The sequence below is a fragment of the Epinephelus fuscoguttatus genome, linkage group LG6 (genome assembly GCF_011397635.1).
Source record: "Epinephelus fuscoguttatus linkage group LG6, E.fuscoguttatus.final_Chr_v1".
Classification (NCBI taxonomy): Eukaryota; Metazoa; Chordata; class Actinopteri; order Perciformes; family Serranidae; genus Epinephelus; species Epinephelus fuscoguttatus.
Genome location: NC_064757.1, coordinates 42,017,222 through 42,083,271, shown reverse-complemented (window position 1 = coordinate 42,083,271; position 66,050 = coordinate 42,017,222). Strand labels below are relative to the sequence as shown.

General features: G+C 41.4%; 1 long non-coding RNA gene across 1 annotated transcript; it reads right to left on the bottom strand.

The window, feature by feature from the left end:
- Window positions 1–7,712: 7,712 nt before the first annotated feature.
- LOC125890499 (uncharacterized) lies at window positions 7,713–52,720 on the bottom strand. The gene is made up of 3 exons (XR_007449564.1): window positions 52,664–52,720; window positions 20,774–20,847; window positions 7,713–7,734 (listed from the first exon to the last, which is right to left on the bottom strand). It is a non-coding gene; the product is annotated as an uncharacterized LOC125890499 (long non-coding RNA).
- Between the last annotated feature and the right edge of the window lie 13,330 nt (window positions 52,721–66,050).

Sequence of the window (66,050 nt, the reverse complement as noted above, 5' to 3'; positions counted from 1 at the left end):
CATTTCAAAAAGAGTTGGGGACAGGTCAGTGTCCCAGCATGCAGTACTGAAGTCAGCCCCACATGTATTATATTCTACATCACCACATGACCACATGCCTCAGCATCAAACCATCTCTGAGCTGCACCGTAAAGAGTCAGAGTGTTTTCATTCTGTGGCTATTTAGTCAAACTATACAAGAAGATTCATGAGAAACCACTGCAGTAATTTGTAATGCCTCTTATTTATCACTCGGCTGCTGTAGAGAGAATTAATCTGGATATTACTTATGAGTATGAGAATCTAACTTTCTGAGTGTGGGCAATAAACAGCAGCCTCTTCAGACAAATGTATCAAACTTGTGGACGTTAATTGCTGTGTAAATCTAACTGGGAGATAAAATTAAACTGATGGATCTCTTCAAAGTAACGAGAGAAACTTGTTCAACTTAACAGACTCTCATTCAGCGCCTCTCCATCCAATCCATTAAACACACACACACACGATATTTCCTGAATATTAACTCTCTGCTTCTTGTGGTTTTGTTGCTGCGATAACTAAAATGTAAAAAAATAAATGCACTTGAGCTGCTGTTGGAAATCATTAATAGTGTTTTTAGTGAGATGTGGTTTGAGTGACAGACATCAGGCTGCAGTTCAGGGAGAGTCCTGCGGAGGTCGCTCTGTACCTGCTGTGGACGTGAGCAGAGCAGCAGAAGGCCACCCACTGAACATGAGCTGCTTCAGATGAAACAACATTAAACTGATGAATCTAATCTGCCTGTCAATGAGGAGCAGACACTGACTGTACAGTATGTGGCCACGTAAGATACAACCATAAATATTAGCATCATTAGAGTTCGTATTTAAATGCATTTGATTCAGTTTCTCCTCTCAGAAATACATTAAAATGAATCATTAAAATATATTAAAATTAAAAATGTGTTGTGAGCAAGTGTGTGCACATATGTTAACCAGTTTATTTCATTTTAAATTGTCATTTTTGTTCCTCTTTTGTTTGTCTTTGCACTTTTTTTTAGATTATGGAGGAGTTAAATAAAGACGAGAGTGAAAAACATGCAAAAATTAAAGGAATCTCAACCACATCTTTTTTTTTCAGTCAGCACTGAGCAGTACAAGTTGTACTTTACTGCATCAATAACTTTAGTTTCTAATTATCTTTAAATTAATATCATTTTCTATTTTATTTTGTATTTTCTTGAAGCGTTTTTTGGGGTTTAGATTCCAGCAGAGAGCTGACAAGATGAGAAGGGAAAGGAAATGGGAATGACACATAACAAAGGAGGCAAACTGGAGATGCAATTTCACCATCAGTGTCCTAAACCTCTTGGCCAATATTCCCTGGTTATAATTGGACTTATTCTATTTCTTTTTTACATTTAAAAGCAGATAAAATGACACTAAAACCACCCACGTAATTCCCGCCTCAGCCAGACTAAATGTCTGAATGAGCAGCTGTGTGACTTACGTACAGTAAATCACACAGTTGTTGTTACTTGCTGTTTCACTGTGTGGCTACAACAAAAGACTCACAGCTGCAGAGCAATGAATCAGAGACGAGACTGGGAGGAAAACTGAGCCTCTGATTCCTTTTCATGGCAGCAGGTGGCGCTATGGTATCTCTGTCTGGGCCCTCCATAGAGACATCAAGTCCCTGCATGAGCCTCAGTGTGTGAGACCCCCAAAACTGGCTCCTGCATCAGGCCAATAATAAATAACACACCAACTGGGGGTTGTTTCAACTGCTATGATTTATTAAAAGTTAGTGCATTAGATCAGGGCAATAATTGAAGTTATGATTAAGGAAATGACAGGATTGGGACCCGTGGACGATAAAAAATGGATGCGTGGATGGACAGACAGACGCACACACACACAGATCTGGTTTGATAAATAATTCACAGTTGGATTAAACCAGATTGAGATACAAGCCGAGCCTTTTTGTAAGTGGGCTTTTAAAAAAAAAAAAGATTTTTCTCATGGGACTGGCTCCAAACCTGCCGCCAGGAAGCTCTGGAGCTGGTGGCATGTTGCTCTGAGGATCATCATTGTCATCATATGCAATCCAGTATTAAGATGGATGCTGCCTGATCCCATCAAGATAATGGGTTTCATGTCTCCTGGCGTTGGGGGGTGGGGGTGGGGGGGGGTGGGGGGGGTGGGGGGGGGGGGGTGGATGGTGGGACAGAGAAGATCTCTGCAGCTGATTTCTTTTGTTTCCTGCCTCATCTCTGCAGGCATGTCGACCCTGTGAGTCCACAGCACATGCTGCCACGCAGGGAAAATTACAGCTCTGCGTAACGCTATGAATACCTCAGAAGTTAAGGCTGTGTCCTCAGGTTGGAGGCAGAGAGGAGATTCTGGGTCTCCAGCCAAGACAAAAGAGAGACACTTTGTTCACAGCAGAAGGGTTGTTCTGTCTCCATAATGGAGAGGAAGAGACAAACACACACAGAGTGATAGTGGGGGAGGTTAAGCCTCAACCTGTCACCGCAGGAGAGGTCATGTTGGATCTGTTTCAGGCTGCGTTCATACCAAACACATCCATGATCTTTGCCTAATGTGTGGCTATGTCTGACTTTGATTTTGCTCTTTGTTCCAACTATGACAAAACAATATAAACTGATAGTGAGGCCGTGTTTTTACAGGATTTGGCTGAAGATTAATTCACTCCATGACGAGTTAAAGTTCAATTTTACTACATAAAATGACAGAAGTATTAGCAGAAGAGTAACTGAACTAAGTAAGTACTCATCATGCAGATTGGGAAGGTACATTTATAATCCCTCAAAATAATCATCAATGCACTGACATGTAAGCAGTATTTTAATGTTGTAGCCAGTCCACAGTAGGTGGTGCAAAAAAGACTCACAGCATCTACAGTATAGTAGTACTGCTGTATATTTTAGGTCATCATGTGTGATTCAGTGCCTGATTAGTATGTGAAAAATTCAATCTGCAAAGTGGCTTGTGACTACAAATATATTTCGTGGAATATTATCTTCTGAAATGTTCCTACATATTTATGAGTAAAGTACAAAGTTGCACAAAATAAAACACTCAAGCGAATGTATCTGAAAATTGTACTCATATAAGTACAGTAAAACTTAAATCTAAACCTCATTTAGGCTACTTATACAGCGCCTTTCATGCAAAATTTCACTACATGGTACTTAACAATACAACAAAGCTACACCAATACAATACCGCAAAAATAAAAGACAATATATGAAAGAATAAAATAGGAAAAAGAAGAGGGCAGATTAAAACATTAAGGTACAGTTTTAAAAGAATAAAAAAAATGTATTAAGATTCAGAGAATGCTAAGATAAACACTTAAGTTTAAAGGTTTCTTTTAAAGGTATTTACAGACTGATGCCTTCAGCTGTCCTGGCTGCTCCAGAGGAGAGGATCACAGACACTAAATGTGGCTTCCCTGCTGTACTTTGTTTTCACCCAGAAACAACTAAAGGCCAGCGTCAGAGGACCTGAGTGATCTAAGGGAGCGTATGTTGAGAGCATGTGTCATGTATTCAGGCGCTAATCCACTGAGTGATTTGAACACCAATAAAATGATCTTAAAATCGACTCTAAGACTAACAGGCAGCCAACGAAGGGACGTTAGGACTTCAGTAAATGTACTGAAGTTTGGATCCAGCTTTGCAATCAAATATTTTTCTTTACCCTGTAAGTATTTCAATATTCTAACACCATTCCCATACAGTATGTGCTGAGTATATATGTTTACTGCAGTAATATCAACTCTCTGAGGTGCAGGTCAGAGATTAAACATGTGCTCACATAGGTTTTGTAGAGCAGCAAAACAGCAGCAAAAAATTAAAAAAAAGCATTATTCAATGCACGTAAAAGTACAAATACCACAGAGTAAACATGGTGCATTAAAATGTCCTGCAATCAAAACTATACTTGAGTAAAGAGTATGAAGAGCTTGAGGCAGTGATTTGGCATTGTACTTCCAGGAAGTTAAAGAGATTCACAAGAGACAAAAACAGAGGCAGAGATGTCCTGGTGTCTCTCTCTCTCAAAACAACTTGCACATCTCCAGTTTGTAAGAAAGGCTTTGTGCTTTGCAGAGGACCCACAGTCCTCTGCAAAGCAGAAGATACGTCACATCGACTGAGTTGCAGACAGCTCACTGACCAACAACAATTAAAAAAAATTAACCAACAACAACAGAGGAAGATAACTATGAATATAAGAATGACCGAGAAATACATATATAATTTTACTAATATGAATATAACACAGCATGTTATATTTTTGTAGGGATGCACTGTAAATTCTGGGCTGATACTGATGTTTAAAATAACAACTTGGCTGATAGCCAATACAGATACTGTTTTGTTGGCATTGTTTCTTTTGTTTTTGTTGTTCTTAAAAAATAAAATAAATAAAATAAATAAATCATGGAACTGTTTAAAACTAATTTAGTCCTTCAATACATTATCTTTGATTGAGCACAAAATCAATCAAACAAATTTATGAAACGAATAAAACATTCTCTCACATGAAAAACATTTTTAAAAATCATTCAAGTGCCTTTTTTACTATAAATAATATCTTATAATTCCCTCTCTAATATCTATTTTATATGGCTGTGAAACTGCTATTTATTTATTTTTTTAAAGTTTTTGTCTTGCAAGACTACATTTGAACACATCATGAGAACGTTACAACTTGCCCTCAGATGATACTCATTTTTACTGAAGATAACTTCAGCACATCATAATGTAACCCTGCAACTAACTAGCTCTCCTCCAAACAATTTCAGCACAGATTTGTTTCTCAAGGAAACAACAGGGTGCATCCTCCGACATGCTGATGGTGACTTTACTGCATCCTGTTAGTCCTGAGCTCTGCTTTAAGCCTGCAACAAACAGCAAAACATCGCCCACTGACACTGGTGAATGTCATCTTATTTGCCAATAGGCCAATGGTGGTCAACAAGGCGAACATCGGCCGATACCAATGTGTGGCCGATAAATTGGAGCATCCCCACTATATACATTGCAAAGTAACAACAGCAGAGCTCTCTGGATGGACCTTTGTCTCTGGCGAGCTTGGCGAGTGCTGTTTTGTTGTATCGCCAAAGTAGCATTAGGTGATAAGTTTTGAGACGAAGTAGTGTGTCCCAATTGTATGCAACAGTACGTACTTTGAAAGAACAGTACATTTGCTATTTGAAACACAGGGTAAACCTGCTCAGTTGCCATGGTCGCGTGACCTGTAATTGTGGTCATGTGACAACAGGCTGTCACATAGCAGGTAGATCATCCATGACAACTACACAAGCTTGATGTCAACTGTTATTTCCAACCTGTTCTCATTCTGAAGTTGGTCGGTGATTTTTGCGTTAGACTTTAACGAGAAGGGAACTGCCCACTGGTCCGACATCCCATTGGTCTGACCATATTAAACCCATTGTTCCAAAGTCCGTTCCGAAATCATCATGATGCCCTGTGGTTAAGGTCTGGTTAGGTTTAGGCACAAAAACCACTTGGTTAGGAAAAGATCATGGTGTGGGTTAAAATGGAAAAGAAAGTGACAAACACATAAGCCGTGAGCCTGCTTCGCCTCAAGCCTTTCCCAGCTGACCCAGAGCCGGTCGCGGCGCACCATCAAGGTAGAAATACGCCCGCCAGGAGCCGTTCAGCACCGTGGACCGTCAGACTAATGGGATGTCGGACCAATGACATGGACCCAACGAGAAAAGCACTCCTTACGCAGTAGTGCTGTGGTGCATTATAAACTGATGCCGCAGCATGGCGTCAGTTTGAAACGCCGCTGGAAAACAGCACAACTTAAGAAGCTGGAAAGTCCCTACAGAGCAGGCACGAGGGGCGGTGGATGGGTCCGACAAACACTGGACTTTCACCCAGGAGCTTGGTGTTTGCTTCCTGTATGAATGTTGACCCAAACCAAGGTGTTTTTTGCACTTGTTGCACCAGAAAATAAATATAAATACGAAGAGTTTTAACAGCGTTGTAAGTCTATTTTGAGAAGCACTGTAGACATGTAATGAGCAGAAACTGTACATCGGTGTCTCAAAATGTCAACAGAAGCACTCAGGATGTGTCATATGTAGACGTCAAAAGTCCACTGAACAAGCAGCGTCATGTGATGAGAACATGTTGCTCTCTCTGAGGTCAAGAGTGAACTGTCAAGCTCCATATTTTGGCTTCAAATGCAAATGAAGTTGTTTCAAGTATTATGTGTGGTATTATTAGTATAACAGCAGATTTTTATTTTAGGAGAAAGACAGTAATTTCTTGAAACCAGTTGATTTTTGTGTCTGCAGTCTGGGTGAAGCCTCATTCGGCCCTGTTGTCCGGCGGCCCCCTCACTCTGACTACCTGCCCATCCAAACCCTGCAGTGTGATTCACCTAAAACAGGAGGCGGGGGGTGTATGGCGGCGGGGGTGAGTGGGCAGGGCACGGAGGGGAGTGGATGTCTCAAGGTCAAATGCAGAGCGGTGAATTGGGGTGGAAGCAAACTAATGAGTTTTTCCGTTCTCTCCCTGCCCCGGACCGCTGGCATCACCTCGCTGTCCTGTCAATCCACCTCACCCCCCCTCCTCCACCACCTCCACCTCCACCACCAACCCATCTTCCTCTTCTCCCCCTCCCATCCTTCTCTCTTCCCACCTTCACCGCAGAGAAAAAAAAACAGGAAAAAAACTGTTTATTTCTGAACAGGCTTCTTAATCTATTTGGACTGGGCGTAATAGGACATTTGCATGGCGAGCACAGCGAGGTGTCAGCGATAACCACGGGGTTGTGACATCCCCTCCGAAATATGCTGAGCTTTCGCTAACCTCTCATCAAACACGCTGATCTTTATGGACTGTATCATATTGTGCCGTAATGTGCTTTATTGTCCACAGAATAAGCTTTTCTTTAAGGTAATTGGAAAGCGGGAAATGGCCGCTATCGGCGGACTTTTTAAATACATTATTCCTGAAATGTGGCTTGTGTAATGACCCTGTCGGTGTAAAACGTGAGATTTATCTTGGCAGCAGAAATTGATCCATTTCACCTTTGTCTAATGGAAATTTTTATCAAGGATTATCTGTTTATGTAAATGAGCGTGGCCCCTGGAACGGAGGGGATAAAAAAGTCTGGAGGGGGGAGCAGTTAATCTAGGGCCTCTTTATGTGTCAGTCTGGACATAATGCATACAGGATTCATCTCTGTGGGGGTGGTGTGTGTGTGTGTGTGTGTGTGTGTGTGTGTGTGTGTACCTCCATCTCTGTGAGAACCAGGTTGACTTGTACACCTTCACAATGAAGACATTTTTTCTCAAAGAGGATCTTTCTGATGGTCCAAAGTTCGTCACACGACTGTTTCAGGGTTATTTATTATAATATAGTGCTGACGTTGTGTTGATGTTTAAACAGCCCTTTAAACTGAGACTTGGAACATTGTCATCTCTTGGAAAACAAGATATAATTCTGCACAAGTATGTCTAAAAAACACCAACCAACAGTGGCAATTTGAAGGGATTTTGTACCTCTGCTTCTTCAAATCAATCAGCAACTAATATCCCATTGGTTCTTCCTTTACATGGACTGCTCACAGTTTTATCCACCAACCTTACAACCTGTTAAAAGCTACTACTGCGTGTGTGTGTGTTTGTGTGTGAAAGTCTTCATACTCACGAATCAACAAGTCCTCGTGACCACCATGTGAGCTTTTTCCTGATCTGGTGCCCCTGCTGGATGAAGACAAACAAAAATGTAAAATGTAGGTAAGATAAGGAAAAACTTGTGTTTCTAACCAGTACAGTGGTAACTTTCTGGTTGTGGTAAGGTCAAGAAAGAAAAAAGATTCCTGCACACTGTTGCCAAACTTGCAAAATATTTAATGGGACAAGGCAGCTACATTTCGGTCATTACAACCTTCGTCAGGCAGAGTTTTTGTTGTGGTAAGGTAAATAAAACAATTTGGTTAAGTAGGGATCACCTTTCTAAGTTTAAAAGAAACCAACGTTGACTTTTAGGAGGAATCAAAACACAAACCTTGACTGAAGTCACACACATAGTACAAGACACTGTACATAAAAACCTCCTCTTTAAGACTTGTAACAGCCCAGAAGTAAATGTTGGCATTGTACATTTCTGCAAACCATAAATATGTTAGATTTGTACACTTCATACATATCATATCAAGGTTTGTAAAGTGAAAGTAGTATGTGAGCTGATTTCATTATCAGGAGGTGGAGAGGATGGTGGGTGGCGTGACACTTGGGTGTGACACTTGCCAAGCTGCAGACCACTGTCTGAGACCAACAAACAACAAAACCAGTTTTGATTTAAGGAGTTGCTGTGTTTCCAGCAGCTTTTTAGGCACCAGACATGGGTGTTTTGTTGTGACCTGTTGCTGTGTTTCAGTGGGGGTAGTCCTCACTGCTTTTCCAGCCAGGACTGTGCCCCCAAAACTGCTTTTTCATAACCATAACCAAGTGTTATGTGCCTAAACCTAATCACACATTAACCACAGTAAAGTTGAACATAATTATGTACAATTTTGGCATATCTGTGGTTTGTAAAAACATACAATGCAAACACCTTTTCTGGCTGTTGGGTTGCTTGTAGTGGCAGTACAACATCTCACAACCTCTGACTTTGCTCCTGTGAAAGAACTCCCAGAGGTCAGTGGCCAAACGGACATAAACCTGCGTTAACTTGTTTATAGCGTTTGAGCAAACAACCAAGCCTGTTGTTTTCTGGTGAGGAGTCACTTGCAAATGGATGTCCCTTTTAGAACATGACACATCACAAAAAAGTCACAGAAGTTGCAAAAACTTATTTCTGTAGTGAGAGACTTCTGGCCTGTGCTACACCAGAGACCTGAAAGGTACCCTGTGGTGTTTATGACCATCAAGTTTTATTTTTGTCTCGTCCATGCCTTCAGCGATGTACCCCGTCAACGGTTTCATATTATTCCATTGATCAACAGTTTGGCTGTAGATTTTCACAAAACATAGAACTGTGCCAGCAAAGGCACGACAGTCACATGTAGTGTATATAAACTGGATAGCCTATAAGAAAAAAAGATATCTAAAGATATTTAAATAAAACTGTGAATTACAAATTTAGTTACCATTGGTACTGCACATTATTCAGTGATGGAACTAAATACATTTGCTTAAGCACTCAACCTGAGAACAGTTTTGAGCTACTTGTACTTATCTTTGCTACTTCTATTCTACGCTACTTTTTACTTTCGCTCCCCTACATTTTGTTTGTAGCGTTAGTTACTTTGAAGATTCAGATTACCAAAAAAAAAAAAAGATTATGTAGTAATACATTATGATGTATAAAAGAAATAATAATACATTTAATCTATGTAGCACCTTACTCTAAAATAGGACACATTTTAAAATATAGAGAAAATGAAATGAACTAAGACCCAAACACTGTGCACAAAATAAAAATAAAAAAAAATAAAATAAAAAAGGGAAGAGGAAATAAATTAGAAAAAAAATAATCAATAAATACAAAAGAAAAAAATCAAGTGGTACTGGGGGTGTTGTACCTTTATAGTCGTATAGACACATCCCCCACACATATACTCGACATGCCCGCTGCACCATTGTTTGCATGCAAATCATTCATAAGGTGAATTTCTGAGGGGCCTCTGGAGCTTTCAGTCCATTATGGTGCTTCCTCTTAGAATTAAGTCCCTTAGATCACGAAGTGATTTATCAGTGGCTGCCATACATTTAAGAAGCTGCTCTCATTTCAAATAAGTGGGTTTTTAAGTGATTAAAACGACGAGACAGAGTTTGCAGCCCTGATCTCCTCAGGAGGGTCGTTCCTAAGTCTAGGTGCTTTGACTGCAAAGGCTCTATGTGTCACCTCTGTGAATTAATCTGGACCTGGGAACGACGAGGAGACGCACATCTGAAGATCTCAGGGTGTGAGAGGGGACGCAGGGCGGTAACAGATGAGATAAGTAATTAAAATGAGCTCCACATTAAAGTGATTAATAATATTGTATTTATTGTTCTGAAAGTGGCGTTTCTGCAGAATATGTACTTTTACTTTTGGTACATCAAGTTTATTTTGATGTTATTACTTTTCTACTTTTACTTAGTGATGTTGTTTTGAATGCAGGACTTGTACTTGTGTCAGAACAAGTAATGTTTTCAATCCTAAACTAAGTCTTGCTACAGACGCTTATTTACAGTACAAAATAAAAATGGTTTCAGATGTTTGGCTCTGCTATTAAAGGTGTATTTCACAGAGATATGAGGGCATGTCAGTCAAATATTAGTGTCGTGTCTGAATGTCCACATCAAAGCGTGCACTCAGCTGGTGTTAGTGTTATTTCTGGCCCCATAATGTCTATTCATCACACAGGCTCTTAGCATATTTCCATATCATAAAACTTTTCGCAGACAGCTCCGTTATGTGCGGCATTATGCGGTAACTCAGACGTTTGGACGTGTCAGCTGCAGAATAGATGGCACATTTTGGATCACCGACTGCGCAGCATGAAAAATGAATGAATGGCGTGGAAGCTGTGTGTAGTGGCGGTGTGCTATAGTCACTTAGAAGTGGGGCTGTAAAGATTGACAAGGCCCCCCTCGCTTGTGTTTTCATTGCAGCCGACGCTTTTGATGTTTTATGGGAGAGGCCTCGCCTTGTTGCCGGAGTCTTTGCCGTGACAGCAGTGCGACGGTCTTGAAATACAGCTGGTGGGGGGGATTCTCCACGGAGGGCAGCAAATGGTGCTTCACCGGGAGCCAGCGGCCCCCCGGTGGCCCCCGCTGTCATCTGCCATCCTGACAGGCAGACAGAGAGGGAGATAGAGAGGGGAGAGTCAGCCGGGCTAAGTGACAGACACGCCAATGTGACCCAATCCACCAGAGGGAAGGCTTCATCACTGTCTTAAACGGCCTGATGTTCTCAGAGGCCAGAGACTGAGAAGACCGGGTCTGAGCCCAGGCTAACCTCAGCCCGCGGCCCTCTCCCCCCCGGCTGATCAAACAGAGGCCGTGATGCATCACAGCGGCCAGAGTTCAGCTACGGCAGGCTGAGGGCAGGGAGCAGACAAACAGAGAGACACTGTGATACAGGGGATGATGTATGGCATCAAGCATAATGCTGCTGAACAGGCACTGCACTCAAAGGTCTTCTGGCTACAGCGAAAACATTTACTATCACACACTGAAGAATCCCCTGGCTTCAAACAGTAAATTCAACCACTTCACAACCTGGATGTGTTTTTCTAAGATTTGTCCTTTAACCATATCACATAGAATAATAATTTGAAAGGAAAAAAGAAAAAGTGAAAACACCGGAAACATCTGTACCAACACATTCTCACTCTGACCTCGTCACATACTAACATTTGGTCATGGACTTTTAACGTCCAGACAGGACGTCCAAGGTACCCTGGGTGCTTTGGTTGTTAACGTTCTTGGATGCCGTGTCAACTTCAGCCTGTTATGTGCATTGTCTTTTCAAAATACACTTCCGTTTTCATAGGAAATGTACAATTTGCATACAGTCTCTTTCAAAATAAACACACTACGTCAGTACAGCGCTGCAAACTGACATTCTTTTTTCTGTAACTAACAGGGTGTAGGAAAAAAAAACAGGGTTTGGCTTCAGAATCTTACGGGATGCGAAAACCGCTCTCGATGTTTGTTGGACCCATCCACCACCCTTACCACCCAGCCTACTCAGACTTCTGCTGCCTTAACTTAAGTTCTTCTCCCGCTGCATTTCCCCCTGACGCTGGCGACCGGCCGACGTTAAAGGACAGCTTTTTTGTCAGTGTCTGACACGTCACTGCCCAAGCACCTGATTTCGATGACTTCCGAGTTACCTGTACAGTTGTCTGATGCAGTAAAAACACTCCTTGTGCATACAGCCACAGTACATAGGGAAAGTTGAACCACGTGGTAGCTCTGCAAAATCATGGTTATACTATAAGATCTGGACACCTGACACCAAGATGACACCTATTCTGTCCAATGAGACTCGCTCGCCTGGTGCATGTGCCAAAAAAATTTCCAGCCTCTGTGTTTACAGACCAACTTATATGCACGGTAGTGTTTCTCCTACTGGGCCCACCTTGGAGCTCCTGCTTGGCTCATGGACTTTACATTATCATCGTCAAAAAATTTCAAATCGCTCTTCTCCGTCTGAGAATGTTTTGCAGATATAAAACCTCCACGGATCAAAATTTCATAGTAAAAAGAGTTATAACTGACCTTGTTTGCAGTTACAGATGTCTGTTTTATGAAGGTGGTCTATGGAGAAGTGCTCTTTTGGCCACAAAGGATTTTTTTTGCTACAATACTGAGCAGTCACTGGAGTAATTGGAAGCAAAGCACTGTGGATACTGTGCTCCAAGTTAGGACTCCATTCATGCCAACAAAAGTCGCTCCGTAGGTGCATATGCAAGAAGAGAAGAGTGTTTCTCTTTCACTATAAAGCTGGTTCTTCTGTGTTTTAAGTCATTGCTGCCTCCATTTCCTACGCATCGGTTATATTTCCATTCAATTGCCAAGTGAATTTCAAGTGTACTTTTGAAATGGCGCAAAAAAGAAATGCAAATTAGGCGCGTATCTATCAGCTGGTTTGAAGTAAATTAACTAGGCTATGCAAAGTGTTGTTTTGTCAGAAGTTGGCTGCATAGGCTACGCTCTATGCAAGGCTGCAATCAAACACTATGGGAGAAGTAGAGATTGCTAACTGGCAGCTAGTATTAACCATGTTTCTTGCTGTCTGGAGACAGAGACAAAATATGTCTTTATTATAATATCCTGGACGAAGCAAACAGCGGAAACAGCTGCTCACTTGCTCTTCTTAAATGTTAACTATGTCAGAATTGATTCAACATCAAGTCTTCTTCGACAAAGGCAAAAACTACCTCAAGAGAATGTGAAAACTTTTTTGCACAGTTGAGGAAGCTTTATCAGATTTTGTTGTTTCCATAAAACCTTTCTGATGCAATAATTAAAAATGTGCATAAAAATAAGTTTCTAGTTTCAGTAGTTCAGCGTTTCTATATATGATTCTCTGCACCCTGATCCCTTCAGGTGAGCACCTGACAGGTAAAACTCCACCTGTGTCAGTATGTCTTAACGTCTCCAGTCCTGATCCATCACGGTGATCCACCGCTGGGACGTATGTGAGATGTTCTGCCTCTTTAATTGCAGTAAAGTGCTTTTCCAGTCGGTTCAGTCAGTGTATCTGTCCCTGAGAGACACAAGTGGAGACCATTTCATCCTCCCGTCTGGCACTTGTGGGAGTTTTAACTTCTGAAAGAACTCACAGTACCGAGGTCAGCCGTCAACTCCAGCATCTCACCGAGGTCCCCAGACCAGAACCAAAGCACCTACAAGGCCAGTGAGCCTTCAAACACTTCCCATCCCCTCCATCCATGACTCCTGGTACACTGGGACCTATATGTAATTAAAAGGGGGCTTTAAATTGCCCCCAAGCATTAAAAATGGATCCTGTTGGCAGCAAATGGAGCATCTCCCTGCTCATCTGTCGCCATCTTGTCCAGTCCTTGAGGGCTGCAGGCCTAGACAGATGCTCCTCCAGGAGGCGAGGGAGGTTTGTTAGTGCCTCAGGAGGAAGTGGATGTCTGTGACCGGCTGGAGCCTTTTTGGAGGATCCTTGAAGGTATTAAGTCAGAATATTATTGCTGAAAGATCAAACAGCAGTCCAACAACAGCAGGCTGGTAGCCAACTCAAACTGCATTTTAAAAAGTATTTGTTTTAATTTAAGCAGGTAGTCCTATGACAGGGTTTTGGATTGGAGATCTGCTGTCAGGAGGTAACTTCAAGACAGTTTTAAACGATGTACAGTGATACTAAATTTATGAAAAGTCGAATTTCTAAATAATACAACAAGCTCAGCTCAGTACATTCAGGTTTTGCTTCTACACTGTTACTTGTTGTGGTATGATTAGTAGCTTATTGTCTCAGTTAAGTCAATGTCAGCTAACTTAACATGGATGTTGTATAACTTAATTACTGAGACAGTTTGGTGACTTTAATGGTTCTTCTTTACTTGTTCCACTTCTATGGTATACCTTTCAGTGTGTCAAAGATAAACATGCCCAGTAATGAATCTTGGAAATCCCACTATGTTGTGATGGCCACAGCAACTGCAGTTATGCAAAAGCAACACATTCTTTACAGGAGAGAATGTAAAAGACTAGGTTAGAGAAGTGCCAGTATAAAAACCGAAGTACCCCTGGGGCGTCGGCGGCTTAGTGGTAGAGCAGGCGCCCCATGTACAAGGCTGTTGCCGCAGCGGCCCGGGTTCGACTCCAGCCTGTGGCCCTTTGCTGCATGTCTCTCCCTCTCTCTCTCTCCCCCTTTCACACTTCACTATCCTATCAATTAAAGGCAAAAATGCCCATAAAAATATCTTTAAAAAAAACAAAACAACAAAAAAAACCCAACCAAAGCACCCCTACAAACTTGCATTAACACCCTACTGTGGCCCCAGGCCCCGTCCATAGGGCCCTTTAACTTTAAATGTTTAAGTATGTTTTGTGGTCCCACTTGGTTGACATTTACAAACAGTTGTTCGTTACTTCCAACGGAGGAAACCCCTAAATCTACGGATGAAGATGCATGTTGGTTTACTTGATTTAAAAAAAAATTATCTATTCATTTTTATGGCAGTTTGGACTTTATGTCTTAGATTTTACATAATGTATTATCTGTCTCTTCTATTTCCTATTTTCTTTTGCCCTGTCTTATATTGTAATTACTGTTTGGAAAGGTGATATATAAATGATATTTGCTTTGTTAGATGTGATTTTTACCTCCGCTAAGGAGGTTATGTTTCTGGTTTGGTTAATTTGTCAGCAGGATTATAGAAAAACTACCTGGTGGAGGGGTGTAGCACGGACCAAGGAAGACCCCCTTCAATTTTGGAATAGAAAACTATGTTTTACTTTTGTTAATGCTGTGAAATATAGAGTGTTAGGCCTTGGCAGAGGTCTGCACTTTTAGTTCCAACTGTTTTTATGTTCTCCTTTTAATGATCTATTTTAACCTTTTTTCTTTTCTTTTTTGTTTTTATATATGTAATTCCTTCTTATCCTATATGCATGTGTGGATCTGCACAATGTCACCAATTACCACAAGGAGATGGAAAGGAACCACAAATAGATACAAAACAACCAACACAGTCATAAAATGACCTCAAAGGAGACACAAAACCACAAAAAGATGAATATTGACTATGAAGAGATGCAAAATAACAATGTAGGGCCTAGTGTCTCATAATCTGCCCATGCTTACATGTTTTTATTTTACATCTTTTGTCATGATCTTCTTTTTGCAATTTTATTTGAAGCACACTGAGTTTACATCCGTTGTATGAAATAAATTTGACTTGATTGTTAGATAAAGCAACTTCAGCAGGATCTTTTACAATGCTATGAACCTGTTTGTTAAAATGCACAAGAGCTTTGAGGAGTTAGATGATCTTTATACTTAAACCACAGGGAACCCCAAAAGGTTCCCTGAGGAACACCATCACAATGACTTATTTCAGCTTCTGTAAAGTTTTACCTAAAGGCAGTCTTTTTCTGTTGTGGAACTCAAAGGTGCTCACCAATGGAAACACACAAGTGTTGACCCTTCACTTTCTACAGTGTGTCTTCATGGATCAACATCAGCCACAAACAGAAAGCCACCGAAAGAATTGCGTTCCCTCTCCACCAATGAGGAGCAGCTGTTTGTGTACTCGTTGCGGGAAGGCTAACCATATGAGCCCTGGCGTTTTCCCTCCACACTTATTACATTACCATGAGCTTAGTGGTGAGGGCACCGCTGCATCATAGACACGGCTATTACTTTGAGTGTATGCGGGGTGTCTGACGCTGTGTGTGTGTGTGAGGAGGAGGAGGAGGCCCCTGACTCCTTGGCAACCCCCCCTTCCCCCCTCCACCTCCTTCCTCACACACACACACACTCTCTCTCTCGCCAACCTCTTGCACCCGGTGTCAGAGCCTTCTCCTGTCAGTAATTTGTTGCTAATCAGCTGTCAGCTCGGAAGCGATGATGAGGTGATCATCGTGGGCGGTGGAAGGTAATGGCCTTAAAAGTCACAGAGTCAATGTCAATGGGATCACTCGGATTCAATCAGGGGCGGCCCGATGAAGGATGGCGCCCGCTGACATTACCACTCATTTTGAGCCCAAGCATCTGGGCCCTAGTAAATAACCATCAGTGGGTGGGTCCGGGGGACAGGTCATTAGCCCTGAGAAAAATAAATATCTCCTCTCTCGTGAAGGCTGCAAGTCATTTAGCACAGACTAGGAAATTTCACCCTAGATTAAGTATGATGAGCCAATATCAGTCAGAGGAGAGGCCATACTGAGCGGGGGGCCCTGATGAGACGCGGGGAAAATTTATACGCAGGCTTCAGCAAATGTAATATGATTTTAAAGGCGAGGAAGTGTGTTGGCGCAGGGCTGGAAGGAGGGACAGGACCACTTGAAACTGTTTGAATGATGGGGTTTTTAAAGGCTGATGTCTTCGGATTGAAGCTGCTGATTGCCGATACTTTCTGCTGATATTCTACATTTTCAAATTTGCCCAATTTAGTGGCAGATATTGAAATTTATAGTTTCCTGTAGATTTACATTCTTGCCAGGGTGGGAAAACATCCTGAACGCCAACTCTGGCACACATTTCTAGATGTGTTTAGAAAGAAATTTAGAAAAGAATCAAACAATTTCATCAGGAAATAGACTGAGACTGAAAATTTAAAAGGTTTTAGCTGGAGTAGGGCCTCCATTATTTTAGAGGCAGGAGGAAATGACTGGTTGATATTGAATAAAGTGCCAATATGAACCTCATCTGACCACATTTTAACTTGCTTTTTATTTTATTGTCATTGCAAGAGGAACATGAAAATAAGTTTACAACCCTCTGAGTGCAGTGCACAAAACCAAAGCAAAGAATATACAAAAGGGAAGGTTTAAAAACATAAAAGGAATTGAAAGTTAGTTATATACAGTACATCCTGTGAAGTTCAAGTGTTAAATGTATAAAAATATAAGTGTAAAAATCTGTGTAAGGCCAAAGAAGAAATTCAAAAAAAGAAATTCAAATCTGACAACATGGTTTGCCAATCTTAAAATGAAGTAAAATAAATAATAAAACATCTCTGCTCGCCTTTACGCAGTGTGTGGCCCCTTTATCTCCCTAACAGCCCTGAGAGGTCAAAGGTCAAACACCAGTGACCTTCACAGGAGGAGGGAGAGCAGATACAGGACACATTTTGCTGTTGCTAAGTTGAAAGAGGTGTCTAATTGGCTAATTAATGTTGTGACTGTTACTGTGTTTCACCCTCCGTCCCCACCGCCTGCAGGTCAGGAGCTCACAGCATGGAGCACAGCTTGAAGGAGGTTGCTACGTTCTTACATCACACTCGGACAAAAACCCTCCCACATGATGCCATTGTTACTTGTGGCTGTTTTAAATTATGTGCTATTATTTTTTGTTTTAGTTTAAAGCAGATAGCAGATAGGGGACAGGAAATAAGGGGAGAGAGGACATGCAGCAAAGGTCACTGCCGAGACTCAAACAGAGGCACAGTGAATACATGATCAGTGTCTTGTACTTGTCGGCCTCGCTAAACTTAACTCCAAAATGTAGACATGGTTGTGGAGTTGAAAATTAGATTATTTTCTGGATAAAATAAGTTAAATCTGCTAAACTAATTGCTGTTTTAAAGCTACTACAAACACATTGGACAGCCATACCTGGGACAAAAACCATAGTGTAAGCGAACAACTTGCATTCACAGTCCCCTCAGCCAACAGTCTCTTGCTGCTTTGTCCCAATCCCAAGTTTGTGGGAGGACCACCCATGATGCTGCAGCTCTAAAGCCAGCAGAGTTTCATGAGCAGTCAGGCATACAGTAGATCACACTGTTGAGTTAAAGTTGCACTTTTCTGCTTTGATTCTCTTCTTGGATAAGTTATAAAATACTTTATTGTTCTTGTATCAGGAGAGACTTTAGAGATTTGGTTTGAAGTAGACAAGAGCAGACGGACATGAGGCAACAAACTTTATTAGAAGACTGCAGCATTTAAAAAAAAATGTGATGAAGAGGCACGGAGGGGTGTAGCACCAAATTCTGGGCCCTTTGCGTGAGTAGTCTCTGTGGGCCCCTGCCCTTCCTGTCTTGATCCATGTCTGTCCATGCACCTTTTTAATTTTTCTTTTGTACAAAGTCAGTTTGTTTTATTTCCCTTCACTTTCAGTCTTTCTTTTCTTTTTTGGAACCTTTTTTTTCCATTCTTGACAATGTGCGATGGTGCTCGAGCATAAGCAGTAACTCAATTGGCCCTAGCTGCATTTTAAGAGGAATCCTAGCGCAGGGGTGGACAAAATCATTTTGTGCCTTTAAGGGACAAGAGGGGCCTCAGAGAGCTTCCACTATTTTTTTTTTGATGAGTTTAGTCTTCAGTCAAATTATTCATTCAACCACTATTGATTTAGTTCTGGCATGACTTACTGAGAAATAAAAAACTGCAAACAAACCAAACTTTTAAAGCCAGGCTTTTTGAGGGCCTCCCTCCCAGTAGGGCCCTGGGTAGTCTCTATATACAGACTCCACATTCAGTGAATGTAGAGTCTGTAGGCAAACCCCGGAGATCTTGCCTCTGGAAGAAGAGCGGAAGAGCCCTGGTTTCCGGTTGTAGGCTGTGTGTAGTCCACATGATATTGATCAATCACGTTTGAACCGGCTGCAGTTGTTGCCAGGTTAAACGGTCCGTGCGGTGAACTAACGAGGCGGAACATAATTGGCGTCACTGCAAACTCTGAATCCATCGCAATGGTTCAGCATATTTACTTATATATAAACGGAAGTTGGAAACGGAAATTCGCCTCCTCCGCCCAAATCAAACCGGAATGCCAAAAAATCGGGGGTCTGCCCCCAGAGGCTGTATCGCCGTCTGCCGGAAGTCAGACGCTGAATACAGCCGATGGGTTCCGAGAATGGGCCCTGGGTAATCAGTCCCACTGTCCCCCCCAGGCTTGACGGGCGTGACAAGTGACATAACAGTGTTGGCCTCTAAGCATACATGTTGGTAGCGCTTTATAGACAGTAACAATGGCATAATGTGGCAATAACAATCATTTCGTCCTCTTCTCGGAGGGTAACGACCTCCTGGACCTCATTGTCTTCCTGCGGAAATTTACGGTCACTGTTCTTTTTCTTTGAGTTAGCTGCTAACAGCTAACAGCTACTTTTTAAATCTCCTGTGATGGGACGCACACATAACACATCATCCAAATGTCACACCCGTCCTGCTCATGATCCCATACTTTTGGATGTCCTGTTTATACAGACATTGTTTTGGCGCTGTTATTACCTCCTGTGGTGGATTAATGGTGAGACCACTCTCTCCCCCTATTGTGCAATCGTACCTTATATACAGAACAGCCTGGCTGCATAATGGCGCGATATGACAGGAGTTCATGACAGAATACCTTATTCCAGTTGGCCTGCCAATATGCTGCTGCACTTGAATCATGGTTGTCCATCTTTATGGAATCAAAAACAACAAAAATCAGTAAAGGTTCAGTTAAATTTGGTTACACTTGACCTGATTGTACTTTTCACAAGTTATAAAACTAATTTGATTTCAGTGTGTAATTACAGAATGGTATTAACCTGATCTATGGTGTTGACAAAGGACAAATGAAGGAGAATTTGTAGTGTGTCTAACACTGTACGCTATTGACCCACGTGTCATCCTTTTGTTCACAGTGTCAAGTTTTAAACTATGGCAGAAGGAGACTCTATCTCCTCTTCTAAAAGTCGTGCACACACTTCATCCAACTTGACTAATGCAAAGCCTTGATGATGCACAAATGACCCTGGCGGCTTTGAACTGTCATCAATCCAATTAATAGGAGATGGCTCTGAATCCATTACAGCAAATATAATACAAACATTATTATATTAACCTCCAAATCTCGTCTAATTCTATCAACATAATTAATTTAATCCATTTGCAAAGTGCCGGTTTTATGAATAATTAATAGCAACACTTAAATATTAAATATTCATATTTGTTCATGGATCTCAATTGTGTTGGAGCGCTGCAGAGCTGCTCTCAGTCAGCTGTGGATATGTGTGTGTGGATGTGTGTGTGTGCCTTGTGTGCATAAGACTGAACTCCCTAAAACAACTGACAGCATCAGTCATTTCAGCGTTGAAATGACAAAGCCCTTTAGAGGTCGTTAGGAGTTACAGTATGATGTCCGCTGGGAGAAAAGGAGGAAATAGTGTGACACAGAGCCACAAGTCTAACTTTGACACCAAAGACAACCAGCTGTTTGTTTCCTGCTTCTTACCGGTCAACGTTGGCTTCTTTTTACAATGATCAAGTTGTTTTTGGGCCTAAAACTCCTAACCTTTCACCATTGTAGTGTCTAATTAGAAAACTTTTATTTTTCCAACATATGAGGGACATGTGTTCAGGACAATGATTTTTTTTTTTGAGTGTGTTTAACAAAATATATTAAGTGGAAATTTGGCCTTTCATTGAACATCAGACGACAGCAGATCAGTGTGGTAACTGCTGAAAAAGAACCAGGAAAATCTGCAATGCAATGTTTCTTTGACTCCTGCCGATAAATTGCTTCCTGATCTGGTTGATGAGGTTTTCCAACCATGACAACTTTTGGGATGAATCCAAGGCCATGTCAGTCTTTACACACATCTATAGTTAGACCTACCTGTGTGACAGTGACTCCTGGGTTGCTGCATCGGAAGCCTCAGTCAGATCCCTGTTGAATCACTGTAGGACTCTCTGAAAGACACAGAGAAGAAAACCCACTAAGGTCACATGATCACACCTGAGGCAAATCCATGACAAGTGGTTGAAAGCTGGGAAAGTGAATAAATGGACCTTTGAGCTTTAGTTATTTTGTTCAATATACTGTTCTTAAAGATTCAAGAACTGTCACACAAATTTTGTCAGAACATGATCATATATTCAACAAGGTCTCACTCCCAGCACGTCGAATGTGGCAGCTTGGTCAGTGGAGTTACGCTTCAAACTATGATGCTCTTGGTAACCCTAAATGTCAGTTTTAGAAGCTCAGGGACTGAATGTCATTATCTGCTTGATACATAGATTGTGTCTTTAAAAATAAACTTGTGTGTTCACAGGAAATCTAGGTTTAATCACCAAAACTACTTGAGGTTTAGAAATAGGATTATTGTTTGGGTAAAAAAAGGTATGTTTGTTAAATAACAACTATATCATGTGATATATATGTGATGTATATCAAGGAACATGTACGTCTATACTATGTAACCTAGTTAAAAAAACTCAACGTTTCATACGAGACACGAACACTGGTCTTCTGGGTGAAAGTCCTGTGTTTGTTGGAGACATCCACCACCCCTCCCTCCCACCCTCACTGAACTTTCTTGCTCTTCACACTAGATCATTGCTGCAGATGGGTTTACATTGGAGTTAGCTGAAAGCTAACACCTCATACAGACGCTAAAGGGTGCCTTGTGAATTAGAGCAACACAATCTCACTCTGACCTCGTCACATATCAGTGTTTGGTCATGGACTTTCCACGTACAGATACAATGTGCAAGGTACCCTGGGTGCATTGGTTGTTGTTGTTCTGGGATGCATGCATTGTCTTTATTCAAAATACACTTCTGTTTTCACAGGAAATATACAGTTTACATACAGTCTCTTTCAAAATAAAAGCACTATAGAGGTTCAACTCCACAAACTGATTTTTTTTCATTCAACAACAAATGCATGTGGCTGGGTTAGTAAAAAAAAACAAAAAACAGGGTTTGGCTTTACAATCTTACAGGAAGTGAAAACCAGCCACCTGGATGAATTTCGGAGATTGCTGGAACCATCTATCACCACTCCCACCCATCCTACTTGGACCTCTGTTGCCTTAACTTTCGTTTTTTCTTGCAACTATAAACTATAATGGCAACCGGCCACAAATCATATTGATGTGAAAGGACGACTTTTTCATTGGTGTCTGACGGAAATCACTGACCAAGCACCGGATTTTGACCAGGTTGGTCAGAGTCAGACACAGGCGGCAATTGATAAGGCTGCCATATTTGATGCCCTAGGAATGAAAACGTGCTGATATACTTATTTACAGAGTAGCTCCTATCAAACATAGACTTTCTTTACTGAAAAAAACCCATTTTCAGGGAAAAACCCTAGTTTATTACAGCGGAAGTGCTATAAACAGTCAAAAGTATGTGTTTTCAAATGTATCCATATTATATTAAAATCTGCTGTTAACATTACAGGGGTGAAAATGAGAATATTTTAAAAAACAACAACACTGGCAGTGATTTTGATGCAAAACCAGAAACCATCGAAGCCAGCTCCAGTCAGTCCCTGGTGTGTGTGCGTGTACAGTCGGAGCAGACAGACTGACTTTCATGGACTCACAGTCGGATTCACCAACTCTCTCTCTGTCTCACCTCCTGGGTCCCGGCCATATATCTCCTCCTGTTCTCTCGCCCGTTGCCCAACACTCAGCAACTCTTGGCGAGGCATCATTAGGTATAATGTACTTCCCCTTTCTCTGTCTCCCTCTCCCAGGGATATTTTGGAGTTGGGAGAGCGAGCTGACCTTACTGAAGGGCTCACACTGTGCTGCCAACTCTGTCCATCTCTCTGCCCCCCTCCCCACACACACTCCCCTCAGCCCCACCAGTGTTTGGTGCTTACACGTAGTGATTTACTATTTAAAGCAATGTTACAACCACCAATCAAAACTATGTTGTAACTCTTGTTATTTCCCTCATTAAGAAGCAGCTTTAATTTCAACTACCCAAAGACTTTGCTGTGATCGGCTGCTTAATTTGTTTTTAATAGTTTCTGTTGTAACATTGAGATACTGCAGATGGGGATCATCCTTTCTTATAATATTACTTTGAGTTGTAAAGTATGAAAGGAACACTTTACATCAGTGCTATTGTTCGGACATCCATAAAAAAAGTATCTGAGAAGAGAGAGCTTTTCTGGATGTCCAAACCAAACCCAAATTTGGTTGCAGCAGTGGTTCCTGCTCCCTGCAACTTTTTCCACATCTGATGAGTTCTAGATTGGCTGAACACAACCAATGCAGCTAACAAGGTGAGTGTAGGCTCTCCAGAACCAGACACCATTGGGTTTCATAGGCGGGTGGTGCCCCAAAGTTCCTGAGCAGGACACTGGATCAGTCAGTGTCCAAACAACAAATGACTGTCAGGGGGGAAAATTATTGACTCAAGTATCAAAATTTTATTTTTATGATTTTTAAATTAATGGTAGATGGTTCAAGGGCAGACCTTCAGCTGCTTAAAATAGTGACTCGAATTCAGCCAGCCCAGCCGACACTCCCTGCTGGGTCAGCAAACTTTCTGTTGCTGCCATTACACAGATTAGACCAGCACGTTGTGAACCCCAACACTGGGGTTTGCACCAGCTGAATTCAAGTTGCTACAGCCACTACTGAAGCTCCATCTCTGGAGATTCTGCCCGCTGTCTTCCTGGCAAATATTCTCTGACTGGCAGGGAGAGGTAAAGGGACCATGCGGTGGCTAGCTTGCTAATTCTTGTCTATTTTTTGGTCTAATAAACAGAGAGACAGACAGAGTGGGGTGAGGGGCCAAGCAAATCAATGCACTGAGCACAGCTCTACAATGGAATAAGATTTTACTCATTTTAAATACTAAAAAAAAGAACTAGAATTACCATCTTGCGGTTGTATGCCCCTGTGCACTTGTCAAGTTGCAGTTACAGTTTACATCCATGTATGCAAAAACATGGATGCTTCACACACCTTCTACCCGGCAGCACAGAAGATCTATACAGTCAGCACAGTTTCAAGGTCCCTGTACTAAGAAAATCACAATATATAACAAATTGGCACCCAAGTATCGTGACGGCATTGAATGAGGAGCATATCAATCCCAGCCCAGGAAAAAAGCATCAAACGCATTTCTTGCTGCCCTCTGGTTGGTTTCAGGTATTTAAATGGTTGTGAGCATGTTGTCAGAGCTTTCACTCTCTAAGGACAGAAGGTGCCAAACGTCATACAGATTAAAAACCCCTCTGAGACATATTTGGGACTTTGGTAATCAGAAAACATACAGTCTTGGAGCTTTAGAGTTTTTTTAGTGTTGTTGGAGACAAAAACACAGTTCAGAGGAGAGTTAATGTTGGACTTAAATTCATCAGGTGGCCAGAAACACAACTCCAAATGAATGCTTATGTTGTTCCATGACTGCTGGATGCTCAAATAGGACTTTTATTGACTTTATGAGGTGATAATATGTCAGCGTTGTGTTTTCAGCTTCTTTTACTGCTCCCAACAATCAGTAATGATACCTAAGTTTAGACTGGCTTTGTGAATCTGCTACATTGTCAAGTTCTAACTAGTCAAGAACAACCTCGATATGTCAGCTAGGTGGGGTGCTGACACTGAACGCTGTGGTAGATTTCCATTATATTTGATGTCCTGTTGTTTTAGACACTCAGGGTTCAACTAGTTCAGTTGTTGCCTGAAACAGTTTGGTCATTTTTCTCCATACACTCGAGTTTATTTAGGCTCTGCCTCTCCCGACCTACTAAAAGTTTGTTTGATAAGATGGTTTTATTCTCACATAAAGATTTGTCCCTGTGCAGCTTCAGTTGATTTATTCCTAAGGCGCTTGCAAATAAACAAATACCCTCCTCCCAACACTCGTCACTCTGCCATGTCCAGTGACAGAAGCAGGTGCTCGGTCCAGGTGGGCCTGCCAACACACGAGGCTGGCACGGGCCAGCAGGGGGTCCGACCAGGCCAGGAGTCCACACCAGGACTGATATCATACCTCCAACACTGCAAAACCTGTTGCCAAACTCCCCCCTCCATAAAACACATATACTGAGTGAGTGCTTTAAAAGGCAGAGCAGGAGGGTGTGCATTTGTGGATGAGCTGATTGTTATGGTGAAATGATAAACTGGAGGGACAAATTAGCCCCAAGTTTGAGCCTCAGTCTGTGTGTGTGTGTGTGTGTGTGTGTGTGTGTGTGTGTGTGTGTGTGTGTGTCTGCGTCGAAGCTGATGAACCCTGCCTGGAAGACGATCATTAGTGAGTCAAATACCAGCACAAATGGCCGCCCGCGATAATGGCTGACATTCATCTATGTCTGAGTCTTGTCCAACTCGCCGCTTAACGCTCACACAACGAGGGAGCTGAAGTCTGACGAGTAAAAAAAAAAACTTTGTGGAGGAAGGAGTCCAAACTCATTTCCAAGTATGAACCTGTGTCAGTTTATACATGCTCACATTTACATTTTGAGCTGATGTGCTAATTTAAAGTGAGTGGAATTACCTCAGATTAACCCTACATGACTTAGCAGCACAGGATTACAAGCGAATAATGGTAGAAAGTGTTAAGATCTGAGCTGTAACATCCTGAAAATAGATTTAACAAATTATTCCTCTCACCGTAGAATAATCATGTATGATGAAGTAGTGCAAAGGAAGGAAATAAAAGCTTGTTGCGTAACATTTTAACACTCACCCACTTTGGTGTGATCAATCAGGCGCCCGTGCACAGTCCATCCCTCTGCCCCCCCATCTGTTATTGCAAGTGCTGTCCATATAACAGGCGCCTGTCAATTTCGCCTGCTTTTTATTGACTCATCCTCTGAGCCACGGAGGGGTTTCGATCACAATTATCATTTTTTATGAATACATTTTCATGAATATATTAGCGTCCTCCCCACCACCGCCACCCACCACACACATACACATACACATTTGGTGGAGTGTTGTTTTCTCACAGTTAATCAGTGGCCAGATAAATCAGAGGCCATATTTGCAGTCCATCTGCTGGGAAGGTGCAGTGGGCTCCAGACGCCATTCAAACATGCTGGACAATAACAGGAAGTGGAGAGACAGCACGCAGACGTTGCAGGCATCACACTTCACTGTTCACTATGTTCTGTCGTTACAGATGTCAGGCCAAGAGGATTTCTTTTTTTCTGGAACAGAACGCAGGGAACTTTTTTGGTTCTGCTTGTTGAAACTTGTGACTAGTTTAGATCTTTTATGTTATTACCAGTAAATAATTTAAAAGTTGTTTATGGGAAGCTGAAGCACTGCTACAGTTGTAGAGTACAATACAGTCTCTGATACTCTTGTTCCAGCCATCAGCGTACTTAAATCCCCAAACTTCCTACTTGCTCATGGCTGACATTTAAAGTGAGACTATATAACTTTTACAAGAAGAAATTACACTGTCTTCTTTTTACAAATGAGAAGTTGAACTCATGAACAAAATGACACACTCTTGCTCAGTTTAGCAGACTTACTTGGTCTAATCTGAGCAGCAGGTTATGGAAGTTTATGTCGGCTAACGTAGGATAGATAATGCTGTATAATTCTGTGTCAGTTCGCCGTAAATGTCACTTGTGTAACTGATGTTGACTCAAAAAATTATAAAAATCTCCACCCTCATCTTTTTTTAGATACAAAGTAGAGTTGGGTTGATTTCCGGTTTTGCTGATCCAGCCTGGTGTTCGAGCCTTCACTGGTTTGATTTTATGCAAACTGGCTGAACCAGCATTTGTTACTATGACATGTTTTAGCGAATATAATCGTAGCCTACGTGTCACAGCACTTAATCCAATTTCAGTAGAGAAAGAGCTGAGAGAGCAACCCACGCTGTGTTTGTTTACTTGAAAGTTCATGTGTTGTTTAGGGTGATGACAGGAGACATAGTTGAGTTTGTCTCTCAAGAAACTAAGCCTGCACCAATATGATGACCTTTTGGATTTGAAGGCGACAAAAGAGGTGTCCTAGCTGGCTGCAGGTGCTGTCTTGAATTTGACTTTATATCTGTTGCTCACTTTGAAAGCGCTGCAATGGATTGGGAACGGCTGATTCATGAAGTTGAAATGAGGAATTACCACCATAAAACTATTCCACCATATTTCACTACAAAAACCTAACACAGACGCAGCTCGGTGAAGGGAGATCGCAAGGGAGCTGAAAGTCTCTGGTAAAGTAAATGGCCATTGCTTAAAACAAGCTAGGCTAGGCTAACAGTACTTGCTGTTGGCAATGTTATATGTCATTTCTAGTAAATATTACAATATAAAACGTGTGTTTTCTGTATAAAAACTAACGTTACAAACATAGGAAGATATCAAGTAGGCCATCTTTTAAGTGGTTAAGTGTCCAGTCTGATTTTCCTCTTTGCCTTGTTTGAAGTTGCAACTTCAACTTTTTCACCACTTGCAGGCAAAAGATGCAGTTTGTTATAGCTGGGTTTGGTATGTTTCACATTTATCTTGTTCGTAGTTCATAAATTCAGCACTAAAAATAGAAGTTGTTGTTTTCCACCCCTCATTTTTTCCGCCCTTTAGGAGTTCTATGCAAAATTTAGAGTGTATGAGTTGTCTCAGGCTGTTTCTCACACACTGTTCATACCTACAAAAAAGTATAATTTGTATACAGCACACGTAATCATGAGCCAGTAATTGTATAACCCATGTAAAGGGAAGGTTGTGATCATTTGATCAATGCACTGCCAGGAGTAAAGACGGATGTAGTATAGAGAGCAAAAGTGAACACGGACTTTGTGAAACAATGTGAACTTTGAGTTTTTTAAGGTACGTAGTCACCATGTTTCTTTTACTAAACCAGACCTGTCGACCGGTTTACTACAACAAACCACAGAGAAGCTCAGATTACGACACACACACACACACACACACACACACACACACAGGTAGCATGACTCAAAAATACAAAAAGCATGTGGTAGCAGAAATCGCAAGGTTACACACTGTCTTATTTACAAATGTTCAGCTTTTACATATTTTTCATTTATATATATTGACTGTTTTTCTAGATATTTTGCTCACAGACAAACAGAAGTAGAAACATGACTTCTTTGTAACCTTATTCACAGACAAGATGCCTTTGAAAGAAACAGTGGAAGGAGAAGAAAAATGAAACAACCCAGGAGTCAGAGACAGGGCATCGTTGCTTAAAATAAAAAAGAGCAACTCCACTGGTGAGTCTCTGAAACTCTGAATAAAGACCCAAACGGTGGCCGGGTGCTTTGTTATTCCAGATGGCTTTATGGGTCATGAAAGAGTGATTCACGCGTCACTTTAAAAGTGCTCGTCGCTGGCCTGCCGTCTAACCGCTCCTCTCCTTAAAAAGCGGGAAGCACCCCATCAATTATTTGCTAAGCAGCCATACTGAAGATCTCACTTTGAACAGTGTGTGGGGACGGCAGCCCTGTCAGCGTGATGATAGATGCACTGGAGGCTCACGCTGCCCCAGCACGCCTCTCTGAGGGTCGGCAGCTGTACAAAGCCTGAGCTGTGTGTGTGTGTGTGTGTGTGTGTGTGTGTGTGTGTGTGTGAGAGAGAGTGTGTGTGTAGGAAAGCAACAAACACATACACTGAAACACACACACACATAGGCACGCACACCCTCAACTCCCAGGGATGCGTGCACAAACACACCTGCACATATGCAAACCCACATTTGCAATAACACCTTGTTTTATACACACACACACACACACACACACACACACACACACACACACACACACACACACACACACCCGTAATACACAAACACATGTGGGAAAACTAATAGTAGCCTGAGAACATTATTACATGTACCCAAGTACAATTTTGAGGTACTTGTACTCTACTTGAGTATTTCCATTCTTCCTTTATACTCACCAATATTTCATATGGACATACTTTACTTTGTACTCAACTTCTTTATTTGACAGCTGTTCCTTTGCAGATCAAGATTAAATAAGGAGACAGGGCGCACCTTGTAACCAGTGGTTACATTTTAGCCTGTCTCACCACTGCTGGCTGCAGCACTGTGTCTCAATACTGGACCAATTTCAAAAACTGTTGTTACCACGAGTCACTTAGACACAGAAACATGACAAAATTGGGTCCAAGTTGAAAAATACCAAAGCTTCTCTTCAAAGCGTGTATTATAATGATCAATAATATGTAACACTAAAAGAGGCAATTCTCTATAATGTTACTTTTGACATTTTAACTATATTTTGTTGCTAATGATGATATTCTTAAGTAAAAAGTGTTGAAAAATGCTGTAAAATACTGTAAGTGTAGTATTCTTACTGTTATTTAAGTAAATGATTTGAATACTTCTTCTACTTCTGCTAAAAAAGCTACACACACATAGGAAGACCTAAAAACGCACATGAACACATGCAGACAAAGTTTCCACAGTACAATAAGTTCATTAAACAAACAGCAAACAACAGAAGAATGCAACCAGAAGAACATCACAATCAGAAATTTGGGTTTAATTTGTACATCATCTTAACTCTGCACAGCTGCAAAGCCACCAGAGCCTGGGCCACTAATTACACCGTTTGCCACTTTAATGTCCAACGTAACCATTGAGGATTCAATCGGGTCTGTTGAGGATTAATAGAGCATTAATCAACATGCGCTAATTAGCTAATAACGTGTTAATTAAATCAGGTATTTAAAGTTCTGAGACATGTAGTGCTTATTCTACCGTACACGTGTCATTTACTGTAGAGAGAGGGAGACACAGTGTGTCTGTACATTGGTGTTGTAGCAGGGACGACAGCGAGTCAATACAAATGTCACGGTGTTGGTTAAAGCCGACCCTCATCGCTCCATTGGGGTTTCCCTCTTTGCACCATTGTTATCCCCCTCCACCCGACCCCTGACTCCGCCCACGTCGACCCGTAACAAGTCTCATTTCTTCTCCCCAGTGATCAGCTGTGACAAATTTACACACAAAATCACTTTGGGATCAATGTCGGCGTTTAGGCCGCCATACGCCGCACGCTCAGCTGACGTTCATAGATTCTGCTGAGCAGGATGGGGAATGGCAGAAAGCCAATAGCTGAGCTTGTCTTTGAGGTTCAGATCAGTGAATTACTTTGATAGTGTGGAGCCCGTCTCAGCGCTCTTAATGTGAAATCAATACACCCTGTTCCACTTACCAGTGTAAAACGCTTGACCTGAGGATTGGCTTTTTTGTTTTTTCTCCCCTCTCTTTGTCTTCTAAGGAATGGGTCCGTAAGTTTGAGGACAGCTTGTATTTTTGTGGTGACACACATATTGCTGAGGCTGCTGTTCATGTTACATCAGACACTGTAGGGCCTTGGCTCCGACTACTCTGGGCACAAACTCACATCAACCAGCAGCTCAGACTGTTACCTGACTTTCACATCAGTAACAGAAAAGAGAGCAGTTTGTGCAAGACAGAGCTCATACCATCAAAGTGCATTAAAAGGCAATTTATAAACATACATTTAATGATGTATATTTCATGAAATGCAGCTATAACAGCCTCAAATGTTCTGGTTGCATGTTTTCCACCAGATTTTATAACTCAGCTGAAGGGAAGTCAGCCAGCAAGAGCATTAATAAGGTCTCACTCTGATGTTAGTTGATCAGGTCTGGTTCATAGTTGGTGTTCCAGTTCATCCTGAAGGTGTTGGATGAGGTTGAGGTCAGGACTCTGTGCAGACCAGTAAACTTCTTCCACACCAAACTGGGAAAACTATTGCTTTATGGGGCTGGCTTTGTGCATCAGGACATCACAATGAACTATTTCCATAATGCTGGAAACACACTCATGTTAAAAATATCACTGACTGCTGCAGCATTACAATTCCCCTTCACTGGAACTTAAGGACCGACACATCCTCATTTTGAAGTTGCCAAATAGGCTTGGTCTGTGACTTCTGCATCAGACACTGACACAAAAAGGCATTGTTTCTTGGTGGTATGATGTGTAGCCTGTAACGCCACCAGGAGGCGTCTCAAACTGACACTGCCAGATAACAACGCAATTTAAGGAGCTGAAAAGTCCTTATAATGCAAGCAGGAGAGGCAGTGGATGAGTCCAACAAGCATCGGACTTTCCCAGTGTGAATGTAGAGCCAGACCATTATGTTTTTTTCTAAACCTAACCACGCAAATTTGTTGCAGAAGGAAATAAAGATAAGTACGAGGTGTTTAATTCACACAGCAGCCCAGAACGTCAACAACAGACAAAGGAGGATACGTAGTGCGTCATATGTAGATACTGAAATGGCGATATTTGATGATTTTTTGGGGGTACACACATATAGCATTTTTTAAATATCATTATTATATATTATTATATTTTTTATTATATATTTTTTTCATATAGCAGGGCTCAGCAACCTTTACTACAACTTTTTATCCCCCCAAAAAACATCTGTCTGAGGCCACAAAACATGTTTGAGCCTTAAAATAAAGGTAACACAACTTACTGAGTCTAAATTAGCTTTCATTAACATGTTTTACCTAGGCTGAGCAAACGTCCTCTTTTGCCCGGACACGTCCACTTTTCACGTCCTGTCCGGGGCATCCGGGGGTTGTTTATAAATTGATGATAATGTCTGGTTTTCCTTCTTTGTGTGTGTGTGTGTGTGTGTGTGTGTGTGTGTGTGTGTGTTAGAGTACAGGCCGCATATTTCTGTCCGAACCCGACAGTCATGCTGATTTGTTATGCCCGAAAACCGAACCGAGCCCGACATTATTTAATGACCAAAGCACTGAGTTTGTGTCACACAGTGGTTACAGGCTATTTAACAGGCCGGGCGTGCGCCGTGGGTGCTCAGCGGAGAGGGAGACCTCCGTGTTTGAGACGGGAGCAGGAGGCGGGAGGTCCGAGGCTTCTAGCGAGAGGAGAGGGAGAAATATAACAAAATAAGATAAAATAGGAAAAACTTCTCCCTCTTTTATTTTATTTTCAGCGTTTAATCAAAGCGGAGGCGGGCGGCTGGAGGTCCGAGACTTCCAGAGAGGGGAGAAGTAGAAACAAACAGCCAATGTGTGTCTGTGTGTGTTATGTTCAGGTGTTGTCACGTAAATAACAGTGCCCAAGCAATAAACAGGACAGACAATAGGATTTTATTTACTTTTACACTACATTTTCACTGAAAGCTGACCGAATCCGACCTGAGCCCGAATACAATTTATAGCTACATTTTTTGACCAAACCCGCCCGACCCGTCGGGTACCGTTGGGCTCGGATCGGGTAGCCACATTCTAGTGTGTGTATGTGTCCCCTATCTATAGGGGCCTATCTGAATTTCTGTCTTTGAGAGATATTATTTTGTAATATAACTGAATTTTCTATCCATACATATACATTTTAAATATATTAAAATTATAAGGCATCTTTGAGTAAACTGAGAGTATCATTTAAGTAGGCTATGTCGTGGCCGGCCGAGTGTCCTCTTTTTTGGAAATCAAAATATGGTCACCCTAGTTTTACCTCAAAGCTATTTAAGATTATTTGGTACTCGAACTTTGCAGTGTTGGTGGTGAATGCAAACAAATCTGTTCAACCACCATTAAATTCTCTCCAAGTTTTGGATTTGGAATCCGTTGCTAGCCTAGCTAGGGAGACTGAACACTAGCCGCCATTGTTATTATTATTATTATTATTATTATTATTATTATTTGACTTTCTTCCCTTAATTTGACAGGATAAATGAAGCTAGATAGGAAAGGGGGTAGAGAGATGACATGTAGCAAAGCCTGTGGGTCGAAATCGGTAAGGACCTAGCTTCACTGTACATGCTGCACACACTCTATCATATCTTTGCCAGAAATTTTGAGGAAAATGCACCAGACTGTTTTTTCCTTTTTACATCTGGGGAATGTAAGAATCATCTTAGGCCTCCGACAATGATCAATGAAAATTAGAAAAATAACTGTTATTTACTTTCCTATCATTTTGGTCAAAGCCACAGGGAGCCACTGACGAAGGGCTAAAGAGCCACAAGATGCTTTGTGCTGAGCTGTCTCTACACAAAGCATCTTAAAAAATAAACTACAGACTGTAATGTGAGCACAGTGTAACAGTTAATTTAGTAACCTGGCATCCCAAAATGCACCTGGATATGTGCTATTGACTCAAGCAAATTCAGTCCAATTATGGTTATTGTATAGGTTAAATAACTCTGGGTTATAGATGATTAAATTCTCCATCTTTCTTTAAAATCAGATTTAGGCAATAAAGTGAAAGTCCATTTCCTGTCAACCAGAATGCTATTAAACATGCCTCAGACACATCTGCATATTCAGGGGTCAAACTAGGAGGAGAAAAGGAGGAGGTGAAGCATCTTCCATCAAATGTCACTACACTAAGTAGTGGACCTTTTCTGTAGTATTAGTACCCAAACCTCTGAGGGTTTTCTTGTTTTCAAGTTCACAAGTAAGGCCCACTGGAAAAGGAAAAAAAAAAATCAAAAAAGGTTTTCATGTGGAGTCACAAATCTGAGAGAGTTTTCAGAGTAATCGAACACTACAAGAGTTGATTTCATGCAACTTTAACCAAAACCAGGAGAAAACGTTGATAAAATCAGCTGTTTAGTTCGAGGTAAAATCTGCACAAGGTGAACTGTGAGGCTCCTCTGAGACCACAGAGACACAACGACACCATGTGATATGAAAAAGCTGCTTAAAATCAATTGTAGTTTTTTTTCCCCTGTTCTCATTCACATCTCTCCTGGTGGATCATGTTTTAATAAACCCTCCGTACATCCTCTTGACCCCCCCCTCCATATCACAGTCTCCTCCTCCTGTCTGTCCCCATGCTCCCCGTCACCTCACCTTAAAGGAGGAGGCCACAGATCAATACGTTTGATGGGGAGGCAATAAGCAGCCCTATTAAGTGACAAAGGTTTACTCTGTAACAGCTGGGCTGGCGCGAGAGCCGAGCTTGTCTGACTAATGAATCGTGAAACAATCAGGCAGTAGCCATTTGTGTTTAGATCTGTAAATATGGCGCGGTACAAGTGCCAGACCATCGCTGGCACTCCAGCTGGGGCCACAGATGGTCTGGATTGGAGGCGAGGCGCAGGCAAACCGTTAGCTCCTCCGGCCCACACTGCACCGCACCTCCTCTGTCTCTGAGTGACAACTTCACTTTCGCGCTAACTTAGCCCGCCTGCCCCACATTGGGAGCCAGGATTTGGTTAAAAAAAAAAACCCGAAAAAAAAAACAAAAAAAACCTGACAGCTCCTGAATGGGAGCCCAGCCGATGAGCAGTCTTGCTGCAATCCGGCAGAGGGAACCAGGGGGAGTAGAGAGCCGGGCGAAAGAGAAGAGCAATGATGATCCTGCTATTTAAAGACATGATCAACCTAATTAACCTTGGGATGCCAATGACTAATTCTGAGGTGGCTGGTCCACCACAAGAGTGGCGAGGTGGAGGCCTCATAAATCTCACTAATAAGAAGCACTTCCTCAAATAGGAGGAACATGGGCGCACAGGCTGGTCATTATTTGGAAGAGGATTGGGAATACTGTATGTGGTGTTCTTATCAGTTAAGCTGGGGAAGGAGGCGGCTGGTAATGTGACGGAGATGGGCTGTATTTCACCGGGCGACAGCTGAGTAAATACAGAAACATTCAAATAGACAAATAAGAATTCATTTCAAAGACCTTTTGTCATTTGCCCGCACAAATGATTGAAATAGAGACAGAATGTATTCTGCAGTTGCAGCGAGGAGGGAGGGGGTCGAGGCGTTAGCAGGGGTTGGGGGGCGTCCTTGAAGATAGAGCTATGAAAGAGATGAAAGGTTTATTTAATCTATTTTCAAGGTAAAATGATCTTCCGGGCGCTTTACTCTACACATTTGGTGCAGTGAATGTGAAAGCGGTACAAAGCCATTACAATGCCCCCAAGTCTATTAAACTGAATGACAGACGTTGTTTACAACCCCAACTGCTTCTGCAACCGCACCATTATCGCTGCATACTGATGCAAGCGTCAACAGCAGGATTGGCTGTCATTACAGAAGCACGGCGGAGTGTCTTAAAGCAACATTTATCAGCTCTTCTAAAGGATTTGTAACCAGCTAATCACTAGATGGCAGGTTACTTTCATTACTTCCACCAGCATATTGAACTGTGAACACGACACACTCAGACACGCTCTGCTCACTGCAACAATACGGCAGCTAAAATACAATACACTGATGGCAGACTCAAACCTGTGACATATTAGTTACAGCCAGCACAATACAGCATTACTTCTGAGGATTTTTAAAACATGCATACCACGATAAAGAACATTAAAGTGTCACACAGCAGAATTTACTACAGTGTAGTGTTCTGTTCTTCAGAACAGGATATAGATAGATAGTTTATTTGTCCTCAAGGAGGAAAATCTTTTCCAAGTCAGTGCATACACAGAAGAAACAAGTAAGACCAGGGGCGTGAATATAGACAGTGCAGGCAGTGTGATTGCACTGGGGCCCCCGGGGTGGAGGGGCCTGTAGAGAGGGCGGGCCCTTGCAAGTGATTCAGATTGTCATCCTTGAAATGTGCCTAAGATAAATGATAAAAAAATAAGAATATTTTTCTTTTTTTTTTTGCTATATTTGTCCTCAAAAAGGCAACCATGTTTTTTTTAAATAGTCAGTAGCTATTTAAAACAAAATGATGTGCTTTTTCTATAAAAGCTATAAAACCAATAAATATACTTTCATGCTTTAATATTTTTGTCAGATATGCAGTGATGATTGCTGGGTAATGTGTATATTAATGTTGTCTAATGTCAAGTCTCTATTTGTGTCAAGACAATACATGCACGATAGCGTGCACTGGGGCCAGTCGTAACTTCCTTACGTCACTAAGTAGGACATATAAAATGTTGCAGATGTCTGAAAACCTTTCGGAGATTTCAGTTATATTTGATAGAAAGTTAAGTAATGGGCTAAAATACAGAAAGTGATTCTTTTTTGGTGCAGATTCACAAATTTGTTTATTGGATTTCTTTTTTTTATCCTTGGCTATCCAGTCCTTTTTTAAAATCAAATTTTCAAATACGCACAATTCAGAATAAAACTGATTTAAGGCATACATACATAGCAATAAAAGAGAAAAATAACACATTATAAAAGATACAAGAGGAAAGATTAAAAGAAAAAACAATAATGAAAAAAAAATACCATCATCATCATCATAATAAGAGGAGGACGAAGAGAAGAAGTAGTAGGGGAAAAACTGAATTTAAAGCAAACCTCTGGTGCTGAAAGATGAAGCCAACATGCAGTTCATCAAATGGCCACTTGAGGCTTGCTCAAAGAGCGAGTCAATCCCCACGGACCACCAGCCTGGTACAAAAAAACATTTTGGTCTCTGTAGCTAATCTCCACAAGAGTAAAAGTTACACACAGTTAAAGGGATAGTGCACCCAATAATGAAAATTCAGCAACACAACTCCACCTAATGGAGGCTTATGGTGCCCCAGATTCTAGCGTCCAAAAACACATGATTGAAACCACAAAATATCTCCATACTGCTCGTCCGTAGTGATCCAAGTGTCCTGAAGCCCCGACATAAAAAGTTGTTTGGAAAAATGTCATTTGAACTCTGTTTTTAGCCTCATTGTAGCCTGTAGCTCTAACTGCACCACGTTCACATGTGCTCACCCATACGCCTCCCTCGGTATATGGCTGGTATGACCTCAGCATCGTACGTCCCTGGAGGATGACAATGGTAATTGGCTATCACAGTGCAAATGGCTCGCTGAAGTTAAGATTTTTCAGCTCTCGCCAATAAGCATATGATGCAAAATCGCGTTACTTGCTTAACTTGCATCTTTCGTGTTGCGTTCAACATGTCCATTGTGCTGTCTGGTAAGAGTTCGCGTTGCAGTGACTTCACATGTAATTCCCTCGCAAAATTGTTTTATTCGCGCCCAGTGTGAACACAACATGAGTCTATAATTCAGATCTCTCCCTCCAAAACAGCTCCTTTGTTTCATCCAAATATGCTCAATCTCGGATCCAAAAATTAAAGATGGTGATGGACGATATGCCAAACTCAAGGCTTAAAAATAAGAGTCAACAAACCAATGGGTGACGTCATGGTAGCCACGTCCATTATTAATCCACTTCTAGAATTCAAGGCCATGAGATTATCTTTTTCTAGCACATTTGACTCTTTTCCTAATGACTTAAATGAAAAGTAACTGCTACACTTACTCTACTTACAAGTACTACCCTTACTCTACTTGAATAAGAAAATTAATCTGGCACATGATTCCAGTAATTTTTTATCACTTCAGTTGCTTCGATCCAAATCCGAAAACAAATAAAACATTTCTAAACATATTCTATTCTTAAAATAACATGTGGTGCTTAGAGGACTGTGCAATCTCAGTGCTGAGTTTTAATTCATAGTTCTGTTTCTGAGTTCATTTGGCATCTTAAAAGCTGTTTGTTGTTGCATATTGCTCAAAAAAACTCACATATGAAAGAAGTGATCGCCAGGCGTACTGCAGTCAACAAATATGAGCCACATTAGTTTAAAAGCATGTCTCTTAAATCACTTTAAAAGCGTCTCTGTCACAAGGTGTTCACATTATTTTGTCAGACCCATTTACCTCTTACATAAGTGCAGCTTTTACAATAATGACACCCAATTGACATTCAGATGTTCTTCTTAAACACAACAGCCAGTCGGCTCCGGTGTCTGGATGTTCTGCTCTGCCATGTGCTGCAGGGATATTTATGGGCATCTAAATGTGCATGAGCAGGTCTGCACAGCCTTTGTTTCACAGTGGTAATAATGCCAGGCCCAGACCTACTGTCCTTGCCCCCTCAGTCCTGTGAATACAAACCTAGGCAATGGAACTTTTTGCGCAACGTTAACTGTCACGACCCGCGGCGGCGGCTGGAAATGGCTTAACTAAACTGTCAGATCTAATAAAGCCAATAAAGGGATCAGATAAATGTTTATTACATAGTGGGAAAAGATCATTTCTGGACAGAAATTGAGGATGACCTTTCCGGATAATTCCTCTCTGCCTTCGCCCCCCCTTCCTTCTGCTGGATAAATCACTGGGTCCCTTTTGTTTCACGGCTGATGGAGCCCTGCTGACGTGGGATTGTTAAAACCTCGCTAGCTCTTCTTTCTTTGTCTCCCCAATTACAGGAGCCCTCTGAGTCTGAATGCCACCTCAACATACAGACAGGGGCAGGCTGCTGTGCTCCTGCTGCTACAACAGTCACATAATATAACACCTGAGTCTAAATGCACATGGAGTCTGTTTTAATTGAATATCTGCTGCTGCACTAATGCAACATCAGTGTTCAGAAAACTTGTTACTCTTGTTAGGAGGGTAACTGTGCTCCATCTGTGTTTTACTAATAAGCTCTAATGTGGTTCCTCTAGTTAACGCTGGAGAATTAACTGTAGCAGAAACACAGGATGTGTGCAATATAAATCCATGAAAAACTACTTTTACAAAGACTACAACTGCACATTTTGATAGAGGAGTTATAGAATCACTACCTCTCTGAAATAGCAGGTTAACAGTTCATGTTAAAGTAAATACAGCAAGCCACAGTGGAAATGCATATATATATATTGTAACTGGGGCTGTCAGCGTTAATGTGTTAATTGTGATGCAATTAAGGTCTGATCAACGCATTTAAAAAAAAAATTAAAAAAACACAGACGCACCTTTATTTGTAGTGAAAATAAGACACCACTGTGCTTTTGAACATCTGATTTCACTTTGGAAAAACTCCCAGAGGGTTAATTTGACAAGTCGATAGTAATATGCACCTTGGCCTCTAGTTTCGCAGACTGGGCGAGGTGGGGGCGCAGTGCACCTGCGCTTCGCCGACTGGGTGTGGCCAGGCGGATTTTGCAAGTTTGGCACACTGTGCGCGCTGGCGCAGCTATTCCTCTTTCCCACCTCCGTCCCTCCTACCTGCGCAAGTCAGAAAGAGGGAGGAGAGAAGGCGTGGAGTGGGTTTTACACATCCGATTCACATCACGCCAATCAAATGAGCCCTTCTCCTCGCCCTTAAATGTGCCGCGCGAAGGCGTAATGAGACTTTACTCAATTCGCCATGGCAGAAGAGAGCAGCAGCTTCAGACGGCCAAACTCCTCCCAGGAGGAAACTGATGTTTTGGTCCGGGAGGTCCAAGCTCGCAGTGTCCAAATATACGGAACTGTGAGCAGACCTCCACAGGTTTCCATTACACGTGCCAAACGTGCCAAATGGTGCCAATCCCCTTTGATCTGACATCAGATGTGAAGGGACAGTCGATATAGAGATACATTTATGTGCTGATTGCAGATAGTTGCATTGAATAGTAGTTTTCATCGTTAATGCGCCTGACATTCTGAAAACCTGCCTGTGAGGTTTTGGTGACGTGTGCATGCTGTCTGCCGGTCAGCCAAACTTCTGCTACACCAGCTATGCTCCGCCTGCACTGACAGTAGACCTGGTTTCAGCTGGTGAGCTTTTAGCGCACCTTTGGCGAAGCCTTTTGGCACGAAGCTGTCACTGCATCAAGCTGGATCTGTCGACACCTCCCCCTGCTGCGCCGCCACACCCATCTCAGCGCACCTCAGTCTGCCAAACTACCAAACTGAGCGTGCCTCGGGTTGCACTGCTCGAAACTAACTCTGTGCGGGGTTCACCACCCTGCGCCGAAACTAGAGGCCCCTGTGTCAAACAGAATTACAAGGTCACTGAAGTACTTTGAGTTTGAGCTACCACCTGGGTGCAGCTAATCGTGTCAGTGGGCAACGACATCGCCAAAGCCAGCAAAGCACTATTTTGGTGTAACTACAGCACTTGCTAAATGGGTGACAACTGGCTGCAGACTAGGGGTGGGCGATATGGCTGAAAAGTACATCACGATATAGCTGGTTCATATTGATCGATGACAATAATTATCAATAATTTTTTTATAACCTATTTAAAATAAGGACCAGGAGAAAATAAATAAATTTTAACACATTTATTTTAAACTCAGTAGCTTTCTTCTGATTTCAATCACAGTCATCAGCCAAGGCACACGGAGGAAAATGTAATGTCAACACAACCGTTAGAAAACACTCAAATAAATGAACATACACAAGATGGTGTAAAAACTCAAATAAAAACCACAAAAAAAAACCAAGCCCAAAGTCGTGGTTTATAAGCGGACCTGGTAACCCTGTGTTCACACACGAAGATGGCGCAACCAAACCTGACGTTGTTAGCTGTTTGCGTGACACCGTTGCTAGGTTACCAGGGAGCAAGTGAGTGTGTTCATGCAACCAACCTTGCACAGCCCGACTCCAAGGACCTTGCACGGCTCTCCTCATGTTTTTCGTTATATCGTTTTTTCTATCGATGGCGCATAAGTGTTTATTGCGAGACGATATGTTATCATTTTATCGTCCATCACTACTGCAGACCTACATTTTAAGTCTTGTGTGTGATTTATCCTGGCTTCATATGAGTAGAGAAAAATGTAAAGTGTCATAGGCTTATGCTATTAATGTTAGCATGTTGTATCCGTGGGGGAAATGTGTCTAGTATAAGATAATTCATCTGTCGGTGAACCTTGGTAGTTGAAGTTGAAGTTTTTGTGACGTTTGTTAAATGTTGCTGCAATTCCTGGCTTAATGTGAGTAGAGAAAATTGTCTCCAAAGTCATGGTTTCACACTGTTGTAGCAGTGTGGCATTGATTTGAAAGAAATACATCTTAAAGTCAAGATCAGAAAGAACATTTTTTTCATTCATTTGATACCCAATCAAGACACTCTCATAAGAACTGCTTCACCTCGTTAATATGGACCTCAAAACTGTTCTTAAACACAAAATGAAAGTTTTAGTTGACACAGGATAAAGACGGGGATTCATGGTAACAGTACAGTAATGTTAGCGACGTTCTTCTTCTATGACTTCATTCACTCATCGCAATGCAGAATGTGGTGTTCTTTCAGGCGGTTTAACAAGTTAGCTGTGTTGCTTTGCAGCACAGACACAAACCTCGTACACTCTTTGCATATGATTTGTTCTCGTCTATGTCTTAACAACATTTGATGATGGATGAATTTTCATCAGTCGCAACATTCAGGAAAGTTTTTCACAGGCTGGTTTAGGTAGCACTTGATTTGATATGCAGCAGAGTTTCTACTCGCGATGCGCACATTTTAAACATCAGTATTGCAGTCTATCATGGAAGAAATCGTGATCATGATTGATATTCAATTAACTGTGCAGCCTTGTTATATCATGGAGCTCAGCATCTAGTAGCTACTCAAAAGCAGCTTCAGACACTTCCAGATCATCTCCAACAATCAGCCTTGGTGTCTGCTGCTTGGATTATACACTGGAATGCTGCCTTTGTGTTTCCAAATCTGCCAAGTAACGTCCAAGTTAACAAAGTCAAAAGCATGAGCTCAGTTCATTATTAATGTGTGTGTGTGTGTGTGTGTGTGTGTGTGTGTGGGGAGGGGGTTACTGGAGTTAATCTTAAGCCCAATGTAAAATTTAAGCCTTACACAAAAACCCTGTAACACTCATCAAATATGGATGACGACACCTCCCCACGAGCACCTGCACCCCATGGGTTCACATCAACAGATGTGGCGTGATGAGATCAGGTTAGGGGGTGTTGGAAGATGCCTCCTCGCTGCCTGATCCCCTTTATTTCCTCTCAGAAACCCCCTCCCTCCCTCGCTGCCGTCCTCCCCCCCCCCCCCCGCCCCTCCTTGGCCTGTCCTCTGAGCTACATGTGGCATGGCTGCCTACTGCTTCCTGTGACAAGCCAAGCTGTCCGCTGACCACTTCATTTTTGATGTTGGCAGGCGAGACTCGAGCACTGGCGGCCAATGTGTGCGTGCGTGCACGGACACGCACAGGCACACACACGTGCACACACACTGGGTTCAAGGGAACATCATCCAAGAAGAAGAAGAGTTTCCAAATGACCAAACACAGGCTGCTTGATGAGTGTTTGCTTCGCCTCTTCTTTGTTTTCTCTCCATCTCTATCTCAGAAGTCCATCATTGTATCTCTGTTTGTCTTTCATTGCCTTTCTTTCTTCTCGTTCTTTGGATTGATATTTATATTTCTGTCGGTCTTGGCTGTTGTTGTTTGTCTTTGTTTAAGAAGCCTTTCTATGTATTTTCTCTTCTGCTATTTTCTGTCTTGTTTTACTTTCCTCTACTTTCTTTAAGATCTTACTTTTTCTTTGCGTTGTCTTTGTGTCCTTCGTGCCTGTCTCTGTCTTTCTTTACAATGTCCATCCTTAGTGTGTTTGCTCTCTTGTTTTCGTCTTTCTTCTTTTCTTTCTGTCTTTCCTTCTCAGATCTGTGTTTCTCTAACAGTTTTATTCCTGTTGTATTTTTGTTGTGTATCTTTTGTTTCTTTTTAGCAGGTCTGGCTTTAGTCTTTCAAGTCTTCTATGTTTCATTCCTTTAAATTACTGAAGTATGTTAATTCTGGCCATCCATATCCAAAGTGAGTAAAATTCATTAATCAGTATTAACAGTGTTGTCGTTTTCTCTGTCTTTATTTTGCCAGTTTTTACAGTGTCTCTCTCTCTCCTTTTGTGTTTCCTTAAACTGTCTGTTTTCTTCCTGTTTTTGTCATTTGTTTCTCATTTTATTTTTGTCTTTTTCTACTTTTGTTTCTTTCTGTCTCTCTTTTTTTGGGGGAAATTTGCTTTAGTTTTCCAGCCTTTCCATCATTGTATCTCTGTTTATCTGTCACTCCCTTCTCCTTCTTTGTATTGATATTTATATTTCTGTCTTTCTTATCTTATTCTACCCATTTTTAATGAGGATTTCACACGTAACATTGTCCATCCATATCCAGATTGTCACTCAAACTTAAATGACTTCTGCAGTTTAACCTCCAAAACTAAGATTTACATGCTCCTCTGAGCGTCAGACAAGATGAAAAACTTATTAATGAAAACAAAAATTTTAAATCATGGTTAATTTTTTTCCGGTCACAGAAAACTTACTTCACAAACATTAAAGGTTTCCACACAAAATCAACTATATACTTAATTCTGCTTTGTTTTTTTCTGAGGGTAAAGTGTGTTCCTGTTCTTCTAAAGCTATAGCACCTTTAAACTGCCTGTTTAAGGCATGAATGTAAAGCTGTTATTCCGTCCCACTGTTTAAAAGGTTCGATCGTGGAGTTGGGGACACAGTTATGCAGCGGAGGAAGTCACAGCGCTGAATTAACTTCTGTGTAAAAGTGTGAGCTGGTCGGATGGGATGTGTGTGGCGTTTTTGACAATGCTGGAACATTTAAAACGCAGCTGGTAGTAGTTAGCAGCTCAAATAAGAAGAACAGCAGCCGAAAATTGGGAAAACAATGAGGTCCGGTAGCTCCTTACCTTCCGAGTGAAGGACAAAATCAACTGCCATATTATTATAATTGCCATGTCATGCCTAGGGATGGGTACCGAACTCCGGTATTGAACGAGCCCCGGGGCTACATTCTTCAAGACCGCAGAATTGATAAGCTCTGACCTTAACATTTCTGCTATCGGTACTGGAGCAGTCGCGTTTTTTATCGCGTTTTAAACCTTATCTTGCACATTTATCTCAACCAATTATCCGTCATTGTATCATAATATTTGCTTTTCTCCCTGAAGACGAGAGATCTGTGTCGCTCACCCTGGCTGCCTGCTGTGTGTGAGTGGAGAGCAGGGGGGCGGGGCTGTTGTTCCAGTGACACACACACACACACACACACACACACAAGACAGCGCACACACAAACTCAAGCTCGTAGCCTACCTTTAGATAGCCTAGATAACGATGGCGGAGAGAGCCAAATGGTCAAAAGTGTGGCTCTACATTACAAGAGTTGATGCAGACACAGCGCGTTGTCACAAGTGTGACAAATGTTTTGCGTGTAAGGGCGGCAACGCAAGTAATTTGTCAAAACACCTTGCGAAAGTGCATCATATTCAGATGTACAGGGTTTGACTGCCGTAGCACAGCTAGTTCATTTAACGTTACGCCCAGTCCAGGTTTGTAACATTATGCTAGCAGCCAACACGTGGAGTTAATAACCATTAGCTATTTTGCGACCCTATTTACTAAATAGGGTTTCCGGCACAAGATAACAGCTTACCAGCGACGGAGAAGCCTAGCTCCAGGTCCAGTATTTTCCTCTTTGTTGGTGTCATGACTGTCCAGAAGTACCTGAACAGCCGAGCCGTGGCGGCACACAGGTATGTGACGTGTCAGAGGAGAATAACAATATATTATATTAACAATATATGTGAAATATCAAAAACCCTACAAACAATTCTGTTTGCAGATGACACAAACTTGCTCTGCTGTGGGGACAACTTGGAGCAACTCTTGGACACTGTAGAAAAGGAGCTGAGCAGGATGAAAACTTGGTTTGATCAAAATAAATTAACACTGAACTTAAACAAAACAAAATTCATAATCTTTGGGAATAGATCGACAAACTCAGAAAAGAAACTCATGATAAACGATATAGAAATTGAAAGGGTAACAGAAATTAAATTTCTTGGAGTATTAATTGACAGTAAATTAAACTGGAAGCCACACATAAAGCACATTAATGCCAAAATATCCAAATCACTTGCAATAATGAATAAAGTCAAATACCTATTAAATCAAGCCTCACTATATACATTGTACTGTTCCTTCATACGTCCATACATCAGTTACTGTGTGGAGGTACGGGGGAACACTTACAAAACAAACACACATCCAGTATTCATTCTGCAAAAAAGAGCAATTCGAATCATTAACAAAAGCACATACAGAGAACCTACAGATTCACTTTTTATCAAATTAAGAACACTAAAATTCCAAGACCTGGTTGATTATAAAATTATTCAAATCATGCACAAAGCAATAAATCATCAATTACCTGTCAGTGTCCAAGAGTTGTTCCAATTGAGAGAAAGTAAACATAACATCAGAGGAATCCACATATTCAAGAAACCACCAATCAGAACAACTGCAAAACTTCACTGTCTTTGTCTTTCAACCAAGGGTATAAAGTTATGGAACAGCAGTAACAACGAGATAAAAACATGTGAAACCTTAACTAAACTAAAAAACCTTTTCAGAAAGAAAGTATTGCGCAAATATGAGATGGAACAGTGCTGGAGGGTTGTTTGAAAATTCTAGTGTCTGTTATTGTATTATATCTTGAAAATCGAACTTTAAGGTTGTTGTTTTTTTGTGTGTGTGTGTTTTATTTTTTGTAAATATTTTTTTTGTTATTTTTAACTTAAATTGCACACATAAAATATAAGGGGGTAGGACTAGAAATGTTTTATTTACTTCTTCTTAACCCTTTTGAACATGACCAATATCATTTAAGTCGTTTATTATTTGATTCTGTTTTGCTTGCTTGGTTTTGTTTTATGTCGTATTTATTTTGTTTGACTTTTTGTTTCTTTTAACATGTTCAATAAAATTGTTCGTTCATTCGAGAAACGAGCCGTTCACATTTCTCTCTTTGTGTCAGGTAACGGTCCACAAACCTCACCGCACTTTAGGGACTGTTCTTAACTTGTCAGGGGAGGAGGGTGGCTGGTTGATTTTTATTTATTTATTTATTTTATTTTGATCCCCCCTATGTTAATCACTTATTGATGCTGTTTTTGAAGTATGAATAAGTCAATAAGTAATTTATTCCATTGAAATATCATTGATGTATTATAGAAAAGTGATTTGTCTTTTTATAAATGACAAAAGGCACATCTGCCTCATTTTTGCTGTGGTATCATGATACTACTCAGAACCATGATACTTTCACTGGTATCGTACCATGGGTCCCAATTTTGGTACCATGACAACACTATTATTTTATGTATTTCACATTTCAAGTTGTAAAAAGTAAAATGTTTTGTTAAAAACCTATTTTGTTGCATAATGAGAATTGAGAAAATAAAGCAATTTATGATCTTAATTTGTTTTTTTCTTCCTCAAAAAGTATCGATAAGAGTACCGTTAAAATACCGGATCGATAAGCAGTATCGATAGGAGCAGCAGTACCGTTAAAATCTTAACGATACCCATCCCTAGTCATGCCATTGTTATTCATTAAAAAGTGCTGCAGACACTTACATTATATGTTACAGTGGTTGTGTTACAAGTCATGCCCATCACGCCTCTTTTGCTTTCAGAATGCCAGCATACTGTGTAAGATCACACATGAGCACGTCGTCGTTTGGTTCTGTGTAAAAATAATCAAAGGTGGTGTGAAGCAGGCGAGGACTTCATAGTGGCCCAGATCTCTGAGTAAAAAGGTCTTACTAACCATTTCCAAAGACGCTGGATTATCAGAAAATGCATAGTCACAAAGCAGAAAACAAGGCTGTTGTTCTTGGCCATTAAAAGTTGATGCTTTAGAATGATGAAACCTGAATGTCTTCCTCCTCAACTTGCTCTGTTATGGTCTTAAATTTAACAGATCCTTTCTTTTTCTCGCTCCGCTCTGTCTCACACAGAAGACATCATGTACTATCAGTGCCACTGGACACCTACACGTCCTCTGTATCAGTGTAACAAAGTGACATGAGCCTAAAGACATGACAAGGCCGCTGTTTAAGGTCAGATACACATTAGATGTTGGGGTCAGGATACAAAGCTTTGATACCATGCTGGGTTCATGATCTGTGGAGGCGGGAGGATATGTGTGTGCATGTGTGTGTGTGTGTGTGTGTGTGTGTGTGTGGTCACAGCTATAGAGTGAGAGTATATGAGGCAGGAGGGCCTCACCCAGCCCATTAGATGTGCGCACTGGCCTGTGAGATGTTGTATCACTTTAATTAGCGGGGGGCTGAGGGCCACGGCAGCGTGAGGAGATGGGGAGAAGGTTGATTGTGTTTTAGTCATTGCCTAAAGCCACGGACCCTCCTTTCCCTCACCCCCCTCACCCCGACCCCTCCAACCCCTCCTCCTCCCCCACACGCATGTAAAAAGTTTTGGCAAGCTCGGCGTCCTCCGACGGCCTTGTGTTGTTTGTTTTGATAGCTACACATCGTCTTTTTCAGGTGGGAAACAGTTGTTTATATGCTCTGTTTAAATATTTTTAATTTAAAAACATCCCTCTTTCCTTTTAACCTCACAACATTGTCTTTAATTGCAGCCGCATTTCCATATTAGCCGATCTGTGAGAGCGTTCATTTAGCCACTCTGCCTCCGGCCTCGTCTGAATTTGAGAAAACTGGGCAAAAACTTAAACGCTGTCACACCGTCTGAATAAATTGCAAAATAATGAACATTTTAGATAACTACGGTGAATCAGAGCACGCTGAATGCACCCTGGCACCGAGCCAGCCCCCGCAGACGGTCAGAGATGGAGCCATAGAGAGCAGGAATGGGGATTCTGGGTAATTGGACTCATTGTCCCATTGTAGAAGCTAATGAAGTGATGCAACTGAAAGGATGATTCTTTGCGATTGTCTTCAAAGTAATTCAGCAGCTTGTAGCTTCAGACGGTTTATATGAATAACAATAATTATGTGAAAACAACATGAGATTTTGTTGCAGAGTGACGCACACACCAGTTTGAAAAATGAAATCAAGCAGAAAATGAAAACAAATTCTCATAATTTTGATGGATAATGTCGAGGGTACTTATTCAAGGCACGGTGACTGCACCCTGGCACTGAGTTGATGTATGCTGCAGAAATAACTACAAACTAGGATTTTCCTGCCACATATTGCTGTTTCTTTTAATTTTATTCTTACATCATGTTAAAGCGATGACAAAATGTTGCACAAAATGAAAAAATATGATGTTTTTAAAGTGCACAAAATGTTTGCTGTGGAAACAAATGATACAAAAATGTAATAAAAGGAGTTTTCTGCATGTAATTTTAACACCGAGCTAAATATAGTAAACTACTTCCCCTTAAACAACAAAAAAAGCCTCCATTATAAAGTGTCTGAGTTCTCACTATGGCAGAAACACACTGTAATACATGTCCCAGTGATTTCCTGTCAGAGGTCATGTTTAAAAAACACCAGGAAATAGTGAAGATTGATGTCAGAGGTGAAAATCATTGGACAATAGTCTCCTAATGGCCAGTGTCAGATCCCATGTTTCTCTCTCCGTTAAGGCTGGGGTGCAGGGATGTGGGATTGGATGGGAAATGTGGGGTGGGAGGAGAAGGGGGGTTGATGGTGGGCGGCGCTGCGGCTCTTTATTGCTATCATAAAAGTTTACACGACCGCCATCTCTTACAATCCATATTGACAGGAGTTTTCAGAGAAAAGCTTCCCAAAGCGCAGGAAAGGAAAAAAAAGAGATCATCTCGCAGCCTTAGGTGCAACATACCCTTGTAATAGGCCAAGGAAAATATAGACTTATGGAAAATGAAATGAGGCATGAATGACCATAAGCGTGAAGACAATTACACCCTTCGGAAATCGTATATTTGTGAAGATAATTTCTGGAGGAGTCTGCGTGTTCGGACCCGGTGGGGTTACAGTATCGTCTCTATGCTTGAACTCTCCTTGAACTTGGGATAACCGTCGCTGGAGTGGGACGTGGCTATCTGCCCCTGCATCTGGTTATTTTAGCTCCAATTTGCTGCCTAATGCCACAATTACCCTGATCTATGGCTCGAGTCACCCCTTTAATGGCTCAGTGTCAAAATCAGCACATTTGCAGACGCAAGGGCCTGAGAGCAAGTCCTCCTGACTTTGCTCAATTGACGGCTTGATTGATTTGGGAACTACTTTTTTTGTTACGTGACTGGCCAAATGAAGCAGAAGTTAAGGGCAAACCCAATAACTTGACTGATAAAACTGAAATAAAAAGTCTCTTTTACAAACGTCACAGTGTTTGTAATAATAGCCAAATGTATTAGACTGATTGTGGTTAATAGAACTATAAAACAAAGTGGAGAATGAGATAAAAGCCTGAATCACCTCTTCAGTTTCTCCCCCCTCTATTTTCTCTGTGCTGTCTCAAGTTAAACAGATTTTTATACTCATTCTCTCTGAGCTATTTCTCCTGTTTCATTTTTATATAGAGCTTCATTATAACTCACTATGTTAAAAGGACGAAGGGATGTTTCTTTACACCTGCTTTCATGCACTCTTCTCTGTTGATTAACTGTTATTAGAGAGGAAGGATTCAGAATCTGAGGCTAAAAGAAATAGTAAGATTGAACTATGGTTTCAGAAAGTGGGCCTGCAAAGCTGCGATGCTCACTATACACTAGAAAACAACACGGGGTGGAAATAACACAGAGCGACAGCATCTAGCATGTTAGCACGCTAACAAGTTACAGTTCACATGTCAGTATCTTACAATAAGAATACTGTACAGTCTGTGGACAGCTGGGGTGGACAGAGGGATTGGCATCACCATAAAGCCTGGGTCTTCAACAGGGTGTGCAGGACCCCTAGAAAGTCCTCTAGGGGTCCTGCAAGGGGGCCATCAAATTACCTCTTGATGATTTAGGGGCCATCCACATGCCGCGTCCCTGTATGACCAAAGTGAGAGCTGTGTCCGCATACTCAGCATAAAGTGAAACACATTCGTAAAGGGTGTTGGCCTCCACCAGGGTTGTCCCTTCTGTTTGTGATTTTCATGGACAGGATCTAAAGGCACAGCCGCTGGGAGGAAGGGGTCCGGTTTGGGAACCTCATAATTGCATCTCTGCTTTTTGCAGATGATGTGGTTCTGTTAGCTTCATCACACCGTGACCTCCAGCAGGCACTGGGGCAGTTTACAGCCGAGTGTGAAGCATTCAGGATGAGAGTTAGTACCTTCAGATCTGAGGCCATGGTTCTCTGCTGGAAGCCAGTGGACTGCTACGGATAGGGGGAGTTACTGCCTCAAGCGACGGAGTTTAAGTATCTCAGGGTCTTGTTCACAAGTTGAGGTTAAAATGGAGTGTGAGATGGATGGGCGGTTTGTTGCGGCTTCTGCAGTGATGCAGGTGCTGGGCTGGACCGTCGTGGTGAAGAAGGAGCTGAGCTGGAAGGCAAAGCTTTCGATTTACTGGTCCATCTACGTCCCAACCCTTACCTGTGGTCATGAGCTCTGGGTAGTGACCGGAAGATTGAGATCGATATATATACTATGTGATACTACTAATCTAGTCACATAACAGTGAACAGTGCTTTTGTGATTTGGAATTAAACTGACATCTTCTGCAGCCCTGTATCATATCAATGCTTTTTAAGTGACACGGTACCTGAGCTGACATTGTTATGTGCAGGGGGAAGGACACCTAGGTCTCACACCTGCCAAGCTGCTCGCTAAATGGCAGACCACAGTTTGAGACCGAAAGACAACAAAACCAGTTCTCTTTTAGCGAATCATCCCTATATTTCTAGCTGCTTTTTAGCCAACAAATGTGTTTGCTTTTTACAGAGACATTGCTGCATTTCCTGCAGGGACTCTGCCACTAAAGTGGGTATTTGAAGCCAAAGCATGATCGTTTCCTAAACATGACCAAGTGGTTTTTATGCCTAAACCTAACCATGTTAACATAGCGTTGTTAAAATGAAAATTTCAGTGTATCCACTACATAATAATGTACAAATATAATGTATCGTGGTGTGCAAAAACAAACAATGCCAACATTTGTTCTGGCATTAGGTTGCATACTTTTTTCTATACAGCATGAACATGTTGCAAGGTTTCATATAATGTTTGATTCCACCACACATACATGGTAAAAGACAGATGATTGCCATACATGGAAGACAGTGGCTTAAAAATACATTAAAGCAATGAATAAATGCATTTTTCAACAAGAAAAAAACTTTCATCTTCTAATTGGATGCAGCCTGTTCAGCCAGACACATGGATGTGTAACTGTAACTGACCAAAACCGTGTTAATGCCCCTTCAGCTCAGCTCTGCAGTCATGATCTGTGTATGCCCCTCTGAGTGACAGTGTAATGATAAGCGCCTGAAATGTTACATTACAATGTGAGAGAAGATGCAGCTGTATTAGCATGCTACGGGGATGAGACACTGAGAGTGACTCCACTTTGGCTGCCCAAAATCCCCTCTCAGCGATGAAAAGCAGCCCCCTGAAGTCCACTCCATCACGGCATGGCTCTCTGCCCTCGCTGTGGCGTGACTGGGACAAGGATGAGTGGCGGTAAAGGACAAACTCATGGACACCAGTTGGGCTCCCAGAACCAGCACACATTATTACCCCCAACAGAAGCCGAGTGAAGGCAGGAGCCAGGAGCCCGTCCCCGGCACAGCTTCGGTGGGAGATGCAAAAACAGATGGCCACCCCCAGCAAGACATTAGCAGCAGAGATTTGAAAACATCTTGAAGCCCCTGTCGCCACACAGACACTGTGGTCAGGAGGCTAATGTGAGAATGGTAAAACATCGGAGTAAATGGTAAAATGAGCTGCGATAAGAACAACAGCTGTCCGATATTACAAGGAAGTGCATGCTGCAGTGTATTTATTCAGGTCTACAGTGTAACATTCAAAAGGCCATTGTCTGCCTGTGTATGAGGAAACTGCCGAGGCTTTACTCAGACCAAAGATGATGTTACTGAAATGGAACAACAAGCCAATCAAAACAGAGATCTGCCCCTGCCTACCAGACAGTATATATGGAGATTAGTCATTAATGTCAAACCTATGATTTATGTATCATGACTAAACTCACTATCCAAAATAAATGTGTGCATTTTTAACAGATAGGTAGGGTTCTTTTATTACAGTTATTATGGTATTTATTATCATAATTATGGTGCAGGACGGCAGATAACTCTGAACTGTTCCACCTTGAGTTTTAATCTGCATTTCACCAAAATGGAGAATATATAATCATATGTGCCTAAAATGTCAAAATTCTCTAAAACTTTTGCACAAAACTCTCGCTCAGCAAAGATGGGACATACTATCAAATACTTACTTACTTATTGTAATATTTAGGCTATTGATCTGATTGCTCTAAAGGACAGTACATCCAGGCCAACTGCATGAGAGCGTCCCATGTCAAAATACTGATACAACATGAAAGCAAAAAAAAGTTTATGACTGAAAGATAAAAGGAGTGAGAAGGTGGGGAAAACTGAACGGAGAAAGGTGGAGAAAGCTTCTATTTCGTAGCCATCAAGGTGACAAAAACAAGCACACCTAACAACACGGTGCAGGAAGAAGAGACAATAATGTTTATGTCAGTTAAAGTACTTCGTTCATTTGTCGAAGGAAGTCAGCAGACAGCGAGCTGTAGACTTCACATGACAATATTCACAACTTGGATAAATTTTTCTTAGAAACAGTTTTGATTCTTTTGATCAGTGGACGTTTATGGACTAAAGGAAAATGAATACATTTGAGGACTTCGTGACCACTTAAAAGGTACGGAGTCACCACTTTCTTCATCTCTCTTGTTTACCATGCTGGTAAATCTGAATTAATTTTACTTTGGTGCTCATGGTTTCCGTAAGATGAACTGAATGACTGAACGATGGAGGATCTCACCGAGCTAACAATGTGTAGCATATCCATATCATCAAAAGTTTAAACATTGGTAAATGTGTGCATGATCTAAACAGCTTAGAACTAGATCAAGCAGGTTGCTGATGAGCTGGTGAGCTTTAAAAGGTTTTATGCATTCAATGAACGTCTGTAAAAACTGCTTCACAGCGTCAATGGCAACCAGATCTGGTATCTAATTACGGCCTGGATTTATGTAGCTACACCTGTCAACTAAAAGCCGGTTTTGCCATCATGCAAAATGTCTAATGAGAGCATGAGAAAAGATCTTAATCAAGGTTCACTTACTGAATTTTTCCAGGGCTTTCAACACATCTCACAGTCTTCCTCAGCAGATCGATTTTGGTTGAAAAATCAAGAAAAACCTAAAAAAAAAAAAGAGTTGAAAATAACCACTTGAGTTGTGATTAGTCTTTGTCAAACTACTGTTTCCAATTTAAAATATGCACTTTACAGAGAGCTCAGCTTATTTCAGTCTCTACTACGAGACTTTAGATTATACAGAGCTTATGTCAATTTAAACATCTTAAAAAGATCTACAGTGTTTCAGTCTGTACCTTTATGACTAATAATGATGATCTTCTGTTCTTGTTTTTTTAAATGTCTCGATAAATTAACATTTTACTTGTATTTGTACTCGTTTTAAAGTCCTGTATGTGACATTCAGAGCATTAATATAGCAGCAAACTTCTATTTGCTATGTGAAGATTGAGTGAAGTAATGGTGGTCTGGGCAGAGAAAGAAGTCACGCTACCTCTGTGTGTAATCCCAGCTTCTTTGTGGTTTGTTGTGGTTAGCCACTGGCTAGCTTATCGCCGCCGACAGCACTGCGTTCATACGGTGGTTACTGCTAAAACTGGGACGGCATTGTTGCAGAAGTGTAGCACCCACCCTGCAGTTCCCCCGATTAACACCATTAGCTCTGTCAGCACTGTCGCCGTTGTTTAGAGCTGTTTATGGAGTTAGGACAGTTAGCTGCTAGCTGCTGGCTCAGCCAGCTCCATGTTAAGAATGTGTGCAGACATATCATACGCTCTGAGTTTCATATAGAGCATTTTTTGTTTCCTTTGAGTCGCATTCTTTGTATAAATAAATTCTTTGTATGCTTTATCAAGCAGTCACTTAAAATCTATTGTTTTCATTGTGGCAACACTTTAAATTAAAGTTTAATCAATGCATCATTTGGATACTGGTGTTAAATGAAATCAAAGATATCAGTCAGTCAGTGTATGATTTGTATGATTTCATTATGTCTTTGGTTGGTGTGCTTATCCCTGTCATAAAGGGATTTAACCCCTAAACAACATTATCTATATGAAGGAGATGTTAAGACCTTGAAGAAGCAGTGAACACCTTGAATTAGGGATTAGGCTTTTGCAAATACAATCACCAACATGCATCTGTCCTCTTCTGAATGCCACCCTCACCTCTTAGATGAGGACTTTCTTTTACGTGTGAAAATTAAAGGTGATCCAATCACTACTGGCCTGATGCAAACATCCAAACAAAAACTGCAGCAGGAAGCACACACAAAAAGACAGAACCCAAGGTGACACGTATCATTGTCTACAGTCCGGCGGTTGTTCAGCGGGGGCGATATTTGTCGCAGCGGTGTCAGGAGACTTGTGAACAGAGGGTTGGCTATTCCTGGACATATTCTCCACACCTGCGCCTGGAGTGCACTGGGTTGGCATTTCAAACTTTATCACCTGTCACAAGAGAGACACCGGCTGCTCTTGAGAGCAATGCTCCCTGCCGCCACCACCCCAGAGCCTCCCCGCCCTCCACCCCTCCACCCCTCCACTCGCGAGACATCACACCCGTCCTTGGAAGTCGTGCTTGGAAAGAGAAGACGGAGATTTCCCCAGTGGGAGGCTGCGGCCGCTGGCCAGCCGACGTCCATATTGTCTTCTGGCTCCTAATTGATTTGAGGGCTGTGAAATCATCTTGATCATGTAAAGCTAGAAGCTGCCTCTTCATATATCAGTCCATATGTGCAGACCTCACTGCTGGACGCACACAGTGAGTGACATATACAGCCAGACCGCCCACGCTTACAACACACAACTTGTTGAACTGTTAACTGGACGTATGTTTGCTGTTTTTAAACTGTATTTTATTGCTTTGACTCTAAAATCCTTTGATATTCTTACTGTTGCAGCGACAGAATGTTCTCACTGGGATAATTATCTAATCTGTGTAAATATTTACAGTTTAATCATTTTGGCCAAAATGATAATGTGGTATTATCTTGATAATTACTGAACTGAGATAGAGATCCACAAAAGTTAATGAAATCAATTTTAATGACTTGAAAAAGAGAGGAAAATAACAAGAGAATCTGTTTTCCTTTGCTTCATAAAAATGTAAAAATGTTGAACTTTTTTGAGGATATAAAACGTGTAATCTCGTTTAATTTCTCTAACAAAACAGTCCTTTTTAACCTTCTACCAAAACAACAGTATATTTTACAACAGTACCAATATTTTTCTGTTTATCATCAGTTATTGTGATAATAAAAAAGGAAAGGTACGTTATAATCTTTGAAACAGCTAACGCAGTTATCTCCATTAACTCTCTGCTTTACACACTGAACATACTGAATTGTGCTCTTATAGTTCCACACATTACCTACTGAGTGGAGATATGGAGAAACACTTACAAAACCAACACTAGTTCAGTTTGGGTGCTAAAAAAGAGAGCTGTAAGAACTGTAAATCCACCAACTCATTGTGAACCAACCAACACACTATTGTGAGTTCAAATTTTGCAATCTGGTTGATTTTAAAACTCACCAATTATGTACAAAGCAAAAAATATTTTATTTCCTAGCTGTATCAGAGGCTGTTTGGAATTACAGTGAGCCAGTATGAATTTAGGGGGATAGGTGTGTTTAAAAAACAAGGGTAAGGACAAACACAAAGAATAGATGTGTATCCGTCAAAGTGTTTACTTGGGGTATGGCTGTGATAAGGAATTTAAACTGTAGTTCACTCTGTAAATTAAAAAAAAGTTTAAAATGTGGTGGTAAGAAATATAAATCGAGGATATGATAATTATTTTGCATGAAATGTTTAATTGTTTCTGGGTTGTTTTTTTTTTTTGTCTTTTGGTTGTTACTTCTGTTTTGTTTTGGCATAACTTAAACTTGTCGGTATAATAAGCTTAAACTTCAGCCTACACCTTTTCAGTCTATATATTTTGTTTTCCTTTTGTTTTTCCTTTAATTTTTTCATTACAAGGACGGAAAGGTGAGGAAACTTCAAAAGTCACGGAACTACTACTTGGTTGGATTTATGTTTAATTTATAGTATTATTATTATTAGTAACAGGTTAATATCAAAATGGCCAGATGAGTGTAGATGGTGTCCCCACAACCATTGTAATTTATAATTGTGTGTGTGTGTGTGTGTGTGTGTGTGTGTGTGTGTGTGCGCGGCAGTCTCCCGGGGACACAGTGATCAAGGTGACACGTCTCTCTGGTCTCCACAGGGGGTGTCTGGGCTCCAGAAGGCCATGGGTGTCACAGCAACAAAGCCCCACACTGGATGATGTCATACCACACACACACACACACACACGCACACAGGGACCGACACCACCACTGGAGATTGTGAAAGGTTAAGCCTGCAGTTGAGTTTTAAACTGTAATTAACTGTCGATGATTTTGACTGAACTTGTCGGTGGTAAATCTTGTTGTTTGTGTTTGACTGCAACATGATGAACAGTGTGTTCATGTTAACGTGTCCAATGTGTCGCTCCTACACATTTTAACATAAGTCAGAGGAAAACAGCCTAAAAACACACTTGAGTTGCAGTTACTGAGTGAAGGTTGATCTGTTACGTTGCTGAAGTGGAACAACTGCATAGATTAGAGTTCAAGTTGATCCGGCTTGAAATGGACGCCTGACTGACTGACATGTGTCTAGTTTATCTATTAATGTTTGTTGTTTCAAACAGACCCATTTTTGACATTTAATGAAATGTACATGAACTCTGAAGCTCTTGTTAATCTCATGTGAGAAAATCAAATGTGTTGCTCATAGTAATGAACCTACAGAGAATTACCAACTGAATCTGCAGCTCCACTCACCTAATCTTATCTGTTCAGAGCATTTCCACCAAAAATAAATTGATTCGATACTCGAAAAGTTGGTCCCCAAGTGGGCATGTCATATTCCACAGGTTGGAAAGAGAGCACAGAGAAGGCAAATATAGAGACTTTAAGTGAGAAATCATCAGAAGCAAATAACTATCCATCAGATCATCCATCTTGTGTGATCTTACTAGGGATGGGCATTTTAGGGGTACTCGTACTAATGAAAGAATAGGAGTGTAAACTGGCCGACAGTGGAAAACAAGTGCAATTTGAAATTCATTTAATGAACATTCAGAGGTCAATATGTCTATTAAACAAATAAGAAGTCAACGTGAGAAAAATCAGTCATCTCTCTGTCGCTGCCGTTAACATATCATAGGTTCGTCGCTGCACTTAGAGACCGTCTCTGAGCCTCTCTCCCCAGAATCACTTCACTGTCTGCCTGGTAGCACAAGCTAACAAGCAGCAACAGCTAACATCAGAAATCTAGGACTTTAACCGTCCCAATGAACTCACACCGACACCTTAACAGCTCGACTCTGGTGTTAAACCTGTCAGTGTTAGCTGAGTGATGCTAACAGTAGCCCTATCGAAGCCGACTCTCACCAACTGTGCTCCTGCAGCAGTAGTCACATGATAAACACAGACAGAGAGAGGGACAGCAGGGCAAGGAAGCACTGAGCGAAGCAATACACTGCACACAGCTCGACAATAAAATACGATTTAACCCATTTTAGATAGTAAAGACATCAGAAACAACGTCTCAACGCCCCTGTGGCATCATCTACCTTCTCTATACATTTCAATGGACAGACAAATTGCTTTGAAATCCAAACAAATTGATGTTGGGCTTCATTCATTAAAGGGAAATTTCGGTTTATTTCAACCTGTCTCCTATCGTCCTAAATTTGTTTCAAGTGACTAGTGACATAAAAATAATAGTTAGCATGTTAGCCGTTAGCCTAGATACAGCCGGGGCGCATAGTAGCGTCAGACCTGTTAAAACGTAAGTGAACGGGCAACCTTCAAGTGCAAAGTTAGTCCACTAAACAAGCGTGGCCGAAATCTCGTAAGAACAAGCAGCTCTAGATAAAGCCCAGCTGGATACTACTCCAGGTGGAGGGCATTACTGGAGATTACAGGCAACAAGTCGGAGATCAGTTTGGCAAAGTAAAATGGTTCGTAAGTGTGCATTTCCTAATTGTGAAAACAAAATGTGGCGGTATGAGATCGCTGCTTGTTCTCGTGATATTTCGGCCGCGCTTTGGAAAGCAGAGCTAGATGGTAAACAAACATGGCAGCACACCAGTAAGGTAAGACAACACGTTTACATGTCGTTTTCTATATGTTCTCTGACATTTATCCTAACGATATGAGGCGGTCTTTGTGGAAAAAAAGCTTGTTTAGTGGACTAACTTTGCACTTGAAGGTTGCCCGTTCACTTACGTTTTAACAGGTCTATTTTTATGTCACCAGTCACTTGAAACAAATTTAGGACGATAGGAGACAGGTTGAAATAAGCCGAAACTTCCCTTTAACACCACTAACTACCCCTGTAACATACACTTACACACACACATCCTTGATTACAATGGCTCTGATCAACACTGCTGGAGATGTGGGCTGATTCATTAGATAGTACCAAGGTTCCAAGAGTCCTGCAGGGAACCAGTTCAAGAACCAGAGTCAATTTGGTGGAAAAGAGGTACTAGTGATGTTTTCAGCTGCAGCAGGCTGCTGTTTATAGAGAAAAAGCTGAAAAAAGATTGTCTTTTTTGACCAATTAAAGACCATGAATCAAAGGCAGAAAAAAATGGTGTGAGAGAACTCTCTGACTTCCTTCAGTTTAAAGCAAATCAGTGATTTCACTCATTTAGTTGTTATTTTCAATCTCTGCTTTTCTTTTCTTCCACAAGCCACAGACCATGGGTTGGCTGATTCAAAGTAGCCTGAAAATGGTAGGTTTGCTTCCCTTGTTTGTCTTTCCGCGATGTCTCCTGGATCACATATACAGGCAAGATATTTCCTCTCACATAGACGCAGAACTTACAGCTTGTACATCCACAGCCATCAGCCTGCAAACAAAGCCTGATTTCGGATCCTTAAACTTCCTGTGCTATGGAAATATATTCCTCTCGCACCAGGATTTTAAGACTTTATGCTCATTTAATTAAATTCCTTCTTTATTCAGTATAAAATCAGATCCCACAGGGAGACACTCTACCACTTTACTAGCTTCGACTGCATTGTTAAGCTAACACTGACTCTGTAAAGTCAGTATATTCACAACAAAGTAAGTCTTAAAAAGTAAAAGTATGTTCTAGATGCTCCGTGAAACGACCGAGGGGAAAGACAGGGATGTCTTTAAGATGAGGACCGGGCAGCTGAAGTGGGAGGGTCAAAGACCCCGCTGTTCTGGCGTTAGCGGCTATTACGGTACAAGTAATGGTCATTATCTGTCCTACTCCGCTACGCCCACTCAGTGTCTGTGTCTGCATGTGCTGTGCGATCATCAAAAGTGCACGCCGGGGGGGAATTAGGGAATGAAACATAATGTCAGCAATAACACAAAGGACCTTGGTTTAACATTTCAGCCTGTACTGTGTCCCTGCTACAGCCCAGAGCAGAGCCAACACTGGCCTGCTGCTACGCTCTGACCCGCCCATCCACAGGCTCAGCTTCACCATCTGAGCTTTGAAAATGTGTCTGCTGCACGGAATACACCATGAGATGCAAATCTTTTACTGTCCACGAACAAAGACTTCTGCATGTGTGGTTAGGAGGTGGACATTCAAGTTTACATGTAATATTTTTATACATAAGGGACAAAAGATGGTGATATGCAGTATGGGATCACATTCATCTGATGCCACTTCACACTTATTTTAAAATGGGATACAAAGACAGTAGGAATGGGCCACATTCAAAATACTCCCATCTTCACTCTTCGGATGCTTCAGTTACATAGATTGTGTCCATTTTCTGTTTTAACCAGAGTTTGTTAGCTGGCATATGCTGGCTTTTGGCTGATATAACATATACAGTAGTTGTCTGACAGATGAGGCAACACATTCTGACCCCGACTTTGTCACATATTGATGTTTGCTCATGGACTTTTTACGTCCAGATAGGACGTCCAAGGTACCCTGGGTGTGTTGGTTGTTGATGTTCTGGGACGCTGTGTCAAGCTCTGCCTGTTACATGCATTGTCTGTTTTCAAAATAATCCGTTTTTGCAGGAAGTTTAAAGTTTGCATACAGTCTCTTTCAAAATAAAAGCACTACATCGATACAACACCGCAAACTGATGTTTTTTTTTCCTTCAACAACAAACGCATGTTTACGTTAAGCCAACAAATGCACGCGGTTGGGTTCAAGAAAAAAGAACACCGGCCTCCTGGGTGAAAGTCGGTGGCTGTTGGACCCATCCACCACCCCTCCCACCTACCCTACTTGAACTTTGCCTTAACTTTCGTTCTTGCCCCGCCAGGTTCCCCCTGACGCAGCCGGGTGGTGTTACACTATAATGGCACGCGGCTGCGTATCGTGCTGATGTGAAAGGACGGCTTTTCATGTTGGTGTCTGACGCTGAAGTTACTGACCAAGCGCCGGTTTCGACGACTTCAGAGTGAGACCGAGTTGGATGAAAATATCAAAGGCCAAAATGTTCAGTGGGAATTATGTCAAATAAATGAATAAAGTCATTAATAGCATATTAAATAGCCTAATACTCTGTGACCTAAACATACGGTGCCAAGACAACTTGAATATAAACTTCTATTATGCAGATCAGATATTCGGATATATCACATCCACCATGGTCATGGTCTTCCTCAACGTGCTTGGTGCAATTTGTTGACGGTATCACAGCTGTGATGGTGGTTCACACTGGACGTGGAAGTGCAGCAAAGCCGGCTGCCGTCCATGTTGAGCGATGGGGATGTTCACACTGAACGCTATTATGTGGCTATTTAAATCATACGTCTAGTAGTTTTTCTATAGGCTACAGCCGGAATTTGGAATATTAAAGGCCACATTGGCTGTTAACAAAAGTGTAGCGTAAACCCTGGTTTCAACATGACAATGTCTCTGTACACAAATCCAGTTGGTTTTGCCAGGTTGGTGTAGACGAGCTGGACTGGTCTGCACAGAGACATGACCTCAGCCCCATCAAACATCTTTAGGATGAACTGAAACTACATCAGTGCTGGACCTCACTTAAGGCCAATATATTGTTGCGAACATCCTCATGCAGCCCAGAACTTGTGACTCAAGGGTGGCTCAATTCATGATAAAACAGCTTTAAAACAATGAGTGTAACTGTTTTCACGTTGGTTGTGAGATGTGACATACATAATGTGCCTGCATGCACAAAATCACAGGTACATGCACACACTCACACTCACACACACACACAAGTGTAGACAAACAAACAAATTATAACTTTTACTCTATTCAGATGAAACAAAAGGAATTTTAAACATTCAGTTTTATGATAATGAAGAATGGAAGAATTAGATTATCTGGTTTTATCACTCCTGTTACCTGCAGAATCATAACCCAACAACAGTTTAATCAGTCTCACACACACACACACACACTGTGGAATATGACAGTGTGTGTCTCTTGCATTTGCAGTCCTGCAGGTGTCATTTTACTGTGCTGTGTGTGATGTGCTGCGTCTACTGTTTTACGTGTCACTCTTTAGGAGGAAGTAAATCAAACTAAACAGACACGCCTGCAGTCATTTGTACGTCGAGGTGTCTGAACGTTCAGAGAAAGCAGACTGCGAGAACTTAAAGGCAATTTTCTCTGGATTTGTAGTTTCAGGGAAACATTTTAACTGAACCATCAAAATATAAAAAATATAAATACAAAACCTCTGAGGCCATTTTTGTTCACACAAACGAATGAAAAGTTGCATAACTATAAATATGCAAAGTAAGAAAAAAGACGGGAGGAAATAAAGTCAGTTATGATTTTTAACAGACCATAGAATGTGCTCCTTAGTGATTTTGTATTCATTTATAAGTCGACATACTGCTCAAAGATATCAATGAATCATCACTATAACGTGAATAAAATCAAGATTTCACTATCTGTTTGTATTTTTAGACCTTGAATGTGCCCAGTTCATATATTTTCAGATTTTTAAGGACGTGAAGATTCCCTACTGCTCATGCACACACACACACACACATATACAGTCAACCAAACACACATATGCTGCAATGCACACATGCTAACACACACACACACACACACACACACACACACACACACACTGAAAAGCCATTTCTTCCTCATCTTCACAGTTCACAGTCATAAAACCCTCCCCTCTCAACACTCCAACACCCACACATTTTCACCCTCTGCTTTTCCAAGTTCTTACCCCCCTCTCACCCCCATACACACATGCACGGACACACACACACACACACACACACACACACACCTCCTCAACCAAACTGCTTGAGCCACTTGCCTGCCAGGGAGGCAAGATGGCCCTCCAGCCCTCCAGCCAATCAGACAGCTTGGCTCGCACAGGAGATCACAGGCCAGCTGATCCAGCCTCCCGACTTCTTTCTTCGTCTGCTCTTCTGGAAACTTTTGGACTCGAGCATCGAACATCGCCGATCGAGCTTCACGGGTCTGCTGGAGAGAGAGAGAGAGAGAGGGAGAGAGAGGGGGAGATGTCAGGATGTGTGGTGTGATTTCAGAGGCTGTGATCGTGTGGGACTAATGACACACTGACTGAAGGGTTAGGATGGTGTGTGTGTTAAAGCTGCATGGAAAGAGGTTTGTTTTCTTTCCAAAATGAAATTTAAATGAAACATGAATATCAATTTCATCTCTGTGATTTCAGTCAAGAGGAAGCTCTTGGCCAGAAAAAGGGAGAAAAGACGTAGCTCCATTAAAGGTGTCCTTTATCAACCCCAAAACTGTCGTATTTACATTTTCTATATGCATCTTTAAATATAAATAAAGCAGGTATTCAGATAATGGTCAGGTTTCTATTAATAGCTGCACAAATCAAGGCTGGTTGCTAATAAAGGCTTTATATGTTAAAAAAAAAAAAAAAAGTGCAGTATTTCATCAGTTTTTCTGTTAGGAGAGAGTCAGAGCAGCAGAGTTGTGAGTATGACATGATAGAAATGTCAATTATACTGAATTGATCAACACAACAGATGGAGGAGAGGAAGCAGAATTTAGAGGAAGTACTGAATTTGCATAACAACAGCTTAAACAACAAAATGAAAAGGAATCAGACAAGAAAAAAGGGCAGCTTCTTAACTAACATATGATTTAATATACCAGGAAAAGACAGGAAATTAGGGCTCTAATCCTGCCGCTATCAGAATCTTGCTCCAAATAAAGAGCTGCTTCTCTGCAGCTGAGGTAAATAAAGACCCAGGACACTATCTGGGAATTTCGAAAAGAAAATGAGACACCACCTGTTAGCTTATGCACTGGAGCTAAATTTCTGACAGACTCGGTGACCCCACATAGCATCTCTGCTTTGAAAACTTCCTCAGCTCTTAAAGGGATACTTGAACCAGCTTTGTATCATAACACTGTGGGTAGCATGTGTAGATAAACTGGGGTAGACTTCCCTCAGTCTTAACAGCATGCAGATCTACCTGCTAATCTCCCAGCTCAAATCTGCTGGCTCTATGAATGCTGCTCAAACTAATTCCATATTTTCATCTTGCCCGCCACCGCGGACACAAAATGTATGGAAGGGGATTATTACATACGAATTCTTCAGTTATGGCCAAAAACATATTTTGTAAGGGTCACAATGACCTTAGCCTGTGACAAACAAATTCTAATCAGTTCATTCTTGAGTCCAAGTGAACGTTTGTGCCACAGTGGAGGAATTACCTCATGGCCTTCTTGAAATATCACATTCACAATGCAATGAGATGGGCACAAGTTCAGTGTGACCTTGACCTTTGACCACTAGAATATAATGACTTCATCCTCAAGTTCAAGAGGATGTTTCTGCCAAATTTGAAATAATTCCCTCAAGGTGTTCTTGAGATACCACAATCATGAGAATGGGATGGAGGAGGTCGCAGTGACCTTGACCTTTCATCTTTTACTGCGCCTAATCAGTTCATTGCTGAGTCCAAGCAAATTTTTGTGTTAGATTTGAAGAAATGTAGTAAATTAAGGCCCTCTTGGGATACTGTGACCATGAGAATAAGACAGGTGCATGACCTTTATCTTTGTCCACAAAAATCTAATCGGTTCATCCTTGACTCAAAGAGGATGTTTGTGCCAAATCAAAAATAAAAAAAGAAATCCATCAAGGTGAGCTTGAGATATTGTGTTCCCAAGGTCACTGTGACCACGACCTTTGGCCACCAAAATCCAATCAACTTATTCAAGTCCAAGTGGAAATTTGTGCCAAATTTGAATTACTTCCTTCAAGGCATTCTTGACATATTGCATCCATGAGAACAGGCCATAGAGACGTCCATACATACGTATGGACAAACTGAAAACATATTGCCTCCAGCCAACTATCACCTGTGCGGAGGCAGAACTAGGCAGCACTGATCAAATATAAAACCAAAACTCTGTTACTGTATTGCCTATTCCTCACACAAAATGTCTTCAAAAACATATTTTAGTGCACTGTTTGAATGTAATATGAGAATATATGAACAGCAAGTGAGTGCCATACTGTTTCCTTACTTACTGTTAACTGCAATTCAAGATTGTTTCTTAGCAGACCGCAAGAGCTATTATTGGTCCTTCAAACTACATAATTTCCGGCATTTTGCAAGGTTTCACTTCCTGCTGCAGCGTCACATATTCGCCTGTAGTCTGCCTCAAGCCATTCAATGGACGTACAGACCATTGGCGCAGTCGCCTCTCTCTTAGTCGTCGTCATAACATTTGTTATAAGAGCATTTGTTGTTCAATGTCGATTATTTCAAGCTCCAGCAACAGTCTTTCTCTCTCGGTCGCCATCTTCACTGTGACTAGAGCAAAGCTGGAAGATAAACAAACAATGAACCAGCAACGACCATAGACGTCACAGAGTGTAGGCAGGTATATAAAGGAACACCGCGCCCCCAAGCGTTTTGGTGGGTAATTGCATAGCAACATAGACCAACAGGACGCAGAACTATGATGGGCACACAGCAACTTCGGAGCAACTGCGTGCACATTGCATCGAGTGTACGCAGAAGCATAAAGAAACTTTAACACCAAGTTCAAAAAGTATTTGTCTTTCTACCCCAAAAGTAGCCCAGTTTTAGAAAAAGCTCATCTTTCCAGCAGAGAAATACTTCTTAAAATAAACTGAGGTGATTCTTGTCACGTGTTGGTGCTTAAGATGACAATACTTCAGCTGTAAGGTGTATTTTTTTTAGTGGATGTGTAAACCCAGAATGCAACACTGCCTATTTTGTGAGTGGTAGATGGAGAAGTATCCTCGTCCTGTTTTGTACCATAAATGGAGCATATTTCCCTCCAACTTCTACTGTAAAATACAAAATGGAGGCCACTGAATATTAACATTTTTCCAAGCAACAGTATCAGACAGCATATTAATATCTCAAAATTTGTAGCACTGTTAAACAGTTTGTTCCGAGCATTCCAGTTGGTTCCTTTGATCTCCGAACACATGGAGCACAGATCACAGGATGTAAAATGGGCTCCACCCTTCCTTCCCCTTGTTTATCATCAATGAATTGTTACTGAAGTGTGCACAGTGACCAGACTTGATGGTTATTCCCCCTCTCAGCTGAACACAAGCATTTTGGCTCTGGAAGCATTCAGCTGCTGCTTCCATCCACAGCGATTTACGACGCCTGAAACAGCAGAATGAGCTTCGTCTTACAGATCACCAACACCACGAGCGGCCAATAAGTGAGGAGTGCACGATCACGCTCGCCTTGGTTTCTATTCGCTGTGACACACTCGCCCTGTTTGTCTTCCAGCCTGCAGCTGGCCGTGGAAGTGCTGATCATGCTAAGTGGCATGTGGCTGAGATGCAGAAAAGCACGCTCGAGTTGCTCTACCTTGAAATTTGCTTTTGCTCTTTGAAAGAGAAAAAATAGACAAGGAGGGAGGAGAGTGAGATTTTCCAAATGACAGGAGTTACAGAAGACCTATTTTTAAATTGTTACCATTTCTCCATGCGTACATCAATGGTTATGTGTGTACTGGTATGGTACAGCTTTTTTTATTTTATTTTGTACAGACTTGACTGAATGCGTCACAGCTGTACTAGATACTGATTGGCTACACTCTTTAAATGATCTCTAGCGCATCTGAAGTACATGGCCTCCACTCAGTTTTCCTCATTTAAAAAGAGTGGAGCAGTTATTTAAGATGTCCAGGTTACCTTCCATAAAAGTCCTATTCATCTGCTCCACAAGCAGCATTAGGTGACCAACGATGAAATAATAATAGCGTACTCAAAACTACCAACAAATTAATATGTAAAAATCTTGGGCGTAAATGAAACTCACTGGTTAAATTATAAGTGTAAAAGATGAACAATTGCCAGAAATGATCTGGGACCGGTTGCACAAAACATCTTAAATTTTTCCCTTAA